The 72,089-nt window shown below is 36.5% G+C and overlaps 3 protein-coding genes and 1 non-coding gene across 4 annotated transcripts; all 4 read left to right on the forward strand.

Annotated features, from left to right (window-relative positions):
* Positions 1-17,281: 17,281 nt before the first annotated feature.
* LOC134671833 (facilitated trehalose transporter Tret1-like) lies at positions 17,282-26,958 on the forward strand. Its single transcript, XM_063529680.1, has 3 exons — positions 17,282-17,379; positions 25,398-25,536; positions 25,679-26,958. Exons 1-3 carry the CDS (start codon positions 17,293-17,295, stop codon positions 26,956-26,958), a joined length of 1,506 nt encoding a protein of 501 aa, XP_063385750.1. The 5' UTR covers positions 17,282-17,292.
* A 2,769-nt stretch (positions 26,959-29,727) lies between these two features.
* Trnag-gcc (transfer RNA glycine (anticodon GCC)) lies at positions 29,728-29,798 on the forward strand. Its single transcript has one exon. It is a non-coding gene; the product is annotated as a tRNA-Gly (tRNA).
* A 15,989-nt stretch (positions 29,799-45,787) lies between these two features.
* Positions 45,788-47,125, forward strand: LOC134673600 (uncharacterized). Its single transcript, XM_063531603.1, has 2 exons — positions 45,788-46,301; positions 46,505-47,125. Exons 1-2 carry the CDS (start codon positions 46,047-46,049, stop codon positions 46,586-46,588), a joined length of 339 nt encoding a protein of 112 aa, XP_063387673.1. The 5' UTR covers positions 45,788-46,046; the 3' UTR covers positions 46,589-47,125.
* On the forward strand, positions 47,123-48,418 carry LOC134671838 (uncharacterized; the record flags this gene model as incomplete). Its single annotated transcript, XM_063529693.1, has 1 exon — positions 47,123-48,418. A coding segment is annotated over one exon (516 nt), but the record flags the coding sequence as incomplete, so codon positions are not given.
* Positions 48,419-72,089: the final 23,671 nt, after the last annotated feature.

A 72,089-nucleotide genomic window follows, 5' to 3' on the forward strand; every position in this document is an offset into this window, starting at 1 on the left:
TAGTGGTTATATATCCTCTTTGCTTGGAACTACTAATATCTGTGACCAAAGACATTTCACAGTTCCTTGACAGATTTGACGAGCGGTCTACGATCGTTGCACTGCAGCGTGCAATATACGCATGCTTCGTGCAGTCGGTCTCGTCATTAATTTTACTATGGAAATTGACAATTACACCGACGTGTCGGAGCAGTAGTGCAGCTGCGGTCAGAAGTGCGTTAAAATCACCATACTACGTGCAGTCGGTAACGTCATACATTTTACTATGGAAATTGACAATAACACCAATGCGTTCGGGTCGCTGCAGTAGTGTCGGAGCAGTAGTGCAGCTGCGGTCAGAAATGGAATGTTTGAATGCGACGGATTTTATCTACTTACGATGGCACCCACTAGGACGCCCTTAGCGAACCTTTCGCAAATGATCCGAGCTTTGCGCACTAGCCATTCCCAAATCTTGATGTACTTATTCACACTTATTCCCAATGCTTGTATGGTTGACTCGTCCTGCTAATATGCGTCAAGAAAATGTATGTCGTGAAATATTTCTTAGTTTGCATGAAATAAATACATTTATACTTAAAGTTTTGAAAGGTTTTATTTGATAATATACATTATATATACCGACTTATATTATTTATGTCATACAGCTACCATTTTATCGTGCTTTTTAACGCATTCACTGCCACCGACGCATATATGCGTCACCGTGGCTTTCACCCTGGGGACCGATTTTTGAATTTCGATCACTCGATTTCGTCACTCGAAAATCGGTGGAAAACGGCGAAATGCTAATTTTTGAAACACGAGCGATCGAAATTTGGAATCTAGTGGTATTGACCACTCGATTTCAATTCTATTAGTAGAATTTAAACGCCTAGCAGTGGAGATATTATTTAACGAAATACACGAAATCGAGTGGTCGAATTTCAAAAATCGGCCCCCTGTACCTTTGACGCCCAGACGCGTTCATAATATATATTGACAGCAAAGTGCGGCACCTGGTGAACCTGGTGAATGTCCAGAAAAAGAGGGTGGCAGTGAATCCGTTAAGGTAAACGAAAGAAACGCCTTCGACTCGCGACGGTATCTCATAGGGCCGATATAGGCGGACTGCAAGTACCTACTGCAAACCGACTACCATCTGTATGGAAACTGCACACCGACTGCACGTCGTGCAGTCGGCGCGCAGTTCCTTTACAAGTTGCAGTCCGACTTTAGGTTCTAACTATAGCCTATCCTGACCTCCAGGGTTATATCCCCACCGCAAAGTTCGAAACTTATGTCTCGTTTATCTTGCTTTATCACTCGAATTAAGAGCAACAAAATGAGACAAATATATGAAACTTACGATGTTCATGGTGACCTCTCGTTTTATTGTCAACGTTCAGGTTTAAACAAACTTGTGATGTCATGAATTCTTATGTCTCAGTGATATTTTTGAGCGTTTAAATGCGGCTATGTGGATCCAGCATTTGCCGCTTATTTGGTTCTTCTATTGCACGCAAGATGTCAGTACTAGAGAGGATTTGAAAATACATACTTAAGTTGTTTAGTGCAACTTGATTATATACGAAAATATAAGAATAATATCATTAATTATTTCCTAAATGCAATAACTTTATATTTCAGGCATGCGAAGTGATGTAAATAGTTAGAAAAGGAGCCCTAGATGAGTGACATTTTTTAGTTCCAACTTACGCCGCAGTGCATGATCAAAATAATTAATAGTATCTTCCCTGGTTACTTTCGGCCTATGGTGTCATATAAGAAATTAATGCTCAAGTAAACACCTTCCAAATAAGATATGTATCATTTATGAATAACAATAGTAAAAATGCTCATTCTGCCACAAAAACTCCATCTAGTGTCAGGTAGAACAATCAAAGCGGCATTTAAAACAACTAATTAATTAATAAACTAGTTTTATTTCCGCCCCTGCAAGCATTTAAGCATAAGTCTACTTTTCTAAAAATACCTTATAAAAATGCCTTTTAATTCTTATATATGGCTTGTGTATACAAGCAAGCTTAAGTACTTAATTACAGTTTTTCTTAATTCAAGCATATGTTTTATCAATTAATTCCTGCCCTTTACGTACTTAAACGTAGGTATTGGTATACAGAAGTGTACTATTTCTCATGGACTTTCATATAAAATACCTAACAACTAGCTACTGTACAAGAATACTGTAAAAATCCGGTTTGTATGCGTCACCCTTTTTTTTAAATAGCTCAGTCCCTGCACGTTATCCAAAGTTGGTGTCATACAATAAATTAATGCTATGTGTAAGCCCTTTCAAACGAGATATGTCTCAATAGTATACATCCATGGGACATAATAATAGTATAATCACGATTATTTAGCTGTGGCGCTAGTGTGCACGTTGAAGGGCTCTTAAAAGTTTGTACGGTATTTGTTTTTCTACAAACATACATCTGAAACATTCCATACATAACAATTATTTAAAAATACTTTCCATAATATCAATATCGAAAGAGGAAAACGGCCAAAACGGGTAGGTACGTCGGGAACTACGTTCTTATGGAGAAGAGATCGCCTCATTAAGCGGTCCACTGGTTCGCTGGACGATATCAGCCATTAAACGTAAAATTGTACAGGTCCGAACAACTGACAGGCTGATATCGTCCGGCGAACTGGTAATCTGTGGGCCCCTTTAGTTTCCTCTGAAATGTTCGAATGCGCCTCCCATATAACCATTCCAGTCGCAGAATCATCAAAGTGGTAACTAAATGTCAGATGTGTCGTAACAGAGTCCACACAATGTGTCTAGAATTGTTTCGAAACAAAGTGTCGTCGCCGTGTGTACACTTTTCCGTAACAAGGTGTCGACACATTTGTGTGCACTTTGCGTGCGGTTTGCGACTAAATCTGACAGCAAATTTGTGACAGCAAATGTCAATATAAAATACCTCTTGAAAACCAAGGTTTGTCAAACTACTATTAGTGTCTCGTGTGCTCGTAAGTAATTCTAGTAAGTCATCATGGGCGATGCAAATGATAATAATCGTCCAAAACCATATAAACACCCAACACCCGTCAACCTTTTACAGAAAAGTTTTTAAAGAAATGCAATAAGCTACTTAGGTCAGCCAACGAATGCTCAAAAAAGTTGTAGAGGGAAATGCTCGGAACACAATTTTTGACTCTGTAACTTGGTTTGGACAAGTTAGGAGGTGAACATATCAAAAGTCCCCGGCCGTAGCCCTTGAGCGTGGGGAAGAGAGGGGGCTTTGAAGGCCCATTTTCCGGTTTTTCGATTATATCTCGGAAACTATGCATCTTAGCGACATGGCCACTTATACAAAATGAAAGTTAATTTAATTTGTTACAAGTTTATTCAGTAATTTTTTTCGATATGTTGAATAGTTTTTGAGATATCCGCTCTTGAAAGTTTATTTAGGGCTCTCAATTTTATCTTGATATATCTACATCAGTGAAGGCGCTAGGCCGTGTATGGTATCGTTTTCGTATAAATCTGGATTGCTGAATCCATTTAAGGTATCACATTCACACCATTCCACAAAATTAAAAAAAATCTTTTTAGGGTTCCGTACCTCAAAAGCAAAAAACGGAATCCTTATAGGATCACTCGTGCGGCTGTATGTCTGTCTGTCTAAATACACAAAATAGTTCTTTACCTATAGATGACAGGAAAACCTATTAGAAATGTGCAGTCAAGCGCGAGTCGGACTTAATGTACGGAACCCTTAATACGCGAGTCCGACTCGCACTTGGTCGGTTTTTTTTTAAACTCCTCTTGACGCTTAACCGCTGAACCGATTTCGTTGAAATTTGGTATAGAAATAGTTTGCGTCCCGGAACAGGACATAGGATAGATCTTATAACCAAAATCATCTTTTGAAGGTATGAAAAGTGGCGTGGAAATTTGTACGGGAAATCAATAACCGCTGAACCGATTTATATTAAATTTGGGATGGTCTACATCTTTGATTTAGTTAAAAACCGGGCAAGTGCGAGTCGGACTCGCGCACGAAGGGTTCCGTACCATAATGCAAAAAAAAAACAAAAAAAAAGCAAAAAAAGAAACGGTCACCCATCCTAGTACTGACCCCGACGTTGCTTAACTTTGGTCAAAAATCACGTTTGTTGTATGGGAGCCCCATTCAAATCTTTATTTTTATTCTGTTTTTAGTATTTGTTGTTATAGCGGCAACAGAAATACATCATCTGTGAAAATTTCAACTGTCTAGCTATCACGGTTCGTGAGATACAGCCCGGTGACAGACAGACGGACGGACGGACGGACGGACGGACAGCGAAGTCTTAGTAATAGGGTCCCGTTTTACCCTTTGGGTACAAACCCTAAAAATGATAAAAAAAAACATGACTTCAAACCTAAACTTAAACAGTATTAACTTCAAGAAGTCAATTCTGAATTCCCCCTACACCTCATTTCACACTTTTGAAGGATGATTTTTGAGATAACTTATTATGTCCTGTCTCGGGACTCAAAATATGTGTACTAAATTTAAATTAAAACTGTTCAGCAGTTTAAGCGTGAAGAGGAGTTTAAAAGAAAGTAAGTTTATATGTTTTTACTTTGGAATGGTGTCAATGTGATACCATAACTAAATTTGGTACTGCGAATTTATACGAAAACGATACCAAACATGGCCTCGTAGCTTTCCTGTTGTAGAAGTCAAAATAAAATTGAGAGCCCAAAATTCTTATTACTTGACCAAACTTGTGTAGAAGGAAAAGGAAAAATAAAAGTCTTCGGCAGGAATATAAGACACAAATATATATATTTTTTTGCGTTACTATTTCAATCATCAAATATAAACATACCTTGATTATATTATTCTAGTGAGATCCTCACAGATAAACAAAAACATTTACTTAAAAAATTACAAGGTCGAAATGTCACGGAACTTGTGAGAGTAATACGTGAAAAATAAAAACTCTTATGACAAAAAAATCTGGACACAATTTAAGAAGCATCCCATTGCGTCGAGGAATCATCTGTATTTTTGCTTGTTTCATTACCTCCTTGCTTCTTTTTTTGTCCTTTGTATTCTGTAGCAGTTTGTTAGATCTGAAAATAAAGATAACTTGCGTCGTCACGGATGTCGATTTATAGGTTTTAGGGAGCGCAGAATTCGAAAACGATGATCATTTTATAATCCAAGATGGCGGCTACGTATGTTGTCATAAAAGTCGTCATGAATATCGTTTTATAGGTTTTAGGAAGTGCCGATTTCGAAAATGATGACCAGTTTGGAATCCAAGATGTGTGCCGTGCACATTGTCATAAAAGTCGTCATGGATATCGTCTTATAGGTTTTAAGGAGTGCAGAATTCGAAAATGATGACCATTTTGGATCCCAAGATGTCTGCCGTGCACTTTGTCTTATAAGCCGTCATAGATGTTGATTTATAGGTGTTAGGAAGAGCAGATTTCGAAAATGATGACCATGACCAACAAAACGACATCCATGTCGACTTTTAACATAGTGCATGGCCGCCATCTTGGATTCCAAAATAGTTATTATTTTCGAAATCTGCATTCCCTATAAAACGACAGCCATGACGACTTTAATGACATACTGCATGGCCGCCATTTTGGATTCCAAAATGGTCATCATTTTCGAAATCAGGGCCCCCTAAAACCTATAAAACGACACCCATAACAACTTTTATGACATAGTGCATGGCCGCCATTTTGGATTCCAAAATGGCCATCATTTTCGAAATCTGCATCCCCTAAAACCTATGAAACGACATCCATGACGACTTTTATGACATAGTGCATGGCCGCCATCTTGGAATCCAAAATGGTCATCATTTTCTAAATCTGCGCCCCCCCCAAAACCTATAAAACGACATCCATGACGACTTTTATGACATAGTGCATGGCCGCCATTTTGGAATCGAAAATGGTTATCGTTTTCGAAAGCGGGGCCCCCTAAAACCTATAAAACGATATCCATGACGACTTTTATGACATAGTGCATAGCCGCCATCTTGGAATCCAAAATGGTCATCGTTTTCGAAATCTGCGCCCCCTAAAACCTATAAAACGACACCCATGACGACTTTTATGACAATGTGCATGGCCACCATTTTGGAATCCAAAATGGTCATCATTTTCTAAATCTGCGCCCCCCAAAACCTATAAAACGACATCCATGACGACTTTTATGACATAGTGCATGGCCGCCATTTTGGAATCGAAAATGGTTATCGTTTTCGAAATCTGCGCCCCCCAAAACCTATAAAACGACACCCATGACGACTTTTATGACATAGTGCATGGCGGCGATTTTGGATTTCAAAATGGTCATCATTTTCTAAATCGGGGCCCCCTAAAACCCATAAAAGGACATCCATGACGACTTTTATGACATAGTGCATGGTCGCCATTTTGGAATCGAAAATGGTTATCATTTTCGAAATCTGCGCCCCCCAAAACCTATAAAACGACACCCATGACGACTTTTATGACATAGTGAATGGCCGCCATTCTGGATTCCAAAATGGTCATCATTTTCGAAAGCGGGGCCCCCTAAAACCTATAAAACGACATCCATGACGACTTTTATGACATAGTGCATGGCCGCCATCTTGGAATCCAAAATGGTCATCGTTTTCGAAATCTGCGCGCCTTAAAACCTATAAAACGACACCCATGACAACTTTTATGACATAGTGCATGGCCACCATTTTGGAATCCAAAATGGTCATCATTTTCTAAATCTGCGCCCCCCAAAACCTATAAAACGACACCCATGACGACTTTTATGACATAGTGCATGGCCGCCATTTTGGATTTCAAAATGGTCATCATTTTCTAAATCGGGGCCCCCTAAAACCTATAAAACGACATCCATGACGACTTTTATGACATAGTGCATGGCCGCCATCTTGGAATCCAAAATGGTCATCGTTTTCGAAATCTGCGCCCCCTAAAACCTATAAAACGACACCCATGACGACTTTTATGACATAGTGCATGGCCACCATTTTGGAATCCAAAATGGTCATCATTTTCTAAATCTGCGCCCCCCAAAACCTATAAAACGACACCCATGACGACTTTTATGACATAGTGCATGGCCGCCATTTTGGATTTCAAAATGGTCATCATTTTCTAAATCGGGGCCCCCTAAAACCTATAAAACGACATCCATGACGACTTTTATGACATAGTGCATGGCCGCCATCTTGGAATCCAAAATGGTCATCGTTTTCGAAATCTGCGCCCCCTAAAACCTATAAAACGACACCCATGACGACTTTTATGACATAGTGCATGGCCACCATTTTGGAATCCAAAATGGTCATCATTTTCAAAATTGGGGCCCCCTAAAACGTATAAAACGACATCCATGACGACTTTTATGACACAGTGCATGGCCGCCATTTTTGATTCCAAAATGGTCATCATTTTCGAAATCGGCACTCCCTAAAACCTATAAATTGACACCCATCTCGACTTTTATGACAAAGTGTTTGACTACCATCTGCATGCAAGACATTTCTATTATTTTCACGTACAAAAATGGCCCCCTGTCTACTTCCAACCGAGATTTAATCGATAATTTATTCGATTAATGTTCAGATTAATTCAATTTCAATCTATGTTAGGTCGACTAACTAAACTAATCGTGATTAAAATTTGAGGATTAACTTTTTTTATTCCATTAATTAGTCAAATAAACAGTTAATCTATTAAGTCCCATCTCTTACCACGTCATTTTTACACTTTGAGAATATCTGAAAACAAATGAACACAAGGAGCCATTTTGCAAATCCAGTAACTTTGTTATTACTTTTGACAGCGCGTGTCATGTGTCTACACAGAGTCGACACAAAGTCGAAACATTTGCGACTACTTTGTGACTGCAATATTTCTCAGCCTTAAACCATATTTATACATCATAATTAACAAGTTTCGTAGTATGTAAAGCGTTATTTCTGTTATTTAAGTATAGTATACGCATCGAAGTACTAAAAATGCATCAAATAATATATTTATGAACACAAGCACTGAGAAGTAAACAATTTCATTTCCGGCTAAACTAAAACAATGTGGTGGCGCGTTGATTATATTACACTTAGTTTTTCAAATCACTCGAGCAGTTTAATTCCCCATAATAATTTAAGTCCTATTGTAATATAAATGCAAACAATATATAATTACGTCTTGTAATCCGTTTTAGAGATGGCGTATTAATGTCACTTATTTTTATTTAACTATTTTTCCATCTGACAGTTTCCATTTGACAGGAACGAAATGAACGAATGAACGAATGATTTGGCATAAAGTAGTCGCAAACTAGTAACAATGTGTGCACACGGCGACCACACTTTACGTCACTTTGTGTCATGTGTCGACCCTTCCCCATTTCTGGTAACTGTGTCGACACGGCGACGACTCTGCGACTGGAATTGTGACCGAAACAGACGGTGTCGACACAAGATGTGTCTACACCGCGTCGTAACGGCGACTAGAAATGGTTGTATGGGCTCCCAATACCCGGCACGTAAGCACGTGTCAGCACGTGCCAACGCTGGCTGTCTAATTGCAACTGGGTTACAGAAGGCCTACCGCGACCCACGTTGGACGTGTTGCCTCTCTGTCGCACTTGTATTCATACTTAGGTGTGATAGGGAGGCAACACGTCGAACGTTGTTCGCGGTAGACCCTCTGTTATTATGATACGTGCCTGTTGTTTGGGGGGTAATGTCTGTCTGTCTGCTACATACATATCAATGCGTTTTTACCTAAAAACGAGTTTCCTTGCGGTGGCCTTAGCTATGTTTGATAGAAATTGATTCAGATATTTTTGAGAGCATCAGCTCTTTTCAAAGATGATCCAAGGCATTTTTGACATAAAGCGTAAGGGGTTATTAAAATTGTTCATATAATAGTTATTACTTATTAGCTTGTAAAGGTACCTAATGTAACTAATCGATTACAACATTTACTTACAATCGTCCTTCCTTCTTCCTGGCGTTATCCCGGCATTTTGCCACGGCTCATGGGAGCCTGGGGTCCGCTTGTCAACTAATCCCATGATTTGACATAGGCACTAGTTTTTACGAAAGCGACTGTCATCTGACCTTCCAACCCAGAGGGGAAACTTGGCCTTATTGGGATTAGTCCGGTTTCCTCACGATGTTTTCCTTCACCGAAAAGCGACTGGCAAATATCAAATGATATTTCGTACATATGTTCCGAAAAACTCATTGGTACGAGCCGGGGTTTGAACCCGCGACCTCCGAAAAGTCGCACGCTCTTACCGCTAGGCCACCAGCGCTTACAACCGTCATAAACGTAAATAACTGTAAATAACCCAATTTTCCCTATTCCCCTATCTAAGCTTTTGACCTATAGCTTTTACTTTATATTATCATTGTAACATGGTGGCCACACTTGTAAGTAATAATAAGCGCAAGAACATACTGTACGCGTGAAAATTGCTTTAAAACTATCGATAAGAGTTAAGGTGGTTCGCTTTTCATACAAAATTCAATCAAATCTCATTAAGTAACTACACAGTATTAGTACACAAATATTTCCGCATTTATCTTCTTTCGAATATTCGTTTGCGCGAAATTAACAGGAAAACAATGTTTCATACAGAAATCATGCAAAAATCATAGTTAACTTTTCATCAATTTTACGTATGTGTGTGTCACAAATGTCGTGTACAGATACATTTGCGACGTTGCCATACCATTTCCGACGTTGCCGGGCTGACCACGGCTCGAATTTGGAGTGCCGTCATGTTTAGTGCAATTTTGTTGACACTGATATTTGACAGGTAGTTAATTGACCTAAGCGAGAAGTTCGTCAGCTTAGCTAAGAACTATCATGGCGTGTTATGCAAACAGTCGCTTTTTTGCTTGCAAACGGAAGATTCCCGGTTCGATCCCCAGTCATTGTATGCTGGAACATAACTTTTTGTATTTTTGTTACACCTACATTTCGTATTGTTTTTTATTTTTATTTAATTTTTCTTATTATCATAAATCGATTATTAAGTATAGGCTACACGTATTCTTTAATTTTTACAAAGATAATTAGAAATTATACTCTTCCTAATCTCTCTGATTTTTACAATCAGGACATCCTCACTGCAATAAAAACCGGGCAAGTGCGAGTCGGACTCGCGCACGAAGGGTTCCGTGCCATAATGCAAAAAAAAAAACAAAAAAAGCAAAAAAAAAAACGGTCACCCATCCAAGTACTGACCACTCCCGACGTTGCTTAACTTTGGTCAAAAATCACGTTTGTTGTATCACGGGAGCCCCATTCAAATCTTTATTTTATTCTGTTTTTAGTATTTGTTGTTATAGCGGCAACAGAAATACATCATCTGTGAAAATTTCAACTGTCTAGCTATTACGGTTCGTGAGATACAGCCTGGTGACAGACAGACGGACGGACGGACGGCCGGACAGCGAAGTCTTAGTAATAGGGTCCCGTTTTACCCTTTGGGTACGAAACCCTAAAAAGAAGTGTATAAAATTTCCTGTGGTTAAAAATAATGGATTTTGTCTATAAATGAAAAACACAATTATTACTATAGTTTGTTTTTTTTAGCATTAGAAATAAGGTAAACAATCTTGACGTGTCTTTTAATTGAAAAACACATTTTAAAAATAAGTTACGGCAAATATGTAACAATTATAAATCTAATACGATCATTTATATTCTTCTGCTTTCATAAGTAATCGTTTTTGATTTTGAAAAACCTGATAACACTGAGTATGTGGGGGAAGCGCTGCTGGCCTAGCGGAAAGCAATTCGGAGGTCGCGGGTTCTAACCCCGGCTCGTACCAATGATTTTTCGAACTTTTGTACGAAATAGCATTTGATACCTACCTATTTATACACCGATACCTATTTTTCGGTGAAAGAAAACAATGTGAGGAAACCGGACTAATCCAAATAAGTTTACTCTCTGGGTTGGAAGGTCAGGGCAGTCGCTTTCGTAAAAACTAGTGCGCATGCCAATTCTGGGATTAGTTGCCAAGCGGAGATTGAATATCTGGGAGACCGACCAAAGCTTACAAAACATAAAAACTCAAAAATGCGCGTTTTCTCATAGACCTAGCTAAGAGATCAAACCCCTTATAGCAAATTTCATCGAAATCGTTAGAGCCGTTTCTGATACCATCCAAATATATAAATAAATAATTATATATCTAATAATTGCTCGTTTAAAGGTAAGATAACACAAAGGAGAAACAAAAAGAAATTACCTACTCGCACCAGTCTTGAACCCCAATCCTCTTGCACGTATTTCCACGAACATACCGTTACGCTATTGCAACATACTTACGTTGTGTGAAATTGTCTACTACAAGGATCACGGAAACACTGTTTGCATGTGTGAGTAATAGTAGGAAAAAGCGTGACAGCAACACTCCGTCAAATTAAAAAGGTGGTTTTTGCACAATGAAGTATTCAATGTTTTATTTAATAGTTCAATATTTACTTAAAGAGTGCGCGAAACATACTTTTAAGTATACAAATACCAAGACCATTTCACAAAAAAATAAAATCTGAAATTTTGCAGAAGTGGTGCCATCTAGCGAGAGTTAAGTTTTGAGTAACCTAGGCGAACCACCTTAATAGAAAACGGATAGGTTTAAAAAGTAATCAGGCCGGCCTGGCCGCCGGGAATGCCCTGACGTAGGAGGGTTAAGCTAATACTTGTAGGTTCATAGTCACTCTTATAAATAGAGTATTACGTTATAGTAGGTAGGTATATTTTAACGAAAAAATGCTTGAATTGCGAAATAATTCTTGAATAGTTGGCGAAATACAATTTGCACCGATTCGATATACAAGTACTTTGAGATATTTTTGCAAAATATATTTAGTTAACCATAAGACCATAACAAAGATTAGATAGAGTACCTATTCCATCAAAGAGAATTTAAACTAGAAGAATATTGTCAACGTAGGTAAATTATGTCGTCAGTACCTTTAGTGCCATCTTTAGACACAAATGATTAACACTTTTAGAACGCCATTTGACTTGGATCCTTATTTTTTCACTGATATGTGTTAAATTTATTCAATATCAAAAAGTATCGCCATCTAGTCAAGATAGGCCAAAGGTATAGTGGCATCTTTTCGAGCGATGGTGCCATATCGACATCTCCTTGGGATAGGTACCGTCTGGCAGTTTTGACAAAACACTAAAAAAGGTTTATTCTCTCTTAGATTCAGCAATCTAAAACAAAATGGCCGCTCGGAACAGGCCGTAGGATGTCCAAGATTGACGCTGCCTTTCACAAGTGTCGTAAGCACGCGCTGTCGTAAACAGAGTTTTTGCTACAGAGCAACAGAGTTAAATTAAATAGACTACGCAAGAAAATAAATTGAAATTGAATCAAAGCATTGGAAGTTTTTTGACAATAGGTAGGTATTTTTCCTTCAACAGACACCGAATCCTCATCGCGTTAATTCTTACAAACCCAAACACAGGTGTGTTTCGTTGTTTTATCGCCCAGTTCTGCTTCTGTCCATCATCAAAACAGCTCGATGGTACCAAAGTAATTAGTACTTATTACATTGTCACATAACTTCTTCTCTTCTTTATATTTAAGAGCTGTGCTCTTGTCGGTGGAGCAATCTCCAACTCGTCCGGTCCTCTGCCAACTCCTTAACCTTCTGATATGACACGACCTGGACCTTTTCTTTTATTTGGTTGGTCTTTTTTGGTGGTGGTCACATAACTTACATAGGTAATATTATATTACGTGGTGGTGTTAACGGAATTGGTATAGATATAATTCCAACTGAAATGGTAAATTAAGGTTAATATTATTATTAGTTGAGTTAATAGCATTAATTACGTTAATACTAATTAATCATTAGGGTTGAAATTTTTATACCGATTCCGTTAACGCTGCACCAACAATGCTTTAAAAGTTACGATGTCTGGTAATACATATATTATGAATGTGTATAGTTTCAGCTCCATCGAATAATGGGAAGCGGGTCTAATTTAGCTTGTAAGATTTAAACCTAAAGAAACGTAAACATACATAAAAGCTTGTAAAAATGATTTATTTAGGCATATAAATTACAGTTTTTTACATCGCATTTCATCTTTAAGAGCAGCGGTCGGCAACAGGCGGCCCGCGGGCCACATGTGGCTCGCGAACGTCTCAATTGCGGCCCGCGAGCCTCCCTGGCTATTTTGTATGTAAAATTGACAAACGATAATGTCTGATAAAGTCATTAAATATTAACAAAGTGCGGCCCGCGACAACTTCATTAACTACATATGTGGCCCTTTGCTGCTAAAAGGTTGCCGACCGCTGTTTAAGAGGATTCGATTTTTGTTTGAAGAAATATCACTAAGCTTTTCTGAGTGCAGATTGTTTTGTATGTTTTATTTTATTCATCCATGTGAGTAACTATTAGGTAATAACTAAAACTAATATTATCATCTACTCGTATTACCTAATATTTACTCGTGGCATCTATTTCGGATATATCTGTGGAGTCAAATACACTTTGTCTGCGAAGAATTGGCCAAGTTTCTGGCGTTTTTATTTATGATGGTTATTGTATACAGACGGCAGGTTTTAGGATTTATATTATCTCAGTAAAATAGTACTAGGTCTGTGTATATGTATCTACGTTTTATCGTTACTCAGAAAAAGAAGATTTGCTCTACGTTTTGTTGAATCGACACAATTTTTAATTTTAATATTTAAATTACCTTCGAATATGTGGGTAGAAATTTAAGCCGACCACTAACTAAAAGGCCGCCGGACGATATCGGCCTGTCAGTTAGAACAAAAATTTTACAGGTCCGAACAACTGACCGACCGATATCGTCCGGCGGACTGTTAGTCAGTGGTCGGCTTTAAAGTTAAAGAAAATGATAGATAAAGCTGCTGCTACTACTGCTACTGATGGTAAAAATATAAAAATACTCCCGGAATTATAAAAAAAAACTATTTATTTTTTAATTTTGTTACTCGTATTCTAGGCCGTGTTCCTACCCAAGAAGACCGAGAAGAAAGCAGACTACCCTCACTTCCCTCACCTGCCGACATTTCTAGTCTCTAGCGATTATTGAAAGCAATACACGTACTAGTTAGGGAGGCGAGGTAGCTAAATGGCGTAATTCAACGGCGCCGTCGAGACCTATCAAAATCGAAAGATAAAAAAATTTCGAAAAGAAAAGCTCGTATGGCAAAAACCATTTTAGCGGTGGGTTTGGCGTGTACGGTTTTTCAAAAATGTTAAAAAAAACAGTTACTTGGGCATTCTCGAGCGCGTCAGATATTCATACTACGTATGCCCCGAGTGCCTCTGATAACAACGGTATACTAATCTGCCGGTTTGCGTGGTGGGGGTAGGCATATAAAGTAGTCAAAAATGCAAAAAAAAAAAATTTACTCGAGCGCGTCAGATTTTCGGAAGGGGTGTTAAGTAGGCCCCAAGGAAGCTTCCTTTAAAAAAACTGACGATTTCGGCGTGACGATAAGTTACGATGAATTTTTGAAAATGCAATAAAATACAGTTTTTTTGAAATACTCGAGCGCGTCAGATTTTCATAGGGGAGGTTTATCTCGGTATCCTGAAAGCATATTTTTTTAATCTGACAAAAATGTTGGTGGGTTCTCTTAATCTGACCGAAAAAGGTTTTTTGGTTTGGTTTGGTTTCTTTTTTTTCCTTTCTTATGTAAAGAGAACTTTTTGGTGTAAAATAAAATTACCTTTTTTGTTTATTTAAACTTTTTTTTTGTAAAATGTATCGTTCGCGACTTATATGCCGCAACGCGTTCTTAGGAAGACGAAATGGCTCCTCCACACTTCCGGTCATGCGGAAACCGGCAGATTTTGTATTTTTAGTAAGTTTTAGATTATATTCTTCAAAATAAAAAAATAAAAAATCGCGCTCGAGAATGCCGGATTAACGTTTTTTTTTTACAAGTTCGCGACCCTATAACTCGGCGGCGTCAAGGACTTATCGTCAGATTAGTTAAATTTAGTCTTTAAACACTAAAATCAACCCCCAATATCTTAATCTGACGCGCTCGAGTATTTCAGACTATCCATTTTTTTTTACTAATCTGATCGTCTATACTAGGCGCGCGTCACTACATATAGAGCTAAATACTTTACAAGGTTGTTCTATTAGGTCTAAGGTATCTCTCATATCTTAAACTGCCACGCTCGAGTATTGCCGAAAATTCCCCTATTCGCCTCCCTAACCATACGAGACAAATGTCTCGTGTAAGGATATCTGTCGCACGGAACCTGTGCGGCTTTCCCGCCCGAGTGACCGTTACAATTTTTAGGGTTCCGTACCTCAAAAGGAAAAAACGGAACCCTTATAGGATCACTCGTGCGTCTGTCTGTCTGTCCGTCTGTCACACCTATTTTCTCCAAAACTACTGGACCAATTCAGTTGAAATTTGGTACACATATTTAAATTAGTGACCCAAAGATGAACATATTTTTTTATTTTTTTTAATAATTTAAGTTATTTAAGAAAATAGCCAAAAAATGACCATTCCCCCCCCTTTTATCTCCGAAACTACTGGGTCTAAAATTTTGAAAAAAATACTCTAAATAATTCTTTACCTATAGATGTCAGGAAAACCTATTAGAAATGTGCAGTCAAGCGTGAGTCGGACTTATGTACGGAACCCTAGAAACGCAAGTCCCACTCGCACTTGGTCGGTTTTTTTTAATAAATATAATATATGGAAGAGGGAAAACGACCCAAACAGGTAAGAGACATATTTTTCTTTTACTGAATTCTTCTTAATACAGGTAGGTACTATAAGAAAAAGCCACGTACATGAGCCATCTTTATGAGCTTTGAAACTTGTCTTTTTCCAAAAGGACCGAAAAAATAAATGCCCATAGTCTCTGATCGAGCCCATAAGGCCCTGAAGGCTTAGTTTATAGCACGCAAAGGTCCACCATAAACTACGCAACTTTGCGCAAAAAATACCTATATAGTACAGGACACGATGACAGAATTGATGACCTCGGCTGTTATTTTGGCAAAGAGTGGCAATAGAACCGAATCATAAAAACGATCAAATACATTTCTAGTGTATGTATGCTTTTGATTTGCATCTGACCATTAGGTTCTATGAAGTATAGGCAATTAAACAGTGGAGTTAGACCAAGATAAGTCGGCATTGATTTTGATAGCCCAGACTGCAGTGGAAGTGTTATTTTAAAAGTCAAATGAAATTATGACGATAAATAACACTTGCACAGTCTGTACTATCAACATCGTGGTAGAGTTATCTTGGACTAACTCTACTTATTTAATGTTTTTTTTTAATAGGGAGCTATAACAGTATGAACGGTTTATTCAAACAAGAAATATATGTAATATATACAAAATAAAAACAATTATAAACTAAAATTAAAACTACATAAAGCTACAACTAAAATAACTACTAAACTAAAATAACCTATAAATAAAAAACTGGCTCCAGTTCAGTGCCTTGGGGCAGGGTGCCAAGAAGGCTATAACATATATATTAATGTCAAAACGTGACGACAATTAAAGTCAGTATTATCACGACTGCACGATAATAAACGTCATGTGATTATTTTATTATATATTAGTTTATAGGTAAACGTGGGTTCAGTACGTTACCTATAAATTATTTAAAAAAATAATCTGCATTCGGACACCATGGAATAAATGAATGAATGGAACTTTTTTTGGCATGATATGATAGTTACATTTAAGTTACAACTTCATGCATTCTCTTAGTAGTTAAAGTAAACAGACTAATATTTTGTTTTGTATAGGTATTTGACAAGTGCATTCCAATTAATTTATCCCTTTATCCACAAAGTTACACAAATACGGACGTACAGCAAGCAGCAAAATTGCATGGACAATTTATGAAGGAATTCATTCAAAAAGTGACCATGCAATTTTGCAGATTGCTGTACAATATTATAAATAATTATAATCCAAGCTCCTATGTCACGAAACATTATAAACACTACTAAATTCGATATCAAAAATAGAATTAATAAATCTATTGATACCCTAGAATCCTATTTCTAATCAATAAATCATAGACTATTTTAGTTTTATACAGGTGTATAGTTTAAACAATGACGGTATAATACAATAATACCGCTGACTTAAAATAAAATTTGGATTTAGCGGGCATAATTTATTACCTAATTAACCTACTAAAATAAAAACACATGTACAATAAATGTTAGTTAAATTTTCCAACTGTGTTTACTTATCATGTATTATTTAAACGTGTCTCGCAATGGACAGATGTGCTTATGATTCTGTTAATGTTAATTGCGATGGTGAACAAAACGATTCGAAAAAGTGGAGATCACTGATTCGGCAGGTAAATATGTATAGTAGGTATAATATACTTTATAAATCCTGTCTATCTTCGTGCCTAAACGAATTTATTAAAAATCTGATATTCAACTCTTTTAAAAATACAGCTCTTTGCGTTTTTCGCGTCTAGAGCAGCCTTGATTTTCTTAAACGACATGACGATACTTATTTTTTTTTTTTCAAAATGTTAACCAACCCAGCAAGAGAGGTAGCGGCCGCCCGCCATTGACCTGGTGGTCTAACATCGAGAGAGACCTTAAGAAAGCCCAATTGCCAAGTCCGACAATCCGGGACCGATGGGCCTGGCGCAGAAGTGTGAGGAGACCCGACCCCAGATAACGGGAGCAGGGACGGACAAAGAAAAAGAAAATGTTAACCAACCGCATTTTCACTCTTGTTTTCTTGTTTGTTACTCCCTCTTAATTTGTTCTTTTGGCATCATTTTGTTTGTTCAAATGACATAATGGGTTGACCGCCAAAAGGTGTACCCCAACAAACTGAAAATGTCATAGAACACAACTGGGTCGTTCTCTCATTTCGTGCAAATCGGTGATATTCTCTCGATTTGTAATTTTTCTTTTAAATGGTAAACTTTTGGGTTTCATCAATGTGTGGATTCATTTATTAACACTTTTCTGCTAAAGGCACCTTTGTAACCTTATTACTTTTCATTTTATAAGGCTACTGGTAATGAACTACGCGCTGGTAATGAAATCGGCCGAGATGGTAATTTTATCAGTGGACGGTAATGAAAAAAACTTATGAAATCGGACATAAAAAGCTTTATTTCAAGAAAATTAACACCAATTAAAATCAACAATATTAAAAACATGTGTCTTAAGCACTGCGTAGATGATCAAACCGACTTGACATACACTTGGGGTTTACAATCCCGACTTATAATGTTCAAGCTAGATGGTACATTGACCATTTACTTATCATTATAAGTCGGGATTGTCAACCCCAAGTGTTTGTCAAATCGGTTTGATCATCTGCGCACCACATCCCATAAGACATAGTTTTCAAATTTTCAAAAATTAGCATAGAAAAAAACATTAACTCACATTTATAGACGGGTCTATCGCGATTTATTTTATTAACTTTATTTACCGACGTTTCGACTCAAGTTTCACTGGTCGTGGTCGCGGCTAACTGATGTCCCAGCAAAATGTCAAAACAGAGATTTGTGCAACTACCCGACGAAAAGTGTATGAAAAAGTTTGGGGTAAACAAACAATACAATAATTAACATTATGTGTTTGAAAATCTGATGTCTTCCCTAAACTTTTTCATACACTTTTCGTCGTGTAGTTGCACAAATCTCTGTTTTGACATTTTGCTGGTAATAAAATACATTCACGATAGACCCATCTATAAATGTGAGTTAATATATAGACAAAATAGTTTTACAAAACTATGTAACAAATGTAATCATGAAAAGTTGTCATAAAACGTCTTCAAAGAAGGGTTTATTGTATAGAGGATAGGGGACGATGCATGAAAAACCGAATTACAACATTACGAAACACGAAAAAATTTCCTCTCTGAATATCAATATTTTAGAAAATAGTTTTAAGGGGATGAATATTAACCATATCTAAATAAATGTCTAAAATTGTGCAAAAGCCCTTTTTTTAATGTTAATGTTCTAAACCTCTTAAGAACCATAATTATTTTGTTGTAAGTAACCGACCATTGTGTTACATAGTTCTATACAACTTTTTGCATTATAAGATTAAATAACAAACATTTTTTTTTATTTAGGAACTACACAAAGTATTAATCAGTCTTTGATCAGTTTGTTATTTTAAACTGTTACATAATTATCATCTCTTGCATATTAATCATTTTAATGGCGAGTTTTGCTAATATTTACCTAAATTAGAGATCAGAAAAATACTTAAAATAATACTACCTACGTCGATTAATGTCTGACATTTGGAAAATACACAATATACCTGCATAAAACTATGAAATAATGAAAAGATGGCATAAAAAGTCTCCCAAAAAAAATATATATATATATATACTTCTGAAAAAGAAGTATTTTGTTACAGCCAATCTTTATTTGTTATTTAATAGTTTTATACAACACTTTCTGTTATAAGATTAAGTAACAAACATAATTATAGTTTTATTCAAAAATAAAACTGTCTTAATCAGCCTTTGATCAGTCTATTATTTTAAAATGTTACATTATTATTAATTAGCTTACTCCCTACACAATTTCGATTAAATTACTCGTATAGCAATTATTTTAATGGCGTGTTTTGCAAATATTTACCCAAATTATAGATCAGAAAAATACTTAAAACAATACTACCTACTTCGATTAATGTTTGATATTTGGAAAATACACAATATACTTGCATAAAACTATGAAATATTGAAAAGATAGCATAAAAGTCTCCTAAAGAAAAATATATACTTCTAAATAAGAAGTATTTTGTTACAGTCGATCTTTATTGGTTATTTAATAGTTTCATACAACACTTTCTCTTAAGATTAAGTAACAAACATAATTATTGCTTTATTCAGAAACTAAACTAAGTTTGAATCAGTCTTTGATCAGTCTATTTTAAATCGTTACATCAGCTACAAAGCTGAGTTTAAACAACTTATTACGCAATTATGATTAAATTACTCGTAAATCAATTATTTCAAAACTTGAGAAGTTTTACAAGTCTTTTACTTAAATTTTAAATTCGGCAAACTGTTAAAACAATACTGTCCACGTCGATTAATGTCTGGCATTGGCAAAGAACAAATTATACGGGACTCGGAGACTGTATCTTCATCGACTATTGTAGGCCAAGAAAATGTATTATTAGTCTTGAATGAGGATTTCTTTAAAAAATGTATTGTGTAGGACGTTCTATCTGAGCAATCTTGAATTTTTCCTATATATGCGTATACTTGCGTCTTCACTTGATATTGTACAATTACCCAGTCACCAACCTTATGTTCTTGGCGCTGATGTGGTATGTTTTCCTTATTTTCGTAATTCTCTGATGTCTGTCCTTGATTGAGCTCCATATTATCATCTACATGTGAATCTGTATTGTTTTCCTTGTTTTCATTATTCTCGGAAGTCTGTCCTTGATTGTGCTCCATATTAACATGTGTACCTGTACTGTTTTTCTTGTTCTCGTCATTCTCTGAAGTCTGTCCTTGATAGACCTCCATATTATCATCTACATGTTTATCTTTTTCCGTAAAAAACTTCGCATCAGATGCAGTTGTAGCGGATATAAATTTTTGAAACTCATCTTGACCGGATTGATGGAATGCTCTAGTTTTTTGGTAAAATTTATGGTTTTGCCAATTAAATTTAACATTTGACAAAATTGTCAGTTTAGGAGATTCTGTTGGCTTATTTATGGCAGTTTCCGGTGTCTCATTTATGGTCGGTTTAGGTGAAGCCATTTTGCTTGTTTCCAAAAAAGTCTGGTCGTCGATTTGGTCGAGAAGTGCAGCATCATCGGTATTCATAATGTCTTGAATGGTTGGGGAGTCCAGATTCAGATCGTAGGTGTTGTCGAGTATAGGTAGTTTTTGTTCTGTACTTGCTTCATAAAATCTCGGGATTTCATTTATATCGTTGTCTGATAATGAAACCGGATTTGCCACCTCGTTATTTAATCTTTCAACATGGGAAGAGCCGCCAGTATTCAAGGTTTCTGTCTCAAAAGCAGTCTGTTCTGTCTCAAGTGCAGTCTGCGTGCTGTCGATCCCTACACTCAGAACTCCTAAGTGTCTATTATGGTGACAAGGGACATAACTGCTATCACAATCGAAACAACTGAGTTTTCGAAAAGCGACAGTGTGCGGTAGTGTCCTACACCATAAAGCCTGTAAACAAAAAGAAAATATTTATTGTATAAAAATATAACATCAATTAAATACATATACACTACAGAGTTTTTGTTACCTGGTGCACATTCATAGTTCCTTTAAACGTTGGAATATTGCGAGGAAATTTCGACTGCAATATAATTTCTTCATCTATAATCATGAGTTTTACGTTGGTAACTCTTTGACTTATGACTTGGACAAAATTCTCAAATGAGTCAACGTCTCCTCCATGCATCACGAAGTTATCTGCAGCTTGTTTAACAACTGCCCCAATACCATCCGGGGCACCCTTGCCATGCCCAGCTTCCAGGTAATTCCATGTTACTCTTTGAATACCCGGTACATGTTGATTGAATTTAGTGATCATATAAAATATGAATCTGTTTCGGTATTGACTGGTTGGCGAGTCGGATAAGAAATGTATTACCTTTAGCGAAGGTACAATTTCTTTAGCCATGTCAATTACTGGTATCAAGTGCGCCCAAACAGATGCTGCATCATGTTGCAAGCACTTACTGACAGTGCAAAATGATTTAGAGTCGGGTTTTTCTTTCGGTCTATCCTTGTAGTACAAAACACCTGTGTGTAGTGATATCTGTCCCCTGCTTCCACCAAAGTGAAACGACTGAATTTCGGCATTGTATTTTAGTGAATAATTTTCACTAAAGTCTATGTGAATAATGATCTCGTCTTCTTTGAGGGTTTTCTTCAATTTTTTAATCGAGGCATACTGCAGAGCAATATTTTTGGCGTGATTCATGAACTTAGGCAGGGTTGTTTCTTCAAAATTTTTAATTATATTTCGTGGATATTCTTCTAATTTCTTCTTTATCGTAACATTCGTTGTTTTTTCTTCTCCTTGTTTTCCTTTGTAGGTCTGTTTTTCTGTTAGCCATTGGTGATATTCAATTTTCGCCTCGTTACTAAATTCCTGGTAGTTAATAACCTTGTTAGCACATTGCGGACAGGTTCTGTCCAAACAATTTTCATTTGTCTCATTGCAGCATATGCTCTTAAGAATCTCTGCACTTGAACCTTCTTTAGTAATAGCCGCTTTTTTCAAAGATTCGATTATTAGGTCTACATTGGAATGCAGTTTGCATAGACATGTATCTCTCTTATTAGGAGAAACAACCCAGGCCGGTCTATATCTACAAAATGTAGAATAACCTACTTTTTCTTCTTCTTTACAAAATTTCTCATGCAATCTCACCATGTCGTTTCTTAAATATCGTTTTTGATGTGTAATTCCTTTACATTTAACATATTCTTTTTTGCCAGCAGCCATTGAGCTGTTAGAATCGTCTTCAAGAAACGTTTTTATTTTCTCTGGTAATGCATTTTGAATCTTCGGTTTTTGTGTCGGAGTTCTACATGGAAAAGGTACTAGATTAAGTACCTGATATTTTTTCATTTGATCTCTATTTTTAATAATTCGACCCACAAACGTCTTCTTCTTTTTCTTTTCTAGTGTTTTGTATTCTTCTTTAAGGTTTTTCGAAACCGCTTCGGCAAATATCAATTTTTTCTTTATTTCTTCTCTTTTATCACCCTTTACTTCTGTCACCATTTCATCGACCCTTTTCTCTATCGAATCTTCAACATTATTTTTGTTTTGTGGTTCAATCGTTATTTTATTAATATCAGCTTTCAGTGTCTTTATCTGCCCTTTAAGTTGTTGCACTATTTTCTTATGTTTGTATCGCAACCTTCTAATGTGTAATTTAGGGTCTGTAATTTTACGAGAAGGCTGCTGAAGGCTGTTTTGTAACATCAATGGGTCGCGTTCCTCCATTCTGTCTTCTACCGACACGTTTTCTGTCATTTCTATGTCACTAGCAGGTGGTGAATTCTCTAATAAGATTCTTTCAATTTTTTGTTGTTCTTTTTTCTTTTTTAAATATCTTAAACTATTTGACCGCCATTTCTTTCTTTGTTCTCTTTGAGCACGTGGTGTCATTTCTTTTATGCTACTAATCTTTTTTTGTTCCTTTCTTAACAAGTAAGTAAGTAAGTAAGTAAATACTCTTTATTGCACCACAAAGAAAAATAAAATAACAGATTTACAGTGTAAATAATGGTAGCAACAGGCGGTCTTATCGCTGTAAGCGATCTCTTCCAGACAACCTTGGGGTAGCAGGATATAAAGAATAGAAAACTACAACAACAACAAGTATCTCTTCCTTTCTTTTTCTCTTTGTATCGCATATAATTCTGGGTTATTTTTTATAATCTCATATTTTTCTTTTTTACTCTGCCTATCTTTTGCTAGTTTGTCTTCTTTGGTCATTTTTTTCTTTGGGTTGGCCATTTTAATGCTAAAACAAACGTGAAAACATTTAAAGCAGTCCTTAGAGAACATTTGACTAAGGTAATCCTACTCCACCATTAATTTCGCCATGTATTTTATAGTTATAGTATAGTAGGCGGTTATCACACTGCCACCGCATTTCGTTGCGAAGTACGGAGCGACGAATTCGCGTGCGACGACGATGATACGGTGGTGTAGTTTGCTCCGTATCTTCGTCCGTAGCTGCGGTGCACGATAAACCACGATTATGAATAAAAAACCGTACGGTACTACTGAGCTCGGTGTGGCAAATCCTGCGGCCCGCACTGCATATCCGTCCGAAAGCGCGAACCGTCATACGATTCGCAACTTCAGACGGAGAAGCGGAGCCAATGTGTTATACCATGTGGTTTTTGCTTACAAATTAAGTCTACAATACAAAGTTACGAACTGCATCACCAGATGCTGCTACGAAGTGCGGAGCAGTGTGAGAACTTCCGTGGAAGAGCCCAAGAAGGTTTTTTTTTTAGAATTACTCAAGCGTGGTAGGTTAACATGATATGAGATACCTTAGTTGAGTACTTCTGTTATACTTATAAGCACGATAGCCGTTTAGGGCAGTCGATTAAAATATTTAAAATATGTTTAATGCTTCATAGTGTCCGATAAGGTTAACCACATACTTAGAAAGAGTATATTATAACAATCTGACAAGTAGGCTTGTCAGATTTTTTATAATATACTTTTTCTTAAGATTAATATTTATCAGACGAACCCCACACATTCAAAACTTATGTATCACAGAAGTACTCAACACATGACCCAAGTAGAGGTAACAGAGCGGCAAGTTTATGTCAATCTACTGCGCTCGAGTAAATCCAAAAACTCCCCGGTTGGGCTCCCCTATTATCACATACAGTTTTAAATGTTTATAACAACGTAATATTTATTATAAATAAGCCTCTTTCCATAAAATGCACTGCCTCGAATATTATTATCATTACCTTCTTAAGTCGTTCATTACCTTCCCCAGTAAAATTGTAAGGAAAAGAAGTGAATGAAACCGATATGAATGAAGTTTTGAAAGTTTTTGTCGCCTACATCAGTTGGCATCAGACCTTAATTTTGCAGAATAAACCATCTGAAAGGCAACACTAAAACACTTCATTACGTATAATTATAATAATGTACACTTGGTACTTACTGTATAAATCACGCGATGGCGATGAAGACTGACGAGAACCACACTCCTTCCCGACACGAGAGATCGTATATATTTTCGCTAACAGCGACATACGGGCGTCCGCTACGAGAGCACGCGGCCAACTGATTGACGAACAATGTGTTGCATCGGCGGTAGGCGCTATATACCCTTGCTATATACCAAAATATAGCTAATCCATTTCTCGCGTCGGTAATGAAGAAATTACTTGAACCATCACTTATAAGGCTGTATAGTTTTTATTATTAACTTTTAGCTTCTAATATTATACGATTTAAACATAACTAAATTAGTCATTTATTAAACAAACAACGAGTTTCCTATTTTTAGTATCTTAAGGTTAAAATGTAGGTCAAAGTTATACCTTCACGCGTTACATGTAGAGATGAATGAAAAAATTGGGTGTTAATTGTACAACATATAAAGAAAATACCTACCTTTTTAGAATTGTTCATTGGAGAGACATATACTTTAGGCCCTATGTTACAACCTTGCATTAACAGATATTCGAAAAAGCCACCACATTTTTGGTAAATTTCCTAAAACACCGATTTGCACGAAATGCGAGAACGACCCAACTATCGATCTAATATTGTTCGTTAATAATTGATACATTTGGCTTCTTGACTAATATAGAGTGTTTTTTTATTCACAGATTTTTATCTGCAGTGGCTTGTGGACGATGTATTTTACACCAGGGTTGTTTTTGGGTGTACCTCCTGTATATATAGCCCAGTCAAGGAAGATTTCAAACTCAACCGAAGCTGTCAGCGCCGAAATGGCATCTTGGATATGTGAGTAAGTTACTAAACTTATAGGTATATGTAACTGTTAATTTTATTTTAACAACTTTTTACGAACTTTCGCAATTACTGACTTATTTCAATATTTAAGAGCCGAAAGTATGCTAATTATATACGGCATCATCTGTTTCAGCGTCCGTGTTTGGCTATGCGGCAATACCCTGGGTACTCGTCATACCATTAATAACAGAAAGATTCGGAAGAAAAGTCTCCTTTTACTTCGTAACTATCAGCTCAATCGCTAGCCACAGCCTTCTGTACTGCAGCACTACGTTGACGGAATTTTTTATAAGTGAAATAGTAACAAGCATTACTTTTGCCTCACACACAACTCTCCTGATGCAAGTAATTGCAGAGTACACATCACCTCGCTATAGAGGAGTGTTCTTGACGTTGAAAGGCGCTAGTATGTTTTGGGGAATATGGATCGCGAATATAATAGGAACCTTTCATCACTGGAAGTATGTTGGTTTGATTGGAGTTGTGTGTTCTGTTTATTGCGGTACAGCTTTATTTTGGCCGGAATCGCCTTATTGGTTGGCATCGAAACGAAGATACCAAGAATGTACAGAAGCCCACTACTGGTTGAAAGGTTACGGTACACAATCCAGAAAGGAGCTAGAAATGCTTATTAACAATCAAAAAAACTATAATGAGAACACATTGACAAAAAGGACGCCAAAATTCAATAAAAGGTTTAGTCAATTGCAATCAGTGATATTTACCGATGAATTTTATAAGCCGATGTTATTAACGTTGACGTTGTATTTACTGTATTATTGTTCCGGAAAGCTGGTTTGCAACATGTATGTTTTAGAAATAGTGACAGAGTTGACCGCAAGTGAGTCGGCTGCTTACCTAACCATGTTGGTACTTGACGGAGTGACTGTATTTGGCATGTATATCGGGTGCTTGCTTTCTAGAATCGTAAAAAGAAGAACTTTATTATTTACCTGTGCGTCAAATGGTGTCTTATTTTTGTATACTGTGTCACTTTACCTCTACTTAATAAAACACGAAATTCTAGAGAAGAACAATATAATTATAATTTCACTGTTAACTGGATTTTCAATATGTATTACTATTGGACCAATGTTATTACTTTCTACTATTTGTGCAGAAATAGTACCGCAAAAATTTAACCAATTGGCATGTTGTATGGTAGGATTGATTGATAAAATAATATTTAGTATTATTTTAAAATTGTCTCCATCGCTTTTTAGAGCACTGGGAATACATGGCAGTTTTTTATTCTATGGTGTATCTTCAAATATTTTCGTTTTGACATTATATAAATATCTTCCAGAAACTAAAGATAAAACACTTTATGAAATCGGCAACTCCTTTAAAAATAAATGGTCAAATGAAAGAGGATCAATAAATACTAATAAATCCATAGTAACTGATAAATAATATTAAGGTATATTAACAAATAACCAAATAAACGTAAATAAATCTATAAGCATTACCTATTAATATATCTGGCATTAATTTCGTCTTTTATATATACCTATATATAAATATACGTTCATCACTGAAAAATATTTTTGACTCTTAATATTTATCTATTTACGGTTGTACATATTATTAAGAATATTACTCGTACTCCTTTAATACTTATATTTTTATTTAAACGAACATATATATGAATATGATACACTTTTATAATTTGAAATTCGAATAAATTACGCGGTAGTAAAATCTCACGCGGATCTCGGACTATTTTACTTAAACTTGGTAACCGTAATTCGCGAACGGAATTCGGGGTAAGAAAAAAGTTTAGACATTTTTATCTTATCTGTATTGGAAGAAAAAATTGTTTGTGGAATTTAAGTTGACTTTTATAGGGAAAGTGAAATGGACTGTTTACCTTATATAGCGTCTTGGGTACTGGACAGCATGGACACTTGGACAGCGATAGATAATACTTATTTTCAGTGTTACCTAGCTAAGGCATAAGGCAATGATATCATTATGGTTTTATTTTACTGCACTACTTTAAACTACGTGTATGTGAGGTGTGCAATAAAGAGTATTGTATTGTATTGTATTGTATTGTACTTTAATGCATTTTTAGGGTTCCGTACCCAAAGGGTAAAACGGGACCCTATTACTAAGAATCTGTGGTCCGTCCGTCCGTCCGTCCGTCCGTCCGTCCGTCTGTCACCAGGCTGTATCTCACGAACCGTGATAGCTAGACAGTTGAAATTTTCACAGATTATGTATTTCTGTTGCCGCTATAACAACAAATACTAAAAACAGAATAAATTAAAAGTTTAAGTCTGGTAAATTTAAACAAACGTGATTTTTGACAGAAGTTAAGCAACGTCGGGCGGGGTCAGTACTTGGATGGGTGACCGTTTTTTTGCCTTTTTTTGCATTATGGCTCATGAAGGGTTCCGCTTCATGAGCGAGTCTGACTCGCACTTGCCCGGTTTTTTGATCTTCGTAACTACACAAGAACTTATATGTAAACAGCTCTTCTAGAACCCTATAACTACGACAACAAACATCCCGACTGATTGCAGCGTGCCGTGCCGAGGCAAATTTGTCTTTAATCCGATTAACGGACCGGTGTAAACATAAACAGCTTCGTTACGGCTTGACTGGACTACGCGCTGTTTGATTGGAGTACGTCCAATCAACTAAATGGCTCGGTTTCGGAATCACAACTCTTTTAAATGGGAAGAACTACACGTACGGTCAACCAAGAAAGTGGTCTACCACATTTCGACTCTATTAATCAGATGATAGAGTCGAAAAGTGGTAGACCACTTTCTTGGCTGACTGTACTACTTTGAGTGAAAAATTGTATGACATTTTCGTTTTAAACCGAGAGTGTAAGTTCGATTGTATGGCGGCGTCCACGGTCGTGTGACTCTCAATTAATTGCCGTATAAAGGATGGCTGAGGCGTCCAATATGTCATTTTCTATGATGGCTAATCGGTGATCACATGGTGTTTTCTATAGAAAACTAAGACGAGGGCCCGGGCCCGGTCTAGCGTGAGTCATCCTTAATGTAAAAAATCTAGAAAAAATATAAGTAAAAGATCGAAAATAGAACACACATTGTTTTTAATTATTGTATCCTCCAACAATAAATCGAGGGCTATCAAAATAACGGTATAAATGATTGTTCAGCGTTCCATCAATATTTCAGCCTCGTCAACAGTGGGCTATCTAGTCCAATTATTGCTGCTATTGATTTTTGACTTGATGTTTAGGTTTCTAGAAGTGTTGGGTATCTTTTTATAAACTAGGTACGGTACCTACTATATTTTGTAAGCGACTCACTAATATCAGAGTTTTAGACGTACATACTCGTACGAGATATTCGATATTTTAAAATGCGCCAGAGCTTGTGTCGCAATATATTTTATTTCATATATAAATTTTCCCATTAATTTTCAGTGCAATATAGGAGCTAAACTCCACGGGGTCGGTGCATATTTTACTTAACAAAAAATTTGTAACAAAACAAAAAACGGGGGGGAAAATATGACACTCTACCCTAAACTTCTGAGCCGGTTCGAAGGACCAGAGGGATGATAACGGATTGTGATTTTCGTTTTGCAGTCCTTTGCCTTCAGAACCCTACAAACTGAGGAGTTTGAGCTTATTACTAATTGTCGTAGGTACAATTATATGTGACGTTCCCACGGGTAAAGGTACCTTATGGTGGTTGGCGCTTACGCTATTATTAACGTCGCTCCAATATTATTGCGGCGCTATGCGACGTAATCGCCAGCCGCCATAAGGTCCCTTTTGCCGTGGAACGTCACATATATGTAAATTCTATTGGCAGCCCCTATTGGACTTAACTTTATTTGCGGAGGAAAGTTTTATTATTTATTGAATAAAAAATATATACTACACTACACATGTTGTGGGCTTACAAACAAGTGCTTATTTTTTCTGTCAGTAAAAAGCCTAAATTACTGGAAAACACGCCTTAACGATAACACTTATAGTATCTACCTACCTACCTACCTATTTTCTTATCTTCAAATGGCCCAAAACCTCGTCAGCAGCTGTGCCAACATTACATAGCAACAAGCAACTACAGAAAGGTCACGTTTCAATCTAATTTCGCTCGTGTAACGTGTAACGACTCTCGCGCATTCGCGCGCATCTGCCTTTGTATAACGAAAATAATTGATGTATTCAACAGAAATGTACAAGCATCGGTGGTTCAGTGGTAGAATGCTCGCCTGCCACGCGGGCGGCCCGGGTTCGATTCCCGGCCGATGCAAGTTTTTTGCATAGCAAATATTTAATATTGTATTAATAATTATTAATAGATTTATTATTTCGTTATTATCTTTGCACTGATAAAATGTTAGATATCGCTAATATAATTAGCGAATGATTAAATACTCGTAGGTATGGACTCATGTGATATCTACTTAAAATTACTAGGCCGGAAGCTCCGGCCCGGCCCCGGCCGGTCTAGCGTGAGTTATCCTTTACGCAACACCGCAGTGTCAGGGTGCCGGCCGCGGAACAGCTGGAACTTGACACCCTTCAGCCAAAACTCCTTCTCAGTGAAGGATAAAGACGCTGAAAGGAAAGGGTGGAATTGGCAGAAATTATGAACACTTCCCCATTCAATGGTAAACTGGCGAGTGTGTACTTTTTGGTAAAGATATATTCAAACATATTATATTGGTGCGAAAGCTGGCGGTGGCGGGATACCGCTCTTGACCGATCAAAGTGGCGTGCTCTTGTGTTGGAGGCCAAGACTCATTTTGGATCATCGCGCCAACCAAGTAAGTAAGTAAGCAAGTATATTGGTGCTGATTTAGACGGCGCGCGAACTCGCATGCGATTTTAGTTACATTGCGAACTTAGGTGACGTCCAAATCAACCGACCGATCAAAACCCGCAATGTAATGAAACTCGCATGCGATGCGCATCGTCCAAATGAGCCCGTCAAACTATCTGACGCGGGTTTGCCGTAAATGGGACGGTATGACCCATTTCAGTTCTGTTCTATATCCGTGTGCGCCGTTATTAGTCCGGCTGCTATTTGTCCGGCGGAGCGCGGGACTGTTTGGCGACATTCATTAACGACATTCAATGCCGAGATCGCTCGTGTTTTGGCCAGATTCACGTGCACTGCTGTTTTGGCGCATTCTTAGAGGATTCACGTTAGACCGGGCCGTGTCCGGGCCGGAGCTTCCGGGGCTTACTTAATTTTCTACGACATAACAGGACCCCTATTCGACAAGCGACGTTTGACGTATCGTGTTGATTTACCGTTGATGTGGGAAAAATCATAAGTTCTCGAATACGTACAATGTCAAAATTTGACATTAACAATCCACAGTTAAGGTGACAAGCAAACCAAACCGAACCACCCTTAGTTTAGAGTGGAGTTTTGGTTGTACCAAATGATATTATCCACCTTTGATGGAATCAACACTCAGTATGCAATAAAATCAACTGTTGATTTGACGTGGATGCGAAATCTGACAGTTGTACATGTCGAATTTGGCCCCAGGTGATCACGTGATGGTTTCCATAGAAAACGATGCGCCGGAAGCTCCGGCCCGGACACGGCCCGGTCTAACGTGAGTCCTTAATTCGGTCAAGCATGGGAGCTTCACACTATCATTCTGATTAATATTTCCGTCAACATTTTTTAATCGTCGATATTGCAACAGTTATAAAACCGTCGTCAAAGTTGTAGGTATTCAAGGGATGTGGTTAACCCCTTCAATCTCTACTATTAAAAATGTATTTACTCTCTAGCCTTGTCTTGCTTTAAAAGTTTTGAATTTGTAAAGATCTAAAAGTATTAAAATTAACTTAATGTTAGTGTTCTATTAAACTATAATTAAATATTAAATACTTATGAACATATTTCTTCAGTAATAGCTCTACCATAATCTTGATATCAAGTAATATCATAGAGTGCACCATAAAGACCGATATTTCGCTAAGTAGAGGTGAACATACCACCCAAGTAAGATTAAATTAGTTTTAGCGAAGCCAGTGATAATAATGTTATATTATTAAATTATCATTCTCATTTATATTATTTTGTATTCTGAGGCTCCTTTTCTAGCTAAGTAAGTAAAGTACATATTTACATAAATTATGGGATCGAAAGACGCTAAGTCCATGCTAAAAGGGCGTAAAATTAATCACTAAGGTTAGTACATTGACGTATATCCAGGACTGGCCTTAACGATCAATAAAAATTGTACCCCATGCCAGTACAGCGGTGTCACACCGCTACAACGCGATTGGTTGATGAGTGTTAAGAGGCCCACTGATTAACAGTCCGCCGAACGGTATCGGCCTGTCAGTTAGAACAAAATTTTGACAGTTCCGAACAACTGACAGGTCGATACCGTCCGGCGGACTGTTAATCAGTAGGCCCCTTTAGACTGCACGATTGGCTCGAATTCGTGAGTGATACCGCTGAACTAGTACCTACTATTTTTAGTGCCCGTAAGGCCCGTCCTTAGAAATTTTACGTCAATGGGTTAGCCACTGTCATACAATCAAAGTTAGGTTTTTATTTTAAAACGATATTCTGAAATAAGGGGAAATTTGTCATGAACATTAAGGTAACATAATATAATATATCTATGTCTAGTAATATGTAGGTATGTATATAATACAGTCAGGATCAAAAGTAGCGGAGCAGACTTATCGGACAACGTGAAAACACTGAAAACGCTCTATATAATTTAGGTTTACTTTTTAGAAACACTTTTTGTTTTAAAAGTTAAAAGCTCTCTCATGAAATGGGTCAATTTTAACTCAATGAGCTCTTAATAATTATTACAATAAAGCATGTTTTACATTTAATTCTGTTTGTCACTGGCCCATAAAGTTAACGTTTCTCGAACCCGGCGATCCCGACGGCATTAATGTTAATACTGAATGTAATGCAAACATTTGCTCTTATCGTTATTCAAAGATGGCGACCTCGAAACTGTTTCCATGGGCTCAGGGGGATTAGTGGAATTGTGTCTTTACATGCAAAAGAGAAAAATAATACTTTATAGCTTGTTTCAGAGTTTTTGATGACACAATAAGGCCAAATGCCCAATAGGTCCCTTTTTATACTGAAAGACACAAGTAACTCCAAACTGATAGTGATTATTCCCAGAATTGAAAGCCACTGAAGTCCTACGTGGGCCATACTGAAAGTTTCTGGATTCTGATATATGAGACGACTTATTTTTTCTAAGTGGGTAGTCCAGAAATTCTCAGTTCGCCCTAAGTATACCTATATAATACCTACATCAAAACCCTTTGACTTATAGCCGAAGGGTGCCGTGTTTTGCGGGTTCCGAGACACACTGCCGCATGAGCCGGCCTAGCCAAGGTTACAATCGCTATCGCTTCGACAACGAAAAGAAAAGCATTATGTCTCTCTATCACTCTTCCATATTAGTGCGACAGTGATAGTTGCGTTTCGATCGCTACGGAGCGTAAGCGATCTGCATCTTGGCTACGCGGCCTGACTCGAGAGCAGACGATTCTACGGAGCCACGCCGTTCTGTATATATACTTAAATAGTATTTAGTTTTAAATTTATGACATTTATGTTTGTGTATTAAGATAGAGTTACGAGTAGACCAAGAAAAGTCATGTACGCAGTGAAAGTATTATTTATACTTCATAATTTCATAGAAGTTTGACTTTTAAAATAATACTTGCACTGCGTGAGCTATCAAAATCGCTGCAGAGTTTTCTTGGTCTAACTCTATATGTAATATATGTACCACTAGGTATATGATTGTGTTACAACAAATAAATTAAACAGTAAACTATTTCAAAGTAATAACTTCGATTTTGCCCACTTCGATAAACTAAATGCTTAATGCAAACTTCGTAATCTGAAGTTTCTGTATCTCCGTCTCTATCAGTTTTGCTTTATTGAAACGACAGTGATGGAGATAGAAGATACGGAAACTTCCAATTTCGAAGTTCGCGATAGAGATAGGCCCCCTGTAGCGAAGCCGGATTTACGACATGAAAACATCACATAAATTATATGGAAGTACCTATATAAGTATGTTAAATGTATTAAAAATCCTTTCTTAGCGGAGCTCTACGACATTCGAAGAATATATATTTCAATCTAGCTTGTGCCCGCAATTCCGTTTGCATGTAATGATAATTGCTTAAAACCACCCCACCCCCATCCCCATGGTCATGGGCCTTAAATTATGTCCATGTTAAATGTCATTTAAATCGGTTCAACGGTCTAAAACATTATTTTTGTACAATAAAAGAAAACCTCAGGAATAGCTCTCACTAAGACGAAAACATATTATAGGCTCACACATTTATGAAAAATAAAAAATGTATATAGATAAAATACATGGATTCAAAAAAGTGACCTAACCTCCAGCCTATGGTCACTTTTCTTTAGTTTTCATCTAGGTACCTAGCTAACTTTAAAATGCTATCTATTTAATTGTCTTGCTCATGCTCGCCTCCGCTTCAACCTAGGTTGCCTGTAGAGACTGAAAAATCTAGCTCGGAAATTGCATCGTCTTTATCTTTTAGGTTAAATAGGTTAAGTTTTAGGTGGAATGCGTGGTATTTCGTAGACGCGGCGGTGCATACAGCTAACTAAGGAACTGTGATGTTTCACCGCACCAGCCCGTAAACATAAAGGCTCTCTTTTTTCTTCAAAATCTGATTACTTAGTTGCATTTGGTCCTCAAAAGTGGCAAAGTAACTTGGTGCAAATTTCGAGTGGTTTTCTTGGACTTTCAATGATTTATAAAAACTCGCACTCGAACGCTCAAAATTCCACTTTCAGAACCACTCATAACGCTCGTGGTTTTTGATTTTGCAATATCTCGCTTGTTCACCTGCTCAGGTACCTATCAATATTAGCAAAAGGAGTTAAACAGCAACTTTGCCCCCTTGTCATTCTTGTCAAACAAATGTCTATTACCAACATACCAGTACCATTATTGTCTAATCTCTAATCTAATCCATGGTCTATGGTAGATATACCTTCTTAGGCTGATGAAAATATATAATATAGCTACGATAAAACAATGGAAACGGTTTCAGTTATAAATTAAGCACCGATCATTAATATTTAAAGGCTCGATGTGTAATCAGTGACCCCACTAATCATAATTTCATACCCTTTTCCCAGCGATAAATATTTTATTTATAGTTAAATTTATAGGTTGCCAAGTGATTAGGACGGTGATTTGCGGTTCGTAACTTCTTGGTGCTTGAGTACCTATGCACCAATTTGACTAGGTACATCCTAATTAATACGTAATAATTAGTTAGAGTAGGTACCTACCTATGCCCTATAATCACTAGAGTTAGGTACGGTACGGAAGTACCTAATAATACGAAATCACTCCATTCTTGCATTTACACCATGCGTTCCATATGTACCTAATTGTTTGATTTGCTACAAACATTGTAGGGAAGGTTACCTCTTTAAGATTATTTTAACTAGGATTTAGGTAGCAGTAAATAACGTAGGTACATCTATGTAAGAAAGCAATAAAATGTACGGTTGCTCTCAAAAACACTTTTGGAATAAAGAAAAAGTTAGTTTTATTTACGCCATCTACGCTCTCACATAAGAAATAAATGGAAAAGTTGAATATAGCGCCATCTATGCGGTTTTGAAGGAAACAAGTAACACCATGTAAGAAGATGTGAGCGTAAGTTGTCTTCTCAAAAGTTCTGAATATATCCGCTAGATGGCACACAAAGATAAATAAAAAAATATACTTCTTCATTTAAGAGCGTTTTATACAGTCGTAATTAACAATTATGTAATTAAATTAATACGATTTATTGGTTCGTGATTAGCAAAGCGCTACACTTACACCATTCTGTAATTAATGTAATATATAATTATGTAATGTGGTCAATTCTCAATTAGTTCACTTTCTCATCACAAGGTGGCACTTAAATCTAAATAACGGTCCCCGCAGTTGTTAACTTGCGTGTAACGAACTACATGGAGTTTTTATTATTCGTATTATTAAACTTTCAAAAAATTAATACTGAAAAACTGCTAATTTCATTCGTAATAAATGCTGATTCTTCATTATGACTAATCAAATCGAGTTTTGTATTGCTTTTGTAGTGATATTATTTCTCAAAAAACTCGTATCCAAGCTAAAATTTAAAAAGATTGTCTGGCTTTGGCACGGCCAAATGTCAAGTGTCAAAATAACTTCGCGATGCCAAATATTGTTGTTTTACATTGTTATTAGCTTTATTTCCGCTAAATGCGTTGAGATGAAGCTTTCCGCGATCCGCGATTTAAAAATGGGACCCCTAAGTGCCGAATTATCTTTTCGCGAGTGCTAGCAATCCGCGTAATCTTCAGAGCTTTAGAATGTCAAATTTGTTTTTAGTGTTTTGTGTTAATTTTTTGGCAAAATCTCATGTAAAATAAGCTTTTATGAATCCGCAAAAAGTGCTGTGCTGTTTAAGTGATGTGTGATATAGCTGCATGGTGTTAAATTCGAGAAAATAGCGTTAGAAAGTGAAGTGAGTAAGGTTAGTTTTTGTTCCCGCTTTTCCCCTGTTTTGGGGTCCAATCCTCAGTTCCTGTCGGCGGCTTGGTGAGTTTTAGACCGTAAGTTATCTACTGAAGGGCATCCAAACTCCATGTATAACCAAATACTACAATAAAAGCTTTCTTTATCATAATAAGCTTGGTAACTTCTAGGTTTTGGTTGTTCATAGAGCCAAGGCAACGAAATTTCAGTAAACGTGTTAGTTTTTGTGCATTATGCTGTTGTTTTTTTACGATATCTTATTTTCGACCAAGATTATTCTGAATTGCATTTTTTTCATTTATAGGTTTAAAAACTCTTTTAGAAGACTGTTTAATGCAGTCATTTGTTTTAGCTTTTGGCTTTTTTCATGTGTCATTTCAGTACATCATGGTCATATGATCTCTATGTTGATTATAAAAGTGATTTTTTGCTCTCTTGGTAAATCTTAACTAGTATTAATTATATTTTAAGTTTAGAGTAAGTTATTTTTAAAACATACAACCGAGAGTAATTAGAACATTTCAATACCAGTGACAAATATAGGAAATATTGAACGGGACTTTGAATACATCCTCGGCATAGGATATTCCCGATTGCCCCAAGGAGAGCTCCTTCGGATCGGAGCCAATGTATGCAAGAAATGAAATTTTAGAATCATGTACATTGTGGATAACGCCCTAATAAATTTTTCTGTGATAATTAGTCTAAGTTATAACTAAGAATACATGGGGAACATGGGGTACCTATGAAAAATACCATGTGCCAGATTCAGACTCGTCAACAGAGGGTTGAATGAGTGTCAGCCAAAGAAATTTCATGTGCCAGGTTCAATTCCAGGCTAATAATATTGAAATAAATTTATCAGGCAATTTCCTTAATAATAATAATATAATAAATTCTTTATTTACGACCATCGAGGATCATTTGTGTTAGTAATATAAATAGTGTTATCCTAGTGTTAGAACTACATAACTATCCTTAAAATAACTATATTTATTTATTTCTGCGTGCGTGTATCAAGCAGCAGTTATTCAAGTACAGGCAATCGATTCTGCCTGCCAACATTCTCAGAATGCTGTTGGAGCTGGCCCTCACTCTGCGCACAAGGGATGTAGCTCGCTTGCGCATGGTGGTGTAGAAGCAGTCTACTCGCGCCTGCGCGAACATCCCCGATGCACTACAGAATTTAAATATTCCTAAAAATTAATCATCATCAAATATATATTATGGTTTGTAGATAGGCACAAGGTCTATGGATGCTGCATTTATTTTTATTGGGGACAAGAAGAAAATGATTTGTTCCTGAAAGCCCTTAAATGTCCGTCTGTCAGTAAGTATGTTGGTAAGTTTGTATGTATGTCTAAAGAATCTTATATTTAAAATAATCAGACTGACATATGACAGATGAACAGATTGACATATGTTCATTGGTAGTGCTAGCTTTAAGTATTGTTAAGGCTACAAGTACCCCGCCTGTCATCATATTGACAGCAAATACTTTAAAAGCTTAATAAACCCTATATTCCTGTCTTTCTGTCCAACCATTGCTAATAGAGCCATGTGGTGTTATATGTCTGTATATGTATGTATGCCTAAAGTATTACAAATTACTAAGGTCACATGGTACTTGAAATAGGCAATATAAAAAATAATTTTATAATGAACCCTATATGCCTGTCTGTCTGTACCTACACACCATAAACATAGACAAAGCTATGTTTTTGACATGTATGTGTGCTGATTTTAATAATGAATAATAGTTTTAAGGTAGATATAGGTAATAAAGGACCCTAAATTCTGTCAGTACAACAAGAAGAAATTATCTGGTATTGTCCTTCTGTCTGTGTGTATGTATGTTTGTAAGTATGTATTTATGCACAAGTAATGTGCAAGCAATCTATGTCAACATGTTATATAGCTCTTTACATTATGTGGAATAAGTAATTTTACAAGGAGCCCTGCCTAGGAGGAAACCTATTGTCTTGTACAGTATAATGATCATCACAAACATCAGTATGGTGCAGTCTGTCTGTCTGTCTGTCCCTACTAAAATTATAAATGCGATAGTAACTTTGTCTGTCTGCTATCTTTTCACATTTAAACCGCTGAACTGATTTAAATGTAATTTGTAATGGATATATTTTGAGGCCTGAGGAAAGACAGAATAGTTTTAATCAATCATCATCATCATCTTAATCCCACCGAAACGAAGAGTAGAAATGGGCAGTAGCTTTATATATTTTTACAAAATCAAAACACTTAAAAATAAAATAAAGTGCACTTTGGTTTAGATTTAGATTTATTTATTTCATAATATGAAATTACAATATAAATTATTTATTATTTTAGAACAGTATTTCTCAAATCCTCATGCTACCTAATGGTGCAGGCTAATGCCTGCATTGCCATGATATTGTCCATCTGTCTGTCTGTCTGTATGTATGTATGTTTGTAAGTATTGTATGTAAGTCTAAAGTTGATAAGTAACTTGAAATTTTCAATCTTTATACATCTTCATATAAATATATGAAGACAATATTAACATGTTAACAGCTGTTGGATCTCCGAATAGTAATAAATAAATAAATAAATAAACAATGTACATATGTATGAAAATAAAGGAATGCCGGAGTGGCATACTAACATACCAAAAGTTATAAAGAGGCAGTTATTCTAAGATTGTGAATGCAGAAATCTAATTTCATCTGAAAATAAGGTGATGAATATATCTGTATGTTTACTGACTATAAGTTAGAATAAGTTTAAGATTTCCAAGAAAGCAAATAAAGTTACTACATATGTTTTTGTATAAACATTATGAAGTATTCAAAGTACAACAAAGTTTCAGAAGTGGGATAATTAATTTGAAAAGTAAATTGGTATAATTAATCTTATTTATTTTTCGTTTTATAATGTTGTTTTTTAAATCGTTTTATAATGTCACTAACACTTTCACTGAAATAATATCTGCCTTTGAACATGGATACTCTTCTGGATTTTCCTAGATTTGTTTTATTTTTAAACAATGTGCCATTACATACTTTTTCTTTTTTTTGTATAATTTCTTAACAAAAAAAATGTAATAATAAACTTATCTCAAACATAGCTGTAAGAAATATGTTTTGAAAAAAGTTTTTTTAAGTTTTATTTCAATAAAAAAGATGTCGTTGATTTATTTACCCTACAACCCTACCTTACCCTAAAACACAAATAAATTTTTCTAAATGTTTTGTGTATTCATTTCATATGGACTTTCTCAAAATTTATTTCTGTGGATATGTCTAAGTATCAACTCTTAAAACACATTTCTAAATAGAGTTGTAATACTAAGACTGCAGAGATATTTTTTGAGACGCACCCCACTACCCTGACCCTATCCTTGGTATCAAAACAGGTAAAAAATGTGGAGTTTCCATGTCTCAAAGGACCATGTAAACTTCACCGGTATATGAAAAAGGTAACTTGGTAATATGGTGGTATTAATAATCTGGTTTTTCTTCAGTGCCTGCTCAGTTTATACCTGGAAGAACCGGAGCTGGCCTGCTCATCCTCAACGGCTTCACCTTTTACATGAAGAACCACCAGGCCCATGGGAAGAAGCAGTGGTACTGTTCTTCAAGAGATGTCCACGGCTGCAGAGCTGATGTCATCACCTACAAAGGCTTCGATGGAAGAGATTATATCTCCATCTTCAGAGGCAAACATATCCACGACCCTCCCCGTTTGAGGCAATGTCATGACGGTAGATTTATTAGAGAGAAAGACATGTTTGCTAGACAATCACTTAAATAATTGTTTTGTATTGAGTATTTTTATCATGTGATGTACTTATTGTTTATGAAGTTCTTAAGCGTTCTGCTGTAGGGACCTGCTAGATTTTAGAGTAAATATTGTGGAAATATTTAAAATACAGTATTCTGATAAGTGTTGAGTTTTATTCACTTCTTAATAAAATTTTGACTTGGTAATTTTTATTAGTAACTTTTTTTCTCCTAGTACCTATATCTGCAACAGTGCTATTTAGAAATTAACTCCTAGGATTTAAATATTGGTCTTCCAATGACACTAGAAACTGACTAGTCTTATTGGATCTGAGTGTTCGTCACGATGTAGAGCATTTATCTGCACTAGACATATATGCTAAACGCAGTACGCGTCAATGGCAGACCAAAACCTAATGCCGCTGTATACACTCGTCGAGAAACCCCAAGACAAGGTAAAAACGAATGTGTACACACTGTTTTCTCGTCTCGCCTTTCCCCGATTGCGGTCGGTTTTTTACCGCGACTCAGCGATAGGCCCTCGACGAGTGTGTACAACCGCTATAAGATAACCGGACGTAAGGTAATCGGTTGCTAAAACGTGTAACCTTTCAGACATCTACTACCTCCCCTCCCACCGCACCGGGAGCATGGTCCTCATCTTCAAAGACAACAAGTACTGGATCAACAACCGCTACCAGAACACCATCAACTGGACCTGCAGAGACCGCAAGCGCCTCGGCTGCAGCTCCTGCATACAGACCACCGTTGAAGGCCGATATCTTAAGCATAAGGGCTTTCATAACCATGCCGATAACTATACTAAGTATAATTTTAATGATTGATCAATGAGAAAAACAGTTTTAGACAGTCGTGGTTGGGTTAAAAGCGTAAAGACACTTTCACCACGATCATCAAAATTCCAAGATTAGCGGTTCGCCCTTGATTGATGTATTAAAGGCCAGAGCACACCGGCTAAATATTATAAAAATGTAAAGGAATTTGTCATACAATTCATGTACTTACTTAGAACTTTCCTTTTTTAATAAATGCTGCTTCGTGCATATCGTGCGTAGGTACTTTTTTGTAACAAATAACTCGTGCCAACCATGGCTTTAATGACGGTATTTTGTAATGACTGTATTAGAACAGGGGTGTCCAAACTATGGATCTGAGGGCCACACGGCACCTAAAATGTATTTGTCTCTGTTTTTCCCGCCCAGCTTCTGCGGGCCGTAGTTTAAATACTCATGCATAAGACTAAAAATAATTTACTTAGGCCCACTTGCACCATTCCACTAACCCGGGGTTAAGCGGTTAAACTATTAACCTAGTGTCAAATTGTATGACTAACCATGGCAACTCCTGGTTTAATCTGTTAACCCCGGGTTAGTGGAATGGTGCAAGTGGGCCTTACTCCTACATTAAGGTACTTACTTAAATGCCCATATTGATATAAAAGAGTTAATGAAAGGACTAGAAATCATATAATCATACGATAGAATTTATTTCATTTGGCTGAAAGACGAGTATTTTTAATACTTTGGTATTGTACATAATCTTTTCCTAGTTGCATTTATAAAAGGAAATATTACGTTCCCTGTATTTAATTAGCATATAAGGGACTAACATGTATTTAGCATTCCTTTTGTGATAATATTAAAATTTCGTATACATTATGTACTTACTGCCCCAGCACATAATGTGTGTTCTGGAGTTCCAAGTGGTGGTGGGTCAGTATAGTATTATTAAATACTTATAGCGACATTCATGTAATAACTGTAATATAATATATTATCTGGTATTGGATATATCAAGCATTGCTCGTTGGAGTTAAATTCAATTGGTAAACACAACATTTGCTCCCACCTTTTAATAGATCTTAAGAACTAAATTTATATAGTATGTATAACATTGTGCTCTCTCTAGCATGTAACGGCGTATCGTTCATTTTCCCAAACTAAAGATCGTGACTATGTTAAAGACATAACATAGCGGCATTTTATTTTCCAAAACGGTCGACAGGCGGCGCTAGCTGTTGGATCATTCACCTTGCCTTAGATGGCTTTGATGGTTTCAAAAAATTGCCATTCAAGATTATATCATACCTTACTAGGCAGAAAACTTAATTTTGAACGGCAGAATGTCTAATCCATATTTGCCGCTTTAAGCCAACAAGTTGCTCTTACATATACGGACTCCTGCGCATCGAGATTTGCAAACATTGCAATTTGAGATTATTTCTCAAGGGAAAAGGTTTACTTTTGTAATTAGTGTATTCCATTTCATATTCCTAAATCGTACGTTGTATACTAGTTCTGGTACTTTTTATGAAAAGAGTACTTAACTTTGTGCCAATTTGTATAGTCTCTTGCCAATACGGAAATGGTTTCTAACGCCCTAGTTTTAAGGTCCCATTTCGAATGAAATGTGTATAAATATCCTAGTCACATACTGTTCTCACGATAAAATTGTGCTTAAATCTATTTATTAGGCCGTGATATACTTACCAACCTACGTATTTTCATAGATCTAAATTATTATATACCTACATTATATATAATTAGTTTAATTTAGAAACTAGATCCACGCTCATATTGTTGCATTTTTTAGTCTGATTTAGAGCATTGGTTTTATAAATCTAACTACTATGATATTGGCTGTGTTTTATTTTATTATTACACACAAAAACGGCGATTTTTAGGACGAAGCAAGCAAATATGTGTCACATGCGAACAGTATGGTTACGTACCATATGTGAAATTAGAAGCTTTAAGGCCTGTGCACACCGGCTGCGTGTGCGTGACGTGCACGTGCGCGTGCGGCGTTGTAGTATACAGATCCTTATGAGAGATGGCACACCGCTTGCGTGACGTGTGCGTGTGCGGCTCCAACATTTTAGCGCACGCACACGCGCACGTCACGCACACACAAGCCGGTGTGGCTCGGCCTTTAAACTTGGTATGCATGAACCAATTAAAAGCTTATAGCTAGTAAGTATGTATATACTGACATCCTACAATAAAAATCATTTTAGATATAGTGGCGGAAGAAGGGGCAGGCCTTTGCCCAGCTATGGGACACAAACTAGGCTATTAAAAAAAATAGATATAGGCATCTATGTATGTATTTAAGTTTTTTTAACGACTTTTTTATTATAAAGGAAGAGTTTCTATTACCTACATTCGATATAAATCCGTAGTCAGATAATTTTCTCAAAGATTTTACTTATTTGCTGTGAATACATAAGTGTATACCCATATATTTACACTTGCAAATCGTAACGTGTACGACGTGTATGTATATACCTATTCGGACTTAGTCAAATGACCTTGCTCGGGGCATTGACGCCTGTCCAGATTTCGTCCATCGCAAAACTTTGCTAAATTGTCACTATCGTAAAATAAATGCTGTGAGACTCATGAGACTTTTTGAGCCGACACGATCGCAAAGCTTTACTACTATAGATCGTTTCATACACGACGACGCGTGCCTTGATTCGTATTGTCATGTTATTAAAGGTTAGATTTGACAAATCGTCATCGTGATACGAAACATATCGAAGTATTAAAGGTTCTTACACCATTGACGGATCGATTCGGGAAATGAATTAAAGACTCACTAGATATGAAATAGTAAAGATATGTGACGTTCCACTGCAAAAGGTAAGGTAAGGTAGGTAAAGGTTATGGCGGCTGGCGCCGCGATTCGGGCAATGAATTAGATATTCACTACGAGTAGATATGAAATAGTGAAGATATCTTTACTATATCGTATCTCTATAATCTCTAATTCATTTCCCGAATCGCGCCGTGAGACTCGCACGAATAATGGCTCCACTACACGATGGGCCAGCGCCGGCCACTCCAAGGGACGCATTTATGCATAAGAGGGAGCAAGTGATATTGCTATCTCATTCTACCGCATGGCTGCGTCCCTTGGAGTGGCCGGCGTTGGCCCATCGTGTAGAGGAGCCATAAGACTTTTTAGCCCGGCACGGTAGCTACTGGGATTTCTTGAAAAGCGTATTTTATTATTATATATGTATATTAGGGTCGCGTTTGTGAGGGTTATCTTTGTAACTAAGGCATCCTTCGCTCTAATACTGACGTACTTGTGTTGATCTAAACTTAAAGCGATAAGCGGCACAAACTTGAGTACAATAGCGGTGTCTGTACGAGTTGAGTTTGTTTGTATATAAAATAAGTGTTCCGTAAACAAAGTTTTGTACGGAACACTAAAAAGAAAAACCAACTTCAAAAAGGATAAAATCTATCAGCAGTAGGAGGCTAGGCGGACCAGTTGTTAGCAAAAGTATTGCTTAGAAACAAGAGCGTGCGTTGATCTTTTTTGAACACCTCACCCGCTTTACGCTTTAGAAAACTTGCGACGGAAGCTAGGGACTTCGCATTCGCACGAGTATCATCATCTCAGCCTATATACGTCCCACTGCTGGGCACAGACCTCCACTCGAGCGCGAGAGGGCTTGGGCTATAGTCCCCACGCTAGCCCAATGCGGATTGGGGACTTCACATACACCTTTGAATTTCTTCGCAGATGTATGCAGGTTTCCTCACGATGTTTTCCTTCACCGAAAAGCGACTGGTAAATATCAAACGCACGAGCACGCGCACGAGTATATCGCTAGCATTTTATGTAAAATGTATACTACTATGGAACGACGGCGACGGGTAACGAGATACAATTGAAAGTAAATGAAAACTAGAAATGTTTGCTTGATTTTTGTCTTATCGATTGAGCCAATTTAAAGTCTGCCCTTGCAGATATATCATATATTCAAGTTTCCTTGTTAATTTCATGGCATTTGCCCTTGATTAAATCGTGTATAAATTAAATATAAATACGTAAATTTTAATGGTTGTCAGCACGGTATTTTAATTAAGGTTTTAAAGTAATAAAATACCATATAAAAATATTCATACCGTGTATTATGTAAACGCAGGCACGGAAGAACCTCTGCTGCAAAAGCAGACGGAATAACCTCAGATGAAAACCATCGCCATTAAAGATCTATTAGAGCGCACCCACACTACATATAGCGATTTGCGAGCGAATTGGAAGCGTGCGCGCAACGAGTTCGTCGCGAGAGCACAACGATTTCCCTGCATACTAGAATGCGAGCGAAGTCGCTACTCGCTTCGGTTCCAACTCGCTCCCAAATCGCTAGTGTGGCCGCGCTAAGTGTATAAAAACGAGTAAACGAGTTTGTCCACAGTAAATTCTCATCAACAGTGCGATGGCGAGTACAAGTATGGCTGCAGGGTCCGATTACCATCAGAGGCCGTACAATTCTTTACATCGTCATGGTATAAGAAAATGTTATGAATGAATAATCCAACAGCCTGCTCGTTTCAGTAAACTTCATCCAGACCACCATCGGGCGCACTCTCGCCATGTACGGGCACTACGCGTACTTCCGACAATGCCTGCTCAAGAGCGGCGTGCGCTGGACGTGCAACAACCACACCTCAAAGCGGTGCAAGGCTTATCTGATCATATCTGACGATGGGCGCGTCATCAAGCATGTGGACACACATACGCACGGCCCGGTGTCGTATTATAGGTGTAGTGATGGCACGTATTCGAAAATTATCACGAAACCATCAAAAGCGTTAAAAAATTCTAATGTTGTTAAAGAAGAAGGTTCATTTCAGTGAGGCTTGGTTGAATGTTTATCTGGGATGGAGCGATGATATTTCATGGGATAAGAGTTGGGTTGGGTGGCAGCTAGGTGAAAGGATTGAAAATTCGCACATAGGTTTCTAACTATAGATTATTATATGTTTTTTTTTTTATAATTACCATATGCCATATAAATGTTATAATACATGTTACATATTATTATTAGCTAATTGGTAATCTTCGTAAAAAGTCACTGTAAATGGATTCTTATATTATTGACATAAAATCAACTTTCATTATTATTGTTGCTGTTGTTTTTATTCATAATACAAAATAGTTTGAGTAAGAAAATAGACAAAGTAAGAAACCTCTTGGATGGACAGGAAAGATATGACAAACGTGGTTGCTTAGTGAGAAAGGAAGGAACAGTATGTCTTCAGCATCGTCTATAGCATCGACCAAGGGTAAAAAAATCTTCAACAGAAATCATCACCTTCTTTTCAGAAGTCTACTAAAAAGAGCAAGCGAATGTTTAAATTCTTCCTTACATCCTAATAGGTACTAACTTGACTAATGTTTCCAGTTCTCCTCGTCAAAGGCCGCACCGGCAAAGACCTGCTGATGCTAAACGGCTACACATATTACCAGCACAAAATCCTCAGGGACGGCTTCCGCTGGAGCTGCACCCAGATGGGATCCAGGTCTTGCCGAGGGTTCCTCCACGTGACCAATGAGATGCTCGTCGTCAGGGCCCATACAGAGCACACTCATCCACCTTCTACTTACTTCTTGGAGAAGATTAAGCAGCAGTACGCTAGAGAAATTGATGTAAGTGGTTTTTTGAGTTGGGATCTAATCAACCAAGTGACAGCAGAGCCGACATCTTTCATATCATATTTATCATCATAGTCGAAGTTGATTTGCTTAATTTCATTTTAATAATAGCCCCTTCATCCTGGCAAATTGTCATAATTCAAAATAACATGATAGTTTTGAAAAGCTCCTACATTCTTGTGTATTTTTTGTTTTAGCTCAAGAAAAGCTCATCCGACGAGGACGAAACTTCCCTATCTTCGCTGAAGATCGCTAGCATACAGGGCCGCGTCGGGTTTTAGCCCAACAGTGCCATAGCCTTTGTTATAATCATGTTCTAAGAAAACGAAACTAGACAGAGCATCTGATTTATACAACCTTGCTGTGACGTTATACTTGGTACATGCGCACAGGCAAAGGTTCTTGAGTGACGACCGTTTCTCAGAAAAAGAAGCGAGACAAGCCTGGTAAAACACAGCGAACATAATATTGAAGACTGTTGTCTTTAGCGTGATGTACTTGACTGACGTTTCTTCTGCCTCTTCGTAGTTACACGAGGTCAAGAACAAACGTCAGAACGATTGTATGAAGCGGATGCTCTGGTCTATAGCTTATACTCTTTGGATGACGATGTCTCGAATAATAAGGATCATTATAATAAAATCATATTAATCTTTAGTTATATAATAAGTACTTAGATTTTACTTTATCATGGTATGCATTTTTTAATTAAGCGCAACTTTACCAGTTTACATATTAAAACACATCATGCTTTGCTTACCTTTATTGTTTCACCTTTCTTTAGTATAAAGTTAAATAAGTTAGATAATATGTAACATCTCATCGTATTGGTTCACATATTCAATGTTGGTATTTCTTTCACAGTCGAATTCTACCTTCGTCCCAACGGTCGGATCAACTTGCGCCTCAACGACTTCACGTTTTATAAGCACCTGAAGGCCAGGACCAACGCTCACCGCTGGAGCTGCACCGCCTACGGCTCCAAGTGGAAGTGCAAGGCCCACCTCGTCATCACCGATAAACTCGAAGTTCTCAAAGCTAATGTCACCCACAGCCACCCTCCGAGCAAGAAGAAACCCACTTCTAAAAAAAGCGACGAAATACGCAAACTAGAATTCATGAAACAAGTTGAACTGCAGAAGATCGCCAAGCCTAAAAAGGAGAAGAAAGAGAAACAGCCTAGCATTCGCGTAAAGAATTTTGATAACCCAGAAATGCAACTTAACCCTATGGATAATCCTGAATATGATGATCTTGGTTTCGGCGTCGAGCCACCGATGTCATCCTTGCAAGATTATTTGGTAGCTCACAGTGTTTTCGCTGATTACTAGTTGATAAGTTTTTCTGAGTATATTACTATGATATTTTTACATCACAATATGCTTATTCCTAGTAGTAGATTAGATTATATGGCGAATTCGGTTACCTAGTTGGTTGAATGCATCTTTATCACTGCCAAGAAGATTTTAGCTGCTGGTAACTCACTTATATCAACTCTATTGGACGCTGTATCCAAATTTTAATGTAAAAGTAATAATTATTAATGATGCTTTCAGCCAAATATTTTATCACTCATCAATGTATACCATTAGAATTAGAATATCATTAACCTCTAAAGATATCCTTTTAGTTTAGATGAAGCTAATTTTATACCACTATTAGACTCGCGTATTCAAGCAATTTAAACATATATAGAATGTGCCTTTGTCAAAATAAATTAAGTGTCTTTAAGCTGCGTAGCTATAAACCGTATTTAGAAGTTAATTTTGTCTACCAGGAAAGTGTGATATTTTTTGCATTTATTGACAAGTCCAGTATTATGATGTGATTAGAAATTATGTGTTTTAATCAAATATTACGTGTAGTTTTAGCGTGTAAGGTCTCTTTCGTGATTATTATCACAGTATCTCGGATTTAAGATCTCATTTTATTCTTGAAATTTGTCTGATTTGTTTCCTATGAGACTGACGTTAGTATTGTGATTAGTTAGTGTTTTTTTCTTATTAGTATAATGGTTTTACTCAACTACTTATAAACAGTGTGGTGTTGCTTTTTTAATTATTATTTTTGATTTGCTCTTTTCCTTCGATTACATTTTTTATCAATCTTAACCGTTTGTTTTATGCCAAATCTCTACATATCCTTTCTTTGTAAACACCTATAGGTACTTAAGTGGTTTGAGCTCGAAATGAAAGTTTAAGTCGGGATGAAAACTAAACATTTATAGCGTATGTCTGACTTCGAATTATTTTCTGTAGAATCGATGCTACGGCGAAAATGATTATAACACCGAACCACATATTAACATAAAAACAATAAACGAATGTTATTTGGTTTACATAAATTGTGTGAGTAAATAAATAGGATTCTTATTTCAGCCAGTTTAGTATAACGTGTCCAGTTATTACAAGGTGGTCAGTAGACGATTTATCCTACACAGACTTCCAACTAACATTAAATTAATTTTACGGTTTAAGTCACGTATATTTTAGGCACTCGTGCGACAAGTTTCACAGAGCCTAGGTATACTGCGCGCGACTAACTTGATCGCTGGGCAGCACTGTTAGAGCTTACAAAAGGTGACCTAATAGGCTCTCCGAAACAAATCGCGCGAGTGACTAAAACTAAAAATACGTGGGTTAAATCGTAAAATGACTTTAATATACAAACTTTTTAAATTATAACCCGACCCCAAGTGATAGGACATGGGCAATGGAATCATGACAGCACCAAGTTAGGTACATATATATTATATTTGATAAATTGGTAATTTGTCTTTCAGGAATCATTCAAATGGAATCCGGGGAACTACTCTACATGTACCGAGGCTACGCTTTCACGAAGAGGAAAGTCCTAGCTAACGGTCTAGCTACACGTTGGGTGTGCACCAAGAGCGACATTTGTTCCGCGTTTCTCCGCATGGACAAAGATCAGAAAATCATCGCGTCCAAGAATGTACATAATCATGCACCTGCTATTTATGTTAGGATTAGCAATGGAAAGTATATCAAGTTAGCAATATAATGTGCGCATGAAAAATATTTTATGATTGTTCAATTAAACACGTTAGACAACGAATCGACACGAAATTACCCAAAAATGTGATTCCGCAATTTTTTGTAATATTTTTATAAAGATATTAAAGATTAAAAAAGTTACATTTTTAACACATGTTTTACTGTCCTAATGTGCAGTGAAGATTTTAAACAGAATCCTCATGTTTTATAAGGAGATAATACTTTTTTTTTGCATATATTTTGGCGTAGCCGTGTGACGTGACGTCACAGAGCGAGGTTTTTTGTATAGGGCGTTTTTACGCGCGCAAACTAGAATTCATGAAACAAGTTGAACTGCAGAAGATTGCCAAGCGCATTTGTGTGTGTGTGTGTGTGTGTGTGTGACGAACTCCTGATTATATCACTCCACATACCCAATAATATTTTTTGCACAAAAAGTACTCCAAATGTACGGTTTTACAGGAATCATCGAACTAACAACCGGCAGACAGCTCTACATATACCAGGGCTACGCTTTCAAGAAGTTGAACTTTTTGACTAAAAGCAAGGTTACTAAATGGATCTGTACTAGAAACAGTATGTGCTCCGCATACATTCACGTAGACGAGTATCAAAAGGTCGTCGCTTCCAGAGCGGTGCATAAACATTCTAAACCCTTATACCATATTACCAGCAATGGCAAATATATTAAAATTTAAACCAGACATATCTAGTTTCTCTTCCATTTGTTCCGTGGACATTGAAAAGATTACCAGTCGAAAGCTTGAAAAAGCATCAATATATATATATATTATATAGGACTAGGTACTAATTTTTTTATATATTTTTTTTTACGTACGATATATAAACGTCTGATAAAAATGTTTTTATTTTGCACACATTAGGTACCTTGTTTTCCACTGGTTAGTCCACGCCCAGTGCCTGAAGTCGAATGTCTCTCATCCCATTTGAGATTACAAAGCTACGTTATTATAAAGCCTATAAGACTTTAATTCACTAGGATTAAATGAGCAATGAAGATTACGCCATCGTCCATGAAACCTCGAGTAATATTTAATTCTTCATAGTACATCATACGCTTTTCTTCCGCCCTACCCCTTCATCCCCCCTTCATGTCATTTGATATTTACCAGTCGCTTTTCGGTGAAAGAAAACATCGTGAGGAAACTGGATTAATCCCAATAAGGACCGGACTAAACCCTCTGGATTGGAAGGTCAGATGGCAGTCGCTTTCGTAAAACTAGTGCCTATTACGCCAATTCTTGGAATTAAGTCCCAAGCGAACCCCAGGTTCCCATCATCATCTCAGCCATAAGACGTCCACTGCTGAACATAGGCCTCCCCCTTATGGCGGGGGTGAATGTAATCCGTAATCGCCACGCTTGGCAGGCGGGTTGACGATCGCAGTCGAGTACACCGAATTTGAGGGACGCTGCTGCCCGTCCACCGGTGTTCTTGGACGTAGTTTAAGGACATACCCGGGTTCCCATGAGCCATAGAAAAATGCCAGGATAACGCGAAGAAGATCATTATAGTAAGTCTTCATACCCGTCATCAGTTAACTTATAAATATTCATATCTTTTAGGATTAATCGAGCTAGTAAATGGAAAGGAGATATACGTGTACTGCAACTACGGATTCTACAAAAGAAGCGATTTGAGCAAAGGCGGCTCTCGTTGGACGTGTACTTCTAGCAAGAAATGCAATACATACTTGCACCTTGACAAGCACTTTAACGTCAAATTCGTCAAGGGTAACCACAACCACCCGCCGTCAAAATACCTTATGACGAAAATTGGAAAATATTTAAAAATAAAATAATTTAAGATTTAATGTTGTGTTTAAAAATATGAGAAATCTTTTAATACTTTAGGTTACTTCGAATTCCTTGTTGGGCACATTGCATTTGTATATCAACAAATTAATGTAATACGTACTATAAGGTGGTAGATAAAATCTTTTAAAAATAATAGAGTTTATTTTAACTTGTTGATTTTCATTTAAATCTCGTCACAGACGGAGCGATAATATATCGGCAGATACCGTCAGAGGCATCTGCAGAAGCCTTCCGATAAGATATATATTACAGCTTCGTGTGTGGCCTCTGTCAAATAGTACGTAAAAGATATCGGCAGATGCCGTATCTGACGGTATCTGCCGATATATTATCGCTCCGTTTGTGATATGCTTTAAACTTGGCAACTCTACCACGAGAGCGATGGACTTTTTGTCGTGCAATAATCGTACCAAAGCTCTAATTGTTTCATTCGGTTGCATTGTAGAAGACAGCAATTAAAGATTGTCGAAACAAACAACACCTGATAGAAATACAATATAGGCATGATACAATTTAATTTTATCGGGTCTATCGCGATTTCTTTTTGTTACACTGGCTACACGAATCGTGACCACGGATAAGTGCGTGTGATGTCCCAGCAAATTATCCAAACAGAACTATCCTTCAATACAATTTTCCAGGTACTATACTAGATCTAGCGAATGGAAAGAAAGTGTTCATATACGGCGGCCACTCGTTTTCCAAGCAAATTAACCTGACGAACTGCCTGACCAGATGGCGCTGTAACAAATGCGCCACTTGCAAAGCTTACATCCACATGGATGCCTCTGGCAACGTCATCAAATCCAGACTTGATCATGACCATGTCCCTATGAAGTATCATCGGTTGAAAAATGGAAAATATGTAAAAGCCTAGTCTTTCGCGCTCAAGAAACTAGGAACCTGACATCGTGCAGGACCACAGTTGAATAAGACTACCTACTTAACACAGTAGACATACTAGATTTAATACATTTTCATTTCTCATGCTCTAAAAGAGGGTCATTGTTGTTCTAAAAGGTGTGCAGAAAATGATACGTTTCTGCACTGGAGCATTTTAGGTTCCAAGTACGATTTTATTTTTACGATAAGCAATTGTTTGGGTATAAATGGATTGGTTATACAATTTCCATTCTGATATTTGACTCCCCATCCCATAAATGACGATACTTTTGCCTAAATTGTTAATTGAAAGTACCCTCAAATAGAATATAAAAATTTATACATAGTTATGTTTAAAAAAAACACATGCATTTTACTTTCCTCTACTACCTCAACTATTACTAACTACCTCGGCATAAATGAGTGCCTTTTATCCCTTGGTTAACAATCTACTATTATAGGACAATAATAAAAATCACTGTAGGAAAAATCAGAGTTTTTCTTTACAAATCCGTACCATTTTTTTCAGGTGCCATACTAGAACTAGCGAATGGAAAGGAAGTATTCATATACTGCGGCCACTCGTTCTACAAGCAAAATCTCCTGACCAACGCGTCCAGATGGGCCTGCACCAGGAGCGGCACTTGCAAAGCTTACCTCCACATGGATGCCTATGGCAATGTCATCAAATCGAGGCTCAACCATAATCATGAGCCTTCGAGGTACCATCAGTTGAAAAATGGGAAGTACGTAAAAACCTAGGCTTAACCTTTCATATGCGTGTGGTAGTCATCGTGTGTTCAAACCTAAGATGTGCTGTATAAAGCTGAAAGATTCGTTCTAAAGAAAATATGACTACAAAACGGACAAGATCCCTATCGTACAGTCGAAGTCAAAAATATGTTTACACTTTTGCACCTTACTCCTTTGCAATAAAGCGAAAAATGTAAACATATCTTTGACGTCGACCGTATACAGACTAGAGGTTAGGAAGTAGGAGCCTGCAGCGTACACTTAGGACCGCGATCGAGTAAAGACTACTTGACGCAGTAAATATTTTAGATTGTAGGTATGTACATTAATATGATTTGTAAGAATACAATAAAAATCTGTTAAGGAAAAATCTAAGAACAGTGTTTTTCTTCACGAATCCCTTCCTATAATATATATATTTGTTATATATTATAGGCATAGAAATAGATAAATTATAGTGTAAGTACCTTTCTTATGTGTAATACATATTTTATATGCACGTGTATTTGCAATGCCCTTGTAGGGTAACATATTGTAATCTTATTGTACATTTAGAGTAAGATCAATATGTGAGCAATAAACTATTCTTATTCCTATTTTTATCCTTTTTTAAAAGAAATTCCAAATCTTTACGTAAAAACAAGATGTTAAGACTTACCCACGACTACGGTTGGAATGTAATAAAATTTTCCATAGGTATTTGAGATAAGTTGGCAAAATGAAAAATTATGTAAGAACATACATGGAAACTGAGAGAAGAATGTTACCCGGTAAATATCAACTTACTTTTCAGGTAACATAATAGAACTAGAAAATGGGAGGCTGCTATACCTTTTCGGGGGCTTTTCGTATTACCAACAGCGTAAAGTAGCTAACGGTTCCCGTTGGTACTGCACGAGCAATCGCCGTTGCCGGTCTTACCTCCACCTGGACTACGAAATGCGTGTCCTCAAAGCAGTAGCCACGCACACTCATGATGCCCCTCGGTACCATAGGACTAACTCTGGGAAATACATCAAAATTAGTTAAATTAAAACACTATGCTTAGGGCCCACGCCACACCTTGGCTAAGCAAAGAATGAAGGACTTTGGAGCAGGCTATCTATATTTAAGTCAGGAATTCAAAGCGCCTAAAATAAAATTCAATTATCGTGTCAGATATTTTGGGTATAACATAATATTAGTGTATCGTGCCTCAAACGGAAAAAAACCGGGCAAGTGCGAGTCGGACTCGCGCACGAAGGGTTCCGTACCATAATGAAAAAAAAAACGGAAAAAATGCAAAAAAAACGGTCACCCATCCAAGTACTGACCACGCCCGACGTTGCTTAACTTTGGTCAAAAATCACGTTTGTTGTATGGGAGCCCCATTTAAATCTTTATTTTATTCTGTTTTTAGTATTTGTTGTTATAGCGGCAACAGAAATACATTATTTTTGAAAATTTCAACTGTCTAGCTATCACGGTTCGTGAGATACAGCCTGGTGACAGACAGACGGACGGACGGACGGACAGCGAAGTCTTAGTAATAGGGTCCCGTTTTACCTTTTGGGTACGGAACCCTAAAAACGGATCCCTTATACTTATAGGGTCACTTTGTTGTCCATCCGTCCGTCCCTCCGTCTATCTGTCAAGACCCTTTATCTAGGGTAGGTATATACTTAGGTATATAGTCCCTTGAAGCTGTGATAAATACAAACTTCTAAGTCAACATAGAAAAAGGATACGGCCTTTTATGGCGCAAAAAACGTATACATATTTACTATACACTTAAGGTAATCAAAATGTATAGGGTACGCCCCGTCGACCTAGAACCACGAAATTTGGTAAGTAATATCGTCTACAAAAACACGTTATGCTAGTTATAAAATCTAATAATTCCTATATTACGTTCATAGTATAAAAAAGCTACCTTTGACGTATTTAAAGATGATAATTTAAGACCATTTAAGAAAAGAACTAAGGAATAAGGAATGGATGATATCGAAATGGTTTTACTTTATTAACGATTTTTTCACTTGTAACATAGATTAAATATTGTAATAGTTTTAATTACCTACCTAAACGATTTTGATTATCTGAGGGCTTTGACTTAATTGTAATTAATTATTTTTGGCATCCATTAAAATTCAGTGGATTATTTCAGTGTGTATTTTTTGACATTGTAATAGCATTGTTTATTTGAAATACCTTAATAGTTTTGTTAGCAATAGCTTAAATAAGTAATATGTATGTGAATGCCTGAAAAGGTAAGATTTACTTAGAGATCAAAGATGAGATGTGCTGTGCTAGCATAAATCTTGAACACAATAAATTATTGTTTATTGATATTGTTGATGTGATATCAAATGTACATGGTCGCGTAATGACCGAGTCACAAACACATTGTCAACGCTAGCGTCAGAGGTTTGTAAAACAAGACGTTACATTTTTGCAGGATTTATTCACCTTCCCGCATATTTAGAGAAAAACGAACGTGGACATACCAAGAGGCGAAGATGCAAACACTGCTGGGATACAGACAAACGAAGAAGAAATACTCTTACGTGTTGCCCGAACTGTCCCAATATGATAGGACTATGCTTGCCGTGTTTTAGGCCGTATCATAAATACTAAAGGAACGATAGTTGTAGCGAACTCAATCTTATTTGGTCATTAACAAAATAGAGAAGTTTACAAATGACATTTCTGGTCAATCATAAAAGAAAACGGTAGAATAAGGTAGACTTTTGTAAGCATAATATTGGAATAACATGTGCTCTAATAATTAGACTAAGATGATATTTATATAAAACGATTTTAAAATGCTTGTCGCTAAAGCTTACTTGAATAAATAATATTTTGACTTTGTGACTTTTGGACAAGCCGATTTTTCACTAACATCTTTATCGCGCGTAAATATGAGGAAATCGACGTGTTATGAAATCACAGTTCTGTGTTAGCGACTAGCGACCCTCTCCATACCTTTCAACTCTCTGCATTTATCACCTCGACATAACCTCGTATCATATTTAAACAGATCGGCTTTTGTAATAGACTTCTTGTCAAGTTGTGGCTCTCTAGCCTAGCGCATGCACGGCGCGTAGTTGCTCTTGCCAATAGATTACCCCACTAATATTGTTGTTGGCAAGAATAGTGCCGCCGACCCATCACGCAAAATAGGCGCAATAATATGACGTCGAGTTGCGGAAACCAAGCCTGTGAAAACCTATAACCTATACCCCACGAATAATGCTGGAAACGTAAGCAATTGTATATTTTTTATTCGTTAATTTTACCTATTAAATCTATTTTTACCTTGTTTGTGATTAGTAGTGTAAACTCGCTGACATCTGTGTCGGCACTTATATCATCTATGACATCAAGCTGAGTGGGGCTGGGGCTCGTGTTTGACGTCCTGGTGTATTTTATTTTTATTTTTTTCTTGTATATTATCTACTGTGTTTTATCATGTATGTCCATTTTGTGATATTAAATAAATGTATATTAATCCATTCAATCAGTGTTTTTTTAATTAAGTCTAAATGAGGCCATTGGCGCATGTCATCCCTCGGTTCATCAAGCTAACACCTCCAGGACGTTCATTTTTCAGGTGTACTCTTATTTTACCGCCAAATTTTTTACAGAATTTTATTATACAGAAAATTATTCATAGAATAATCTAATCGCACATTTTTGTTACAATTAATTCTGTTTCTTCCATTATTCATTTAAAAGAATCATATTTTGTAACTTGATTAAAATTCAGAATATTTATTTAAAGATTTTTAAATTCAATAAAAGTCTGACTGTAGAATATTATTCATTGAATATTATTTGCGCAACACTACAGTTCACAGAATAGTAATTTCAACAATTATTATTTTACTAAATTACCTTTCACATACTCGTAGTACTCATTGAAATTGCTAAAAAAGGAGTTTAGGTTACTTTAGAGCTGCAACCCCTAAGAAAACTAACCGTTGCTGGAAAAGTGTGTTAGGTCAGGTTAGAACTGCGACCCCCAAGAAAACGAACTGTTGCCTGAAAAGTGGGTTAGGTTAGAACTGCGACCCCCAAGAAAACCAACTGTTGCCAGTAAAGTGGGTTAGGTTAGAACTGCGACTCCCAAACAAACGAACTTTTTCCATAAAAGTGGGTTAGGTTAGAACTGCGACCCCTAAGAAAACGAACTGTTGCCAGAAAAGTGGGTTAGGTTAGGTTAGAACTGCGACCCCCAACACAATGAATATTAAAATGGAACGCATGAATGACAATATTATGAATACTATTCTTACTGATAAAGCCTAATTTATGAATTAAGCTTAGTTCACAAATAATCCAAAATTTGCAAATGATATTTCCTGTCAAACATAAAAAAAGGTTTGTAAAGTATATCAATTATGATCACATTATATAACTGAAATATAAGACATGTAACTCAAAATAGTCAAAAGATTTTACATTTAGCTGTGTAATTTTTAACTCGTGCAAAAAAGAACCTTTTGTGAACTAAATTACTTCAACCATTTTTTACAGAATTTAGTTCGTACACTGAAATCGCCCGCCTTCAAAAACAGGGTCCTCTGACCGCCGCCGAAAAGAAAAGGCTATATCGAGAAAAGCTTAAACAGGAAGATCCGGTTAAATATGAAATGGTTAGAAAAAGGAATTTGGAAAGGATAAAAATGAAACCAAAAATTAAAATAGCAGACCTGAGCGAACCAGAAAAAGAGAAACTCAGAAAATATTGGAGAGAGAGAAAGATGAAACAAAAACTAAATAAAACATTACAGCAGTTGGACCACATTTAGAAAAGATGAATGTAATATCAGGAACATCCTTTGATGCTTCTCGGTATACAAGCAATGTCAGATCAATCAATCATTCTGAAAACCGTGCCGCTATAGTTCGTTTTTTAGCATTAGAAATAAGGTAAACAATCTTGATGTGTCTATTAATTGGAAAAATACATTTTAAAAATAAGTTACGGCAAATATGTAACAATTATGAATCTAATACGATCATTAAATTCTTCTGCTTTCATAAGTAATAGTTATGAAACCACACCCCAACACACACACACACCCCACCCCACCCCACAACACAAGCCTTCTTGAGCTTACTGTGGGACTTAGTCAATCTGTGTCAGAATGTCCTATAATATTTATTTATTTAATTATTGATTTTAAAAAGCGTTTTTCAATTAAAATACACGTAAGATCGCTTACCTTCTTTCTAATGCTAAAAAAAAACGAACTATATATTGCCTTATTTCTAGGTACATTTTGCATTCTAAATTTTTACTTAAAATGGTCCTGTTGCCGTTCTATAGAATTACTTTGAACATCAGAAACTTAAACAGCCAAGTAAATAGAATCAGGAACTGGTATTATGTTACTGTAGATGAAAAACATTTCTTCCAGACACTAACACAGAACAAAAACTAATGAGGAATGACATGTAAATTTAATTGATACAACTTATTTTCTACATCGATACATTCAAGTAAGATAATAAAACCATTTTACAGTAATTAATCTCACCTATCTACCGCCCTTGCATCACAACTGTAACAAATTTATTGAAGTCAGCAGATAAAGGTACTCAAATTGCTTGCATATCTTATCTTCTTAAGTTGGATTTGAAGTGCCTCTTATAAACATAAAAACATGAACAAGGTTGGAAAACAAGTGAATTCCAGATCGAAGTTGAGGAGGTATAAGTTAAGGGATATTATATAGTATAGTCTAATAATTCACGTACATACTATATGTACATAATAGTATAAAATTAAGTGATGTGAACCTGAAGTAAAATACTAATTTATTCTAATACCTAAATACTGCATTGTCACTTGTTTGTTAAACAAAACAACACTTGATAATAAAACAAATACCTGTTATTTTAGCGCCTTCTTCTTCTTCCAGTGCCATCTCCTACCGGAGGTCGGCTATCATGAGGGCTATACGAACTTTAGACACAGCTGCGCGGAATAATGAGCATGTGCTCTGTTTGAACCATGTTCGGAGATTTTTGAGCCATGAGTTACGTTTTCGTCCGGATGATCTTTTCCCTTGGATCTTTCCTTGTATAATGAGTTGAAGGAGTTCATACTTCTCGTTTCGCATTATATGACCAAGGTACTGTAGCTTGCGTTTTTTGACGGTCTTTAAAACCTCGACCTCTTTATTTACTAACTGCAGCACTCTTTCGTTAGTTATTCTATCCGTCCATGATATTTTCAGGATTCTTCTGTACACCCACATTTCGAAAGCCTCCAAGCGTTTACACATATTCTTGGTCAGTGTCCACGATTCTACTCCGTACAGAAGAACCGAGAAAACATAGCACCGTGCTAGACGCACCCTAGTAGAAATCCTCAACGAACGGTTGCAGAGAAGATGTCCGAGCTTCATGAACGCATTACGCGCCTGTTCAATTCGACACTTAATTTCGACGCTGTGATCACTCTGGTTGTTTACAATGCATCCTAAGTACTTGTAACACTGGATTGTTTGAACTAGCTGATTTCTTACAACTATATCAGCTGTTACAGATGCTCCTGACTTTTGTGGCTTTCTCACTGTCATAATTTTGGTCTTTTTTAAGTTAATATTTAGTCCAAAATTTGAGCTAACGACATTTTAGCGCCTATAAGCGCTTATTCATGTGTTGTTTCGTTAAATAGTGAAATAAGTCCACTAAAAACAAACATTTTTTACAGAGTTAATCTGGGTCACTAAAGTCCCACCACTCCAAAACAAGGGTCCTCTGACCGCCGCCGAAAAGCAAAGACGATATCGAGAAAAGCTTAAAAATGATCCGGTTAGATATGAAATGTTTAAAAAGAGGGATTTAGAAAGGACAAAAATTAAACAAAAAATTAAAATAGCAGACATGAGCGAATTAGAAAAAGAGAAACTCAGAAAATACTGGAGAGAGAGAAAGATGAGACAAAAACATAAAAATTTGCAGCAAAGGAATACTACCTCCTGAAAATTAACGTTATAGCACAGGAACTTATTTTAATGCTTCTCAGTGATCTCATACACACAAATCACAAAATGTCGGATTAATTAATCTCTTTGGAAGCCGTGCCGCTAGATTACCTATTTTTAGCTACACTTTATATTCTAAATTAAACTTTTACTCATACAACTGAATTAGTTATATTTTGCAGAAAGAAGACCTATTTAGACAGAAAGATATACCTGCTGAAAAGCAAAGACAATATAGAGAAAAGCTTATCAAAAACGACCCTGTTATTTAACCTAATAAGATTTATAAGAACTTAAAAGAACCAAGAACGTAGAAAGGACGAGATTGTAATCGAGATTGTATTATCAGTAAAGATAGCCCAAAAAAGCAAATCAGAGAGAGAAAACGAAGGCATATTTGAAGAGATAGAAAGATTAAACTTTACAAAGGAAAATTAAGACTTATTAGAGAAGCCTACACATATTATCAGAAAAACAAACCGATATGAGCGAATAATGACAAAAAAGAAGTGAAGAAACACTGCAAAAATATTAGGCACCCTTGAGTCTTCTGCATAAGAAAATCTGTAAGGTTGCGCTTATCATGTTAATCATGTTGTGAAATACATATATTGTCATGATTTATTTTTTTAGTTTGATTTTTAGATTCCTTCTTATTTTATTCTGCATGAAACAAGAAGTGAATCTTCAATTAAAATAGGCGAAGTTATTTTAGTGATTATCAGTAGGTATGTGTAATAATTACTTAATACTTATACCTTGTATGGGTAGAGCTAAATAGTTTTAGAAATTAAAGATAAAACATTTAATTAATTCATTATCGTTGAAACTTCTCCATATTTGATTGGTACCTAGGGAGACAAGTGTCATCTCCATATAATTCATAAACTAAAAACGCCAAAATCTCGCAAAATTGTGTTGAAATGACACCCATCGAGTTTGAAAAATACTATAACAAAATATGCAATAATGGTATATAAATATAAAAAGCAATGTTTCACTACTTGAAGAGATCCTGCTTGATTAATTGCATATAAAAAATATGCAAGTAAGTATAACGGGTTAGCACTGATTAACAAGCACGTTATCTTTTCGCGTATTAGCAAAGTAATATTTTGGTTTTAATTGTAGAGATCCTCATATCAATGAGAATCTCTATTCATTTACCGTGTTTCAGGATTCATTACGCTGCAAAGCGGGAAACAGGTGTATTTATTTAACGGTTTTGCGTATTACGAGCAGCGGAAAATCAACGAAGGCGTGCGTTGGTATTGCACCAGCAACAACAGACATCGCTGTAGATCTTTCCTCATCCTGGATTACAGTTTCAACTTCCTCAGGGCCAGTATAAATCACACCCATCCACCGCCAGTGTATCACAGGGTTAGCAATGGCAGATATATTAAAATCAGCTAATATAGTTACTCAAATTACCTGTATACGCAAAAAGAGGGGTGTTATATGTTTGACGCCAATGTCTTGTCTGTCTGCGGCATCGTACTATGATCTAAAAAAGCGCCATAATTTTCCAAAAACTTAGCTGCCTGAACCTACGGCACCTGGATATGGCTGGAAAACAAAGAAGCTGTATATGTATAGTTAAGTGATATGATATATAGTCTGATAGTGATAATGTACAGTCACCACACGGGATTGTTATGCCATTTAGGGTTCTTGCTAAATTGGAAATTCTATAGCGTAAGTATTGAACAACCAATTTAGCTAGGACCCTGAATAGCGCAACAATCGCGGAGCGTAATTACATTTATAATACATGTACCTATGGTAAAAAAATGAAGTGATGTGAACATGTATGTTCGACGTATTAATCTTGAAATAAACATGAAGTAAAATATTAATTGCTTCAAAATTCTGCATTGAGATATGTTTATTGAAATAAAACCTTGAATAACAAAATATTGCATATTTGTAAATACGGATGCTTCATTGAACAATGTAAAATGTTTTAGGTTCTTTCATAGAATTACAAAACGGGAAGCTGGTTTACCTATACGATGGCTTCTCATATTACGAACACGGCAAAGTTGCCAAGGGATCTCGTTGGTATTGCACAAACAACAGCAACCACCGCTGCAGGTCCTACCTGCACTTGGACCACGATGCCAACATTACCAGAGTTAACATTAACCACACACATCTGCCTCCCACTTATCATAAGACTAATAATGGAAAATATATTAAAGTTAGATAGATTAGTTGCTTGTACTTGATGATGGAAAATTAGTCATTTTTTAATTTATTTTACTGTCCTTGTAAATAAAATGTATTAATTAAAATTATATTAATTCCAATTACCTTTCACATACTTAACAAAAAACTTTGATAGAAACAAATCCCTTTTCCACTTCAGGTTTATATGTATGTATTCCTATAAGTCATACTCAGAGTATTAATGCCATTAAAAATGATATGGTGTAAAAAATGTAAATGTTAATTCCAGAAAAACTTAGCGGACCTTTATCTGCTGCTGAAAGACAGCGACGCTGCAGATTAAGACGAAAGCAACGTAACCCTGACAAATACAATGAGATAAAAAAGAGGGATAGAGAGAGATACCATAATAAGAAGCGTTTAGTGAAAGACATGTCGCCATCCGAACATTATTTGGCCAAAACAAAATGGTGCACAGCGAATGACAAGAGGAAGAGTCGCCAACAGGATTCATCCGCCTTCCCGATATCATATGACTAATAATGGCAAATATATTAAAGTTAGATTAGTAGCTTGTTATTTGAGAGTACGAGTATAAACATAATATGATGGATTTTTTTGACAGAAAATCTGAAGTTTAGAACAATGAGTTTAATTTAAATATATACTGGCGAAATGATAATTGCGTGATCTAAAACTAGTATTTTTTTATTGGTTTTACTGCCGTTATAAATAAAATTGTTTATCAAAAAATTAAATTAATTGCAAAATTACATTTTTATGTCTAAAATAAATCTAGATAGCAACAGTACATTGTCCATTTTAGGTTTGTCTGTATTCCTCACAACAATTCAATAATCAGAATAACAATGCCTATAAAAATATTAGGGTGTAAAATGACATTCCAGAAAAACATAGAACTTTGACTGCTGCTGAAAAACAGCGAAGATACAGATTCAGGCATAACCCTGATAGAGATAAAGAAGAGGCACAATGAAAAAATACCATAACAAAAAGCGTTTAGTGAAAGACATGACGCCCTTTGAGCATCATTTGGCCAAAACAAAATGGCGCATATTAGCTAACAAGAAGAGGAAGAGACGACAAGATTCACGTATTAAAATCACTTTAGAATCGTCAGTGATAAAGGGAATATGAACAACGTGGTAAAGTGTCAAATACTTCTTTTTTTAATTGTATGGCTTTGATGCTCTTTAAGCCAAATCTCATAGAACAAAAGTAGAGGCAGGTAAAAAGGCTGGTGGCCTGGCGCCGTTCTATACTTTTGACAGTTGCCAACCCCTTTAGCCTGTTCACAAATGTACACGTCTCTTCAAAAGCCTTCATCAAATTTTTTTCTTCTTCCAGTTGGTCAACTTATAACTTTAACGAACAGCAAGAAGCTAGTGAGATTCAATAAGCACACTTACACTAACAAGGGTCGGGCCAGCAATAAGTATAACAGATACAAGTGGATTTGCACCGAATCCTTCTGCAAGTCGTACCTTTTGGTGTCGGAGAATCTGGACATTGAGAAAGTTGTCGATCGTCACAACCATGAACCTCCGAGTTATAAGAGGACCATGAAAGGATGGATTCGACTTTAAATGTACGAGTAAATAGAATCGGACCAAGCTAACTCTGCTTGCCTTTGCAATGACAAAGTATAGCAATGTCAATTATCTATGAAAATATGACTTTTATAACGACATTTTAGCTCGCGCTTCGCGATTATGATATACGAATAAAAAATGTGATAACAAATACTATTTTGATTAAATCTTCGCCCCACCGTAAATTAAAGGAAGTGTTGTGTTACTCGTAAATATATTAGTAATCATATCCAAAATATGTTTATCAATTCTGTAAACGAGACTGTTATAATAGATTACGTCATTTTAATTTCAACTCAACTAATACTCCTTTAATTTGCCATTATTATAAATAGGAAAAAAAATCACCGCCCTGCAAAATTCTGTCAAATATACAAACAAGGCTTGTAGTTAATTCTTTCATGCAAATAGCAAAGTATTGTTTTCCACGTATGATATTTATACCAACATACATTTCAGTAAACATATTCATGACGGCCAGGGGAAAGGAGCGTCTAGTCTACCACAACTTCACGTATTACAAGCAGAGCCGGACCAGGAGCGGGTTCCGTTGGGGCTGCACGAAGAACCGTTGGCACAGGTGCAAGGCCTACCTCCACCTTGCCGACGACATGACCATCGTCAGGAGCAATATGGACCACACCCACGACGCCTTTGGAGGGCCCATACGAAACTGATATCTTAACTTAGCTAAATATCTGGATCTGACAATGTATGAACCAGATTAGCACGTAGCCTTTTAGATGGTTCATTGAATAAATGAATTGGGCGGTGGGCGCATTCCACGAAAATGTCGCTTACAAAATATACCTTAATTAAATGCTTAAATCTCGAGAATATGCTGTCAATTTGTAGCCAAGTCATGACATATTACCAGACTAAAATTCGTTTTCTCAGCATATTTAGATGTATTAAAAGAATGGCATACAGTAAGCGACATTCTCCTGGAATGCCCCATTTGTTCACTCGGTTGCGAAAGCCTTAAACATTCACCATAAATAATGGAGTTTAGAAATTCGAAACAAATGAAAATGAGAATAACAAAGAAACAATATTTCGCTAGGATTTTAACCATAATATTATCTTGAAATGCCACCATTGCACTGCACTAACTTTCTCTTAACTAAAACTCCAAGAAGTCTTAAACCCACCTTAAACCAAACAAAAGCTTCTTAAGAAAGGAATGAACGGAGGTTCAGGGTGTGGTGATGCTATACGAGTCGAGTATGCAGAACTCTTGCCTTTACTATAAAATGAATCACGTCCCATGGCTCCTTTACACGATGGTCCAGCGCCGGCCACTCCAAGGGACGCAGTCATGCGGTAGAATGAGATAGCAATATCACTTGCTCCCTCTAACGCATAAATGCGTCCATTGGAGTGGCTGGCTCTGGCCCATCGTGTAGAGGAGCCACCACGTCCGTAGCCATACTAGCTGTTTAGAAAAATGGATAAGGTCATTACAGCTAAGTGTGTCTGCGGGATAAGTGTGGCTGGCCTTCACATGGGGGCTGTTTACACATTGATTCTGTAACAAGCTCTAATGTGAAAGCCAGACACATTTAGCCGTATTGACCTATGTTAGGGCACTGACTGTGCCTAACCATGCGACATAATCTATGAAACTAAGAAGCACATTGGCTTCTTTTACAATCAGATATGTACTTTTAAGAGCTTTTTAGAGTAGTCTAGTACATTGTGAAATCATAGTTTTATATATAAGTGAAGTATTACTAGCACGTTATTTTTCGAGAGTATTAATCATTGTTTGTGATTCAATGGAAATAGTTTGTAAATGATTTGGTGCTGTAGCACGAATGAAGCTATAGGTATATGCAGGACTAGTCAATACAAGTATATGTATTACATCAAAATTCCACATTTGGAGACTACCAAAGACATATTTTACTACATTTCCAAAATGTTACTGATACTTTTTATTGTAAAGCTTAGAATCCAATTTTAGACCAGACCCAATAACCTTTTGGTTTTGTACTGCAGCAAACAATTGCAATCGGAATCCAGATATGGTAATGGTTTTAATGACCAAAAGCATTTAAAGCAATACACATACTATGTATAATATAATAATAAAGTGATATCCCACTAGCTAGTCGCATACTTTAATGATACCGTAGCTAATTTAGAAATATTAAAGCTACATTATATTAGCACCACTGATCTCGTTTTAAGCATAAAATGACGTTGATTTAAGACTGGACATTGTGAATCATCTAACATATTACATTTTACGTTTTGCCGATATACTAGTTCGAATTGTTAAATATATCATATCAACTTGGCCTTCTGATTTCCCTCAGAATTATTTAGTAAGATGCTAATTCATTATAAAACTGCAATTATTACAAGAACCGAAATAACGCTAACTTATTTCAGTTGATGTATTAAATGAATCATAAATCATAACATCATATTAAGTAGGTAACATTAAATAATAATAAAAATTATTGATGTGATTTGATATTCACTTTAATTGTTAAAACAAAAGCCTTATTCGTAGTAGTAAAATCAACAAAAGATCACAGCTTGTATAATTTAAATAGAATAGGTACTTTTTCTTGCATACAGCAAATATAGCAATTATATATGAGACAGTAGTATGTAACTATGTACTTATACATATTGATGAATAAGTAGAGAGGACGGTAGAGATCACTTAAATTTTAAATATAAATGATTTTGTAAGCAAAGAAATGATGATGGATGACTCACTACACTAGTGGTTTAAAAAACATTTTAAAGTGCGTCATATAAATTTGTATATATATAATAATAAAAAATAGGAGGTTTTATTAGTCATATTGTTCAGTTCAGTATGTTATTCAGTTTCATTTATTATTTCTTGCACAATAGTTGTAAGAGTAGCTAGTTAATTTCGTTTACACCCCTTTTGTAGTTACTAATTACATATTGCAACTACATAGTCAGTTGATGATCTCATTAGTTATTATTTAAGGTGTTATGTTGTATGTTGTTTAATTCTATAAGTTTAAATAGTAAGATAGATGTTGATTTTCTAGTCAAACTCAGCATGTTAAAATATCTTGATCTCATATATTATTTCTTAATTCAAAATTATATGAAAATACATACTAACATTTTGATGCAACCAAACTCTAGAACCAGAGGTGCAGAATTCAATTCCCTGCCTGATCCGCCAGACTTTTGCAATAATTTGTACGCCAATATCAAATTAATGTAATTATTAGAGATGCACCGGATATCCGGTTACTATCCGGTATCCGGTTATTATTTTACTAACCGGCCGGATACCGGATAGTGACCTAGTATCCGGCCGGATACCGGATAGTAACATTGCTTGATTTCGGAGTAAACAAATTGGATTTAAGAAACAGTCTTTGATCATAATCGTACTTGATTATTATTTTCAAACTATTTAAACATTCCACTGACTTGCACGCGCATTCACGCGAACCTAGAAATGTGTCCGCGCGAACGTTCACTAGGAAACAGGTCAAACCTGCAGAATGCGCACCTGTAAAACCGAAATGTAGGTATAGTTCCGCTGGCCGAATATTCGGCGGCCGGATACCGGGTATTCGGCCGATGGTCAGGCCGAATATCTGGTATCCGGCCAAACAACTATCCGTTGCATCTCTAGTAATAATTCTTCTTGAGGCATTTAATTAACCTTGGAACATTATTTTTACTGCTAAAATTTCATATAGTGGTTCAGTCTTTAAAGATATTAAATGTACAGTTGATAATTCCTTAATATCACAGGGTATAAATACAGCTAATAACCATCGCAATTATGACCTACTTGTTTAAAGGTCATAATTTCTAAAGGCACATCTTCGCTAATAGGGGGTACTCCGCGATAAACTTTGTCTATAAATTCTGCCTGTAGCATTTTTCACTTTGAAAAGATGGTTTCATTCAACATGCCGAATTTAAACATTCCAAAGCTCATTTTTCCACTGTTATGCAATTCTAGTCAAATATAAAATAATTTTGCACAAATTGTAGCTTCGATCTCGTTATTTTTTAATTAAATGGTTTAACAAACTGTACACTGTGTTACTTATTTTAATACCCATGTATAATTAGCTTATCTTATATAAAGATCTTGCTTGGGTTTTTCGTCAAATTTAATATCATCAGATTATAGTTTTTCGACCTTTTTCTATAAACTGATTTCCATCAGAAGCCTCTTTGCTCCAGTCGCAGATTCGTACCCGAGACTGGGAAATCCACTTCACCACATGAGTAACTGTACTCACCACAACTCATAAAAAGTTGCGAGAACAAGTGATGACTGATTTAAACCAAAATTTAGTTATATTTTATCTCTTTATCTACTCCATTTCAGCTCAATTCATACGTGTGCAGCACAGCACGGTCGTCCTCCACAACGGTTACACGTACTCCAAGAACAACCCCATTTCCGGCGGCCGCACCAGATACCGATGTTCCAGCTTCAAGACCTTCAACTGCAAAGCTTACTTGCACGTGGATGAGCAAAATGTCATCGTCAAGGGGAATGTTGTCCATGATCATGACCCTCCGAATCTAGTGCAACTTGGTGGGAGTTATTTTAAATGTTGATGCTGGATTGTAATTTGATCCTCCAGAAACAACCCCATCTCCGGCGGCCGCACCAGATACCAATGTTCCAGCTTCAAGACCTTCTACTGCAAAGCCTACTTGCATGTGGACGAGCACAATGTCATCGTCAAGGGGAATGTAGTCCATGATCATGACCCGCCGAATCTGGTGCAACTTGGTGGGAGTTATTTTAAATGTTGAAGTTGGAATTTAATACTCCAGAATCAACCCCACCGCCGGCGGTCGCGACAGATACCAATGTTCCAGCTTTAAAACCTTCAACTGCAAAGCCTACTTGCACTTGGACGAGCAAAATGTTATCGTCAAAGGGAATGTTGTCCAAGCCCCGCCGAATCTGGTGCATCTTGGTGGTAGTTATTTTAAATGAGGAATTTAATTTGCTTATTTTTATGCTGATACTACAAAACTAGAGGAGATTACTAAACAACAATCGATTGATGCGTCTCTATTAGATATTAAATCGATCAATCGACTATACAAGTCCACAAAATTCACTTATCTAATATCTAAAAAAGCTTTAAATTTTCCAAAGCAAGATCGATGTGTGACTGCCTTTTTTAGTACGAGCCAAGGAAGCTTGTTGTTTCGTTCACTTTAGAAGTAGCTGTGGCTAGAACACTTTGGTATTCATTAAATTAATTTTATCCTGATAATGATTTGGACACTTGTCAGAAAATTAGGCAGGTTAAAATAATCTAAGATCAATTGACGAATTTTAATGCCTTAACTAGGTAATAAGTAAACCTGTTTCTTTATAATAGGTTAAGTCATTCCCAAAAGTAAAATAACGTCCAATTTATCAATAAGTAGCATAACAGATTATTAAGTACATAAAATCAAATGTTAATTTATATTTTTTTATACATTAACCAGCAAGTTGAACTTGAAAAGATTAAAAATATTAAATAAATCTAGATATTAATAATTCAGCATTTCTTTTATTTGGCTCTGTTTCAACTCTGGACCTACTAGAGTAGACTAACATATAATTTACTTTTCACCACACCAGCTTAGAAAGGTTTACCTTGCACTTTAAAAACTGATAAGAAAGTTGTATTTTATCCACATGTGCGAAATTTTTTGCGTTTCACTCGGTGGCAAAATTTGTTTAATCATTGTGCCTTAAAACCCTCGCTTGAACTACCATAAACAATTTATGTTTGGATATTTTAAATGCCATACACAAGGGTTTTAAGGATGACCCAGACACGGCAAACACACTTCGACTCGACCTAACCTAACCAAACTATAGCAACGAGTGTCAAAACGTTGATTCACTTTCAGCATCATACATAACCTTAGTCAGCGGCACCAAGCTGCTGATCATCGGGGAATACTCCTTCTCCGCCAAGGGCCGCATCCGCAACCAGGGCTTCAGGTTCAAGTGCTCCAGCTGCCTCAGCAAAGGCTGCAAAGCCTTCGCTCACGTGACCAAGGATGACGTCATTGTGAAAGCCAACACGCTTCATAATCATCCACCTTCGAGGTATAAGCGTATGCCTTGTGGCAAATTTTTTAAATTGTCTTAATTGAAAGCAATATTAAAATCATTTTGTAATTAATAAATCATGATAAATTGATTAGTGGTATTATTTTACTATTTATGTACGTTTATTCCCTAGCGTTTTATGGTCTTTATACTAGTTCAAATTACTTCCAATGTAAATACTGATTTGCTAGTAGCAGTTTCATCGGAATGACTCTGATAAATTCGGATTCGGATTTAATACTATGCTAATTAGATTTAATATATTACAAGGTAATCAACATCCATGCTTCTAACCTGACCATACCATAATATTATCATCATAAACAAAAATTTGCTTACTAATCCAATTTTGACCCAAATCGCCTTAGTTAACAAGACAACATGTACTCATAATTCTTGGGCAAGTCAATGAAAACGAACTTTTTTCCAGCCAAATACATAATCACAACGCGAGGAACAAAACTGCTATTCATCAACGACTACACGTTTTGCCGCAGCGGCCCCGTCCACGATGGCTTCAGATACACATGTTCCAATAGACTTATTAAAAAGTGCAAAGCTCATGCTCATGTTACTAAGGACGATGTCATTAAAAAGGCGGACTTGAATCATAATCATGCGCCCGTCAAATATGTGCAAACGAATGCTGGTTTATATCTAAAAGTTTAAATTGTATGTCAATGATCAGACCTTTTGGCGCAGCAACATCGTTGCGTTGAGATAGCAGAAAAAGTGCAGAGTAGATACTAACGGAAAAGCACGACGTCATTATAAAGGCAGACTTTAAGCATAACCAACATAATGCGCCGGTCAAATGTGTGCAAACGAGTGCCGGGGACCTAACCAGCCTAGATGACGATCGTTGTTATAAAACGCCAATTAAACCTTAAAATAAATAATGTATAGAAGTAGTCACGTGATTTTCGTAGCATCTGCCATACCGATATTTTTTTTCTTTTCGTTAGCCGTTTGCCAATGTACAATTGTCATCTTGTTAGGCGCTCAGGTCTTTATCAAAAAGTTTTAACTGCGTATCGACACGCCTTGTCACAATACTAATGTTTAATGAAGTAAGCCCTAAATAATCTATGAGTGTTCAAAGTTTAATAAATAATGTCAGGTAAATTAGAGTTTTTGGAATTATAACTTTCTGTTGGAATGATCGCACCTTGACGACCATTAAAATACTGCTTATACATATATGCCGTGTGGTTTTTACTTACTCCGTTGAATCAATGTCTCAAAATGAAACTTGGCTTTGGACATAAGACATCGCCAATTTTCTCGGTCCTGCGCTACTCTCTCGCTAATTGTTCACTCGGAATTCGCGTAGATCCGCCCCCACCTTATCATACTTGGAGCGTCCGATAGAACGTCCACTTGCTAGGCGACCCAGCAGCCCAGCACTCGGCCCAGGTAATACGCTCTTTTCACATTCCGATCTTCATCTGTTCTCCCAAGACGGCCTACGGAATCTGTATGTTTTAGTCTCCCCGTGACGTGGTTTTTACTTTTAATTTTTTTTAGCCACTTACATAACGACCACGCGGGGTACCAGACTTCTCTACATCAACGAGTACACTTTCTGCAAGAACGGTAACTCGCGTGCGAGTGGTGTTCGATACACCTGCTCAAGCCGACTCAGCAAGGAATGCAACGCTTATGCTTATGTCGATAAAAATGAAATCATATACAAATCTTACTTGGAACATAACCATCCGCCGACAAAGTATTTAAAAATGAGCTCGGGGTATTACGTTGCTTGCAAATAAATGTGACGTCCCACGGGTAAAAGTACCTAATGGCGGTTGGCGCTTACGCTATTATTAACGCCGCTCCAATATTATTACGGCGCTATTTTTTTTTTTATTTATTACAATAAATAATAATAATAATATAAGCTATGCGACGTAAGCGCCGCCATAAGGTATTTTTTGCCGTGGAACGTCACAAATGTATACGAATTTATGTTTGTTTGACAGATGAAACTTTTATGTTTTGCATTTAGCGATTAAAGCTGTAAGATAGAATCTTTATTTCATTACATAATTGTACCCTCTGCCTCTACTTGTAGTTAACGGTAGGTAAACCAACTTGCCTGCAATGGCCTGCATAGTAATAACGTCGATATCGATTTAATAATGATAAAAATCAAATTTCGAACACCTTTGAAAAACAAAATCAGTCGAGATGACATTTTGGTAAGTATGTGAATTGTGATCAAAAGCCATAATGGCGGTAGTAACATACGGTTCCTGATCACATTATAAAGAGCTTATATAATATGTGTGTAAAACAGTGCATGTAACTGTAAGTACATAATTAGGCATTAAATAGCAGTAACATAAACTACTAGTTATAATGTACCTAGATGGTGTTTTGTTTTTGCAGCGTCATACATAACGTTAACGAGAGGCACAAAACTGC

This window comes from Cydia fagiglandana, chromosome 2 (genome assembly GCF_963556715.1).
Source record: "Cydia fagiglandana chromosome 2, ilCydFagi1.1, whole genome shotgun sequence".
NCBI classification, from domain to species: domain Eukaryota; kingdom Metazoa; phylum Arthropoda; class Insecta; order Lepidoptera; family Tortricidae; genus Cydia; species Cydia fagiglandana.

Bases quoted from the DNA above. Each gene is read 5' to 3' on its own strand.
- LOC134671833 (XM_063529680.1), top strand. From the start codon at position 17,293: ATGGACAGATGTGCTTATGATTCTGTTAATGTTAATTGCGATGGTGAA. The intron at 17,380-25,397 runs GTAAATATGTAT...TTTTATTCACAG, and splicing joins GGAGATCACTGATTCGGCAG to ATTTTTATCTGCAGTGGCTT. The intron at 25,537-25,678 runs GTGAGTAAGTTA...CATCTGTTTCAG, and splicing joins CGAAATGGCATCTTGGATAT to CGTCCGTGTTTGGCTATGCG.
- LOC134673600 (XM_063531603.1), top strand. From the start codon at position 46,047: ATGTTTCCAGTTCTCCTCGTCAAAGGCCGCACCGGCAAAGACCTGCTG. The intron at 46,302-46,504 runs GTAAGTGGTTTT...TTTTTGTTTTAG, and splicing joins AGTACGCTAGAGAAATTGAT to CTCAAGAAAAGCTCATCCGA.